We start from the raw sequence: 72,089 nt of genomic DNA, 5'->3' as shown, positions 1-72,089 counted from the left end.
TCTTATTGAATTTCCTAATATTGAAAAATAAATTTTAAATGAAAACAACCATCATAATTATTCAAACTCTTCGACAATCTTCTAGATCTATTAATTCAAGAAAATCTTTTTTCTCCAAATTCACAAACATGTTTCTTCATCCAAAAATCAATGAAATATGTTGATTTTTTGAGGTCGTTGCAAATGTAATAAACACTTCCATGATCTTAGGTATGTGATTTCCAAATGCAACATCTTCTTTAGATATATATTCAGACTAAGTAAATGAATAGACATGTCCCTTCATGGGACATGTCTATTTGTTAATCAAATAATTAATAATATATTTAATCATATATATAAATAACTCAATTACATAATTATACATATGTTCATCCAACAAAAGCTGTCAAACATTAACACTGCCTCTTAGCTAGGGAGGATGAACAAAAAGACAAATATTACACCATTATAAGAATTACAAATTTTAAGGATATATCATTTGATACCTCAAAAATTTTGCACCGTTTGATATTGCATTTGGCATCATGAGTATTGGCCTCCTATAATATCAATGATATTCACCAAGTACTCAAAAGGTTTTGATATCACATTTCATATCAAGAGTATTGGTCTCCCAGAATATCAACTTTTGATATTCACCAAGTACTCAAAAAGCTTGATATCACACCTAATAACAAGAGCATTGGCCTCCTAGAGTATCACAGATATTCATCAATTACTCAAAACAAGGTTTGATATCACATCTGATATCAAGAGTATTGGCCTCCTAGAATATCAATGATATTCACCAATTACTCAAGTAAGGTGTGATACCACATTTAACATCACAATATTGGTCTCCTAGAATATCATACAATATTCACCAATTACTCAAAATAAGGTTTGATATCACATCTGATATCAAGAGTATTGACCTCCTAGAATATCAATGATATTCACCAATTACTCAAGTAAGGTGTGATATCACATTTGACATCACGAGTATTGGTCTCCCAGAATATCATACAATATTCACCAATTACTCAAAATAAGGTTTGATATCACATCTAATATCAAGAGTATTGGCCTCCCAAAATATCAATGATATTCACCAATTACTCAAGTAAGGTGTGATATCACATTTGACATCACAAGTATTGGTCTCCCAGAATATCATATGATATTCACCAATTACTCAAAATAAGGTTCGATATCACATCTGATATCAAGAGTATTGGCCTCCTAGAATGTCAATGATATTCACCAACTACTCTTTTAGTAATGGCCTCCTAGAATATTGAGATGCAAGACATTTACCATATACTCAATTTGTTTGATCTCATGATAAAAGTTATTGTAAGATTGTCACCTTACAATAACTTCTACAAATACAAGTGACATCATTTAGAAATTGTCACTTCCTCATGATACAGGGGGTAGCCCCATTAAAATCACATAGTCATGAGGCATATTCATGAATCATTGTCCCTTTGTCTACTAGAATTTATTAATCACAAAGAATCATCACACTATTATTTACTCCCTCTTAATCAATATGATCAAGATTACCAAAGGTTGACTAAACCATATCATCTATCTGCTCCCTCTCTTTCAAGGTTACATGAAATATCAACCTCCCTCTAAGTCTCAATCTTCCTCTTCCTACAATAATATTCTATAAAGAAAATATCAAGACAAATAGCTCTTATATAAATAAGAGAGAGACTACACTAGTTAATTAGATAATTAAAATGCTCAAGAAAAAAAATTATCTATACTTCAACATCTTGGAATGTCCTTTTCATCATTTATGTGGTAACTAAACATGTAATAATGAATTTCTTTCACCCTTCTTATAAGATATTTAATTGATCTCATAAAATATCAATTAATTCTTAAATAAATATTAATTATTTATATAATTATCAATTTTAAGAAATTCACAATATGCATTCATCTATATATAAATGTATTACCACCAAATACTATTAACTATAATGTCTCATATAAAAATTTATTTAAATATATGAAGGAACATAAAATGAGCATCACCAATAAATGTTACTTGATACTTTACTTTTATCAGATCTGTACCTAATACCTTTACTTCTCTAAGACCCTTGTTAGCATTCTATACATACCACATGCTTGTAATTAGCGGTAGTCTTAATTTGATTTGGGACTTGATGCTTCTTGATTTTAGGGTCTCCTTGGTTAAACCTTTTAGATTCATCTTATCACCTCCATACATGATACTACCATGTGTATATTTTCCTTGTTCCATGTATGGGGTGACCAAAATGTCTTTGGTCATCACATGCGATGTCATTTGTGTGATGACTAGGCTATTGTTTTAAAAAAAATTGATGTTAAGGGTTATATAATTAATCAGAACCTATTTATTTGGGAGGATATTATCTTTTCACTTTGGAATTGAGCATCTACTTCTTACTTATACTATCCACCAAATGATCAATTTTTCAGACTCGATGACAACTTATTCCTGTATGTCTAAAATGTGAGCACACTCCTATGAGTCATTATATCAAAGATTACTCAAGAATGAGGTACCAAATGGTGATTTATAGCTCTATATTCATAGAGTGCAAGGGTTTGTAATGGAGGCCCTTAGTTTGACTTAATGTGTGCCCATGCAAGTACACCATAAAACAAGAGATTCAAAGATCAAAATATGAATATAAATGAGGATGCAAACTAATCAAAATGATAACAATGCAAAGAAATGCAAGAAAAAAAAATCTTAGCTATGAAAGGAAATAACAATGCAATATTAATCTATGAAAATAAATATGGCTCTAAGATAATATGAAAATGCAAGGATTAAACCTGATGATGAAAGGCATGGATGCAAGAGAGAATAAGACAAGAAGAGAGAAGTTGCAATGAAGCTCTAATGTCCAAACCCTAAGACTCAAAATCCTTCTCCAAAATCACTCTCTAAACTTGTAGCATAACAATACTATAGCAACAAGATATTTTCTCTATATCTCTCTTTATTGCTCTATATCGATTTATATTGCTCTATATTGCTCTATATTACTCTATATCAAAATGAGAAGGAGAGGGATCCTTAAAAATGGAATTGTGGAGGTGAGAGGCTTCTCACAACCAATATGGGATAATAGAGTTTGATCCATGTGAGACAAAACTCCACCAATGAGAAAAGAGGATTATTTGAGAAGAAAGTGGAAAGAGGAAAAAGAGGAATCCTACTTTGAGATATGTGCATTCAAGTGTAGAGAAAAAGGATTTATTTATTTATTTTTATTTAGCTTATTTTATTTTTCAAGTGGGTTTTATTTTTATTATTTAATTTCCTTTTTCACGTGGGATTTTATTTAATTAAAAGGGAACAAGTTCTTTTAATTAAATAGGAAGTATTTAATTAAATTAAAAGAGGGGTTTTTCTCTTAATTAATTGAATGTGGATTAGTTATTCAATTGAACAAGAGGTTTTCTTTTAATTAAATAAAACTTAAGATAAAATGATCAAACTTTAGGAAATGTTGAAATAATTAAATTAATTACAATATGATCAAAGAAATTGATTTGAATTGATTTTAAAACATATTGCAATCCATTGATTCAAGAAATTTGATAAATTGAATAATGGGGACCCATAATCTAGGTGATCATTTTTGGGTGCACACATTTGCCCCTCTTTGAATAATGTGTGATCGATTTGGAAACACATGTAGTCAAAGAAAGAAATTGAAGTGTGAGATTGATTTGGGATCACAAAACAACCTAGATGTGTGGTCAATTCAGGAACACATAAGGACAAAGAATACAAATAAATTTTGACTTTAAAAAGTTAAGGATAAAATTCATAAAACTAAATCAAGGATTGAAGTTGATAGGTACTACCCTCTCATGATCAAAATTGAAATGAGATAGAGGAGAAAATAACAAAAATTGATAAATTTGATCAAATCGAACTAAAGATAAGGTTTATGATGTAAAATGAAGATATAAGAATCATAGAACCAAGGTAGATCATCAAGCATGGAAAATTATGCCCAAAAGGTGAATTAGAAGAAAAGAAGTGGGGTGAAAGTGAATGGAAGGTAGAAATTTGGAAGATATGGAAAGAAACAGAAAGAAGAAAAGAAAAAATTTCATAAGAAATAGAATGCCCCAAAATCAATCAATTGTTTAAGATAGAAATTTTGATTGAGATCACAAAATAAGATAAGGAAATGAAGATCAAAACATGACCATAGTTGATTAAAAATCCACAAGAAAGATGAAGGGAAAACCCTCTCAAACTTATAATGCAACCTAAAAATGCAAACTAACATGAAGTCTAATAATGCAAGCTACATGAAAGGGCAAAGGTGTACTTGCAAAATATAAACTATAACATAGGATTTTGTGTTCATCATTCATTAGAAAATGTTAAAGAACTTATTTTCATCATTGGGCCATTATTAACGAATATCGTAAAATCACATAATCATCACTAGTCACAAGCACAACTGTGAAGATATGAATGTGATTTATATCAGATTGGAATGTGGAAATATTCTAACATAAGTATCAAAGACATAAAGGTCAAGATGACTTTGATGTTAGCTTACCCAAGTTAATGTAGCAAAACCATGCTTACATCAAGGCATAGATGCTAAGATGTCTGGAAGAATGATTATGCAAAAATAGTCAAGGATGATGCCTCAAATCTCCTAAGTGTTTCAAGGGGGCAACAAGAGACACTCTAGAGTTTCAAGACCATAGCTACAAGTAGAAAAAAAATAAAAACATGCCCCATGCCCCAAGTTTTCTAGCTATGCATCCCAAGAGACTTATCAAAGAGGACACTCAACAAAAATTAATAATAGTCAGTACATAGAAAATATCATGACATAGGTCCAGCATTAAGTGTTTGTGTTTAAAACTTTAAGTGTGTTAATTGATACTAAGTTTTGAGGATAAGGATCGAATGCTTACAGGTAGGTAAGATCACATGATGAAACTAGGTAAGACCAAACTAATAAGTGTTGAAAAATACTTGATGTCAGGAGTTGTATTGAAAAATACAATTGGGGTGGTGTTAAAAAACACCATTTGTGAGGTTTCCTAAAGACTAAAAAGAGACCAAAGCTTACATAGTTATTCCCACTAGACAAATATCAATTCCAAACCAAGGCAACAAGGAAGGCATGATAGAGAAAGGCCAAGTTTCGAGGACACACGCTAAGAAACAAGGGTGTAAAGGTCTCAAGTAGTGCTCGTTACCAAGTTTTCACCACTTGGATTTTATTTTTATTTTTTTGGAATATATAATTTTTTTGGATGTACATCAAAGAACTTATTACTAAGATGATCATTTTTCCAGGACATTTTCCAATTTTTAAAAATTTTGACAATATATCATTTTTTTGTATTTTTGAAATATATCATTTTTTTATATTTTTTTTAGAATCAATAAATATGTACAAAGATGCCTCTAGATAGAATAGGCATCATGGATATAACTTCTTTAGGTGCAAGACATTAATAGGATCAGGGAGCTGCTCTCCCTCTACTGTAGATAGTAAATAGGCACCAAACCCAAAAGTTACAGTAATAATGTAAGGTCCAAGCCAGTTAGGTTCAAATTTACCCTTTTAATCTCTATTTTGTCGATTCTTAGGGTTTTCATGTAGGACAAGATCTCCCACCTAGAATCCTCTAGGGTGAACCATTTTGTTGAATGCTTTTGACATGCACTTTTGATAGACCCTCATATGGTCAAATGATGCTTGTCATTTCTCATCTAGAAGTTCTAACTCTTGAAGTTTCATGGCATGATAGTCTTCATCTATAACTAGAGCTTTGAGGGAAACTCTGAGTGAAGGAATCTCAACCTCTAAAGGTAACACTACTTCAACACCATATGTAAGGCCAAAAGGAGTAGCCCCAATAGGAGTATGAATACTCATTCTATAGGCCCATAAAGCCAAATTTATTTGTAAGTGCTAATCCCTACCATTCTTATGAACTATTCTATGTAAGATTTTTAGAATGGTTTTATTTGATGCTTCTTCTTGACCATTTCCTTGCAGGAAGTAAATGGAGGACCAATGTTGTTTTAGCTTGAATTTCTTACAAAGTTGTTTAAGGTCCTCATTTTTAAATTGGCCTCCATTGTCAGTGATAATATCAGAAGGAACTCCACATCTACAAATAATATGATTCAAAATAAATAGAGAAATTGTCTTGCCTGAGGCAACAAAAAGTGGGATAGCTTCTACCCATTTAGTGAAGTAATTAGTAGTAGTGATAAAAACTTGTGTCCACATAATGAGTTGGAATGAATCTTCCCAACAAGATCAAAGGCCCAATGCTGAAATGGCCAATGAGAGATAGAAGGAATGAGTTCCCTACCTGGAGCATGTATCAAGTTACCATGTTTTTGACACTTTTCACATGACTTTGCAAAAGCAATTGCATCAATCTACATTGTAGAGCAATAGTATTATGCCTTAAGAAATCATCAAGCCATGGAAAGACCATTGGAATGTCCTCCACAGATGCCCTCATGGATGTCAACTAACACTTGATCGAATTCTTCCTTTTCTAAGCATCTAAGAAGTGTTCCATCTAGACCCCTCCTATACAAATCTCCAAATATAAGGGAATGATGAGAGGCATTTTGAATAAGGTTTCTATATTCAAATCGGTTAAAGGTGTCATGTATAATGCCATCATGAAGGTATGAATAAATGACATTGTAACAGGGTGACTCATGATCAAAAAGGGTACAAATAGTATGACTTTCTTGGGAATCATAGATAAGGTGATGTAGCTCTTCCACTAGGAATTCAAATCTTTATTCATGTTGCTCTAATTGAAGAAGTGAAGCAAGTGTAGCCATAGCATCAGCTAGTTTGTTTTCTACTCTAGGGATTTGATAAAATGAGGCAAATGTGAAGTAGCATCTCAAGGAATCAACCATTAGTTTGTAAGGTACCAATTTCTCATTTTTTGTTAAATAATTGTCATTGACTTGGTTGATTATCAACTGTAAATCCCATAGATGTGTGTCTCTATAATTCTCCATTCTATAGCCATCTTAAGTCCATTTGTTAAAGCTTCATACTCAGCAATGTTATATGTACATGGAAATAATAACTTGTAAGATTTAGGAATTGTATACCCATGAGGAGAAACAAACAACACACTAGCTCTGGAACCATTTCTCATAAAAGACCCATCAAAGAACATCTTCCATATTCTTTTAGTCATATACATGAGGTGCTCATCTGGAAATCAACTTGAATAGGTGCATTATCTTGTAGTGGGAAATTAGCCAATTGATCTGCTATGGCTTTCCCTTTGATTGCTTTACGCTCAATGTACTCTATGTCAAACTTTGAAAGGATCATCATCCATTTAGAAAGTCTACTCATGAGGGAAGCCTTACCTAGTAAATAATTAAGTGGATCAATTTTTTCTATGAGGTGTATAGTGTGTGCAAGCATATAATGTCACAACTTTTGGGAAGCAAACACAACTGCAAGGCAAGCTTTCTCAATACTATTGTAATTAACCTCGTATGAAACAAGAGTATGACTAATGTAGTATATTGCTCCTTCTTTCCCATGTTCATCTAGTTGAGCTAATAATGCCCCCAAGGAAGACTTTATCACTAAAATATATAGAATAAGTGGTTTCCCTGGGATAGGAGGCATTAAAATAGGAGGATTTTCCAAGTATTTTTTTATTTGATCTATGCTCTTTTGACACTCTCCATTCCATACACATTTGACTCCTTTATGTAAGTTCTTGTTGAAAGGTTGAGCTCTATCTACTAACTGTGAAATAAACATCCTTATAGATTGAAGACACCCTTGAAGACTCCTCATTTGACTAACTTTTTTAGGAGGTGGCATATCCATGATTTCTTGAACTTATTTACAGTCCACCTCTATTCCTTTTTCTAAAATAGTGAATCCTAGTAATTTTTTAGAGGTGACTCCAAATGCACACTTTTTAGGATTTAACCTTAGTTGAAATTGTTCCATGTGTTCTAGAATGACTTCTAAATCATTTAAGTGTGTATCTCTTTTCTTAGACTTGGCCAAGGTGTCATCCACATAATCTTCCATGTTTTTATGCATCATGTAATGAAAAATAGTTGTCATGGCTTATTGATAAGTGGCTCCTGCATTTTTCAATCCAAAAGGCATGACATTCCAACAACAGGTACCCCATGCACAAGTGAATGTAATCTTTTCTTGATCTTCAGGAGCTAATCTTAATCTAATTATATCTGGAAAAACCATCCATTAAGGAATAAATCACATAACCCACAGTCATATCCACTATCATGTCTATATTAGGATGTGAAAAATCATCCTTTGGGAATGCTCTATTAACATCTCTAAAATCTGTACAAGCTCAAATGGTTTTGTCATGTTTTGAAACTAGTACAATGTTTGATATCAATTTATCATAGTCAATAGCTCTTATTAATTATGTACCAAGGATTTTCTCTAATTCTACCTTGACTAGGAGAGCTATGTGAGGATGCATCTTTCTCAATTTTTTCTTATTTGGTTTAACACTTGGAGCTATGGATAAGTGATGCATAATAAGATTAGTGTCCAACCCAGTCATATCTAAATAAGTCCATGCAAAATTGATCTTCTTTTCTTCTAAGAACTTAATGTAGGATTCTTTTTCTTGTGATGAAAAAGACTGAGCCAAATGTACTATTTGTGGAGCTTCATCTATACCCAAATTGACTACTTGTGTTAGTTCAATAAGCACTAAAGATCTATCTTGAAAATAACTAGGGATATGATCAAGCACCTCATCCTCATGTGCCTCAGAGATTTTTTCACCCTCAAGTACATCCTTTCTTTTTACTTTTATTGGTTCTAGCACCATCACATAGTGGTTTTCATCATCAGAACTCCTATTCTTTTTATTTTCTTTTATCTTTATTTTGCAATTAAGGTACTTGATGTCTAGCTCTATCATGTTGGTAGTCAGTTCACTGGTGGAAGAGACTACATTTAATGGTATTCAAATAGTAGGCTATCTCATAATCATTTTGAAACATTAAAAGCTCAGGTTCATGATTACATTGGGACTAATCAATCAAGATAAACAAGAGGTAAATCAATGACTAGTTAAAGGTTATGAATATGAATGATATCTCTGGTAACCAAAGAGTTGCAGTATGTCAAGTAACTTCCTAAACTACCCAAATCAGGATTTATCCTAACAAGTGAAGAATTGTCCACTAAGGTAACATGTGAGTTCAAATCATCTGATCCTACACATGAATCATCAACTAACTTGGGTTGAGAACTATATGTATGAACAACGTTAATGTCCATATCAACTATAGAAGGCTCTAAGAGGGAGTCCCATTCATACTCATTAGAATCTATTTATGAATCTCAACTAGGATGCTTACACCATGAAGGCTTGGGACATTTGGATTTTGAAGCCTCAATATCATCAATGGTCACACTCTCTTGTTCTAAATTGGCAAATGTCTCATGAGATACTAGACTATCTAAATCTTCCCAAAGGAGATTAGTAGAAGGGACCCAATCTTCACACATATCCTATTGATTTTCAAAATTAGGTATGTATTCTTGTTCTTCTTCGCTATCTAACTTATCAAGGATAGGAGCAACATTATTTTGATTTACATACCCTAAACCAATTGGCTTCTTAGACTTGCATCCAAAAAGACCATGATCAAGGGGTTCAGCTCTAACATCCAAACTATTACTAAGAGGGCTATGTCTAGGATATCCTATCTTCTTGACAAAAGTATACCCTCTTCGATAAGCTTTAGGAGAGGGAGTGAAGTTCTCATTGTGCATATGCTTTTCTTCTCTATAAATCCAATCTCTAATAGACACATCTTCTTTCTTATCTTGAATAGGCACTAACAATTCTACAAATGTGTCAAATAATATCATAGCTAAAGAGGAAGATTTCATCTCTTGTGAAGGTTTACCATAAGACCTAGGTGAAATTGGTAATGATGCAAAGGAGTTGAGTTGATATTCCCCCCATGCCAAGGTCTATGGATTTGAACTTGTTTTTATATTTAGCTAAATTTTCATCAAAATCATTTGCTTCTCTATTGAGGGGAACATGAGTACTTGCTGAAATTGAGTTAATAGACAAAGCATTATCCCCAAGTATACAAATCTATGTTCCATTGTAAGGGAACTTAACACACTAATGATAGGTAGGTGGCACTACTTGTTTATCATGAATCTATGGTCTACCAAGTAAAATATTGTACACAAATGGTCCAGCATCAAATATTTGGAATAAAATATCTTTTTCAACAAGACCAACCCTAACAAGAAGGACAAACAACCCCTTTGAACTTCTCTCTACCTCATCATAGGCTTTGATAATAATCTTCCTTCTGGTATCAATAACTTGTTCAGAATAACTTATATGTCTTTAAAAGACTCAAAGAACAAATATTAAGCCCAACACCCCCATCTACCAATACATGCCTAACATAGGTCCTATGGATCATGACCTCAATATGAAGGGCAAAGTTGTGTGGATGGCTCAAAGATTTATCATCTTCCTTTGAAAAGGAAAGGTAATGAGGGCTAGCAATATGATTAACCATATTTTGGAACTAATCGACATCTAAATTATTGGAGACATTCACCATGTGCAAAGCATCCTCAAGGACTTGTTTGTGTCTCAAAAAAAACTCTAAAAGCTCAAAGATCAAAATTTGAGCAGGGGTTCTTTGCAATTGATCAATAAGATTATAATTTGACCTAAGATTGACCACTAATATTGAAGGAACATACTTGGATTGCACTTGTTCTGGCTTACTTGGTTGGTTTTAACTAGGTCCTTTGATGACAAGGGAACCTTGACTTCACATAACAAGGTTGAGACTTTGGGACAGCACTTGCTTAGGTTTACTTGACTGGTTTCAATTGGGTCCTCTAATGACAAGGGGATCTTGAGATGACTCTCTCTAGAGTGAACACCCCTTAGCACCAAAATAGGTTTTTCACCAAGGATAGGAGAGCTCAAGTTTAAATCATAACCACTGAGATCTTTATCTTCCATCATGTTGACACTTTCTTCTACAAGCTCAAGCATATTGATAACATTTTCTAAATTTTCATAAGTGTAATTGATTGCAGCCTTGTCATTCTTAGGTTGGGAAGCTTCCCCTTTCTCATACTTGGGAAAAGGCTCTTTCAATGATGTGTAATTAGCAATAGTATTTAATCCATCTATGTCAATTTTTCCATTCTCAATAAGATCTTGAACAATATGCTTAAATCTCCCACAATTTTCAATATCATGTCCAATACCATTGTAAAGCTTGCAACAGGCCTTCTCATCCCACCACCATGGCTTAACTTTAGGTATGTGGAACTTTGTGTCATCATAAGGGAACACAAGATTAGGATCAAGGAGCTTCATGAATATCTCTTTATATGACTCACCCAATTGTGTAAAGTTACATTTTTCTCCTTTAGGCCTTTCTTGATATCTTGGCTTGTTACTTTGTTGACTAGCACTGGTCAAATGGAGAACAACTTGGTCTTTAGGCTTAGAGGAATCCATAACTCCATCATTAATCACTTGTTTCTTCTTATTCCAATATGTGTTATTTCCTTTATCCTTGTTATTATTGTTATTCTAACCATTTTTGTTGTTGTTTCCATTTTTTGTCAAAATACCTTGCTCTCTCAAAACATCCTCAATTCTAAATGTAGTTTCAACCATGGTATCAAAGGACTCAAAAAACATCTTCTTAACTTTGTACTTCATCTTAGGAACCATGATACTAATAGTTATAGCACTATCATCTCCATCTTTTCAAGAAAGTAATAAAGGATTCTTCTTGATTTTTCTTTGTGTGACATAAGTCCAATAGCGAGACAGGTCATGAAAGATTGTATGCAAAGTGTTGAACAAATCTCTAAATTAACTCAGGGAACATCTTAATAGGAGGAGTTATATTAGTGAACCATTCCATTGCTTTACCCTTAAGATCCTTGGAAATAATCTCATAAGATATGAGTCCTCATGATGAAACTCAAAACTCATAGTATATAACTAATGCACATGATCATTCAGATCCCCATTTCCATCATATTTTTCATATTGGGGGATCTCAAATTTTATAGGAACAAAATTCTTATTAAAAGGATTAGGACAAATTGAATCAAGTAAAAAAGAACTCTTGGGTGTTGATATTTGCTTCAGCTATTTCTTTAATTGGTCAATTTCTTCTTTCATAAAGGTATCATACTTTTGAATCTTTTTGTCTACAACAAAGTTGTAAGGGACCTTAGCACCCTTGTTGATTAAAGTTGAAATTATGCATCTCTTTTTTGGTCCATATATGCTTCCATTCATTGCTGAAAATGTGGGTCTAGTTACATAGCCAGGAAATCATAAGCATTACATTGCAGTCAAAGTTTGAGCTACCATCTCCATATCATGAACCATCATGAGCTTGTTGTGAAGGTTGTCTTGAAACTCTAGGAGGTGTTGGTCTCCTATAATAATCATGTCTTGAAGCTCTCTTTCCTCTAGGGCTAGAAGATTGGGAAGATGTTCTTGAGTGTATTTCACTTCATGGAGTCTTAGGAGGGGTAGATGGAGGAGAGTTGTTTCCACCACCAATGTGCACATTGTTGAATTTATTATCAAGTTGTGAAGCCATGAGAACGTCTTGTGCTTCTTGACCAGATTTCCTTTCCATCTCAATAATAACTTTTCTTTCTTCCTCTAGGTGTCTAAATTGTTCTTCCTTCTTAGATTGTTCTTCTAGAAGGGTTTTTCCCTCACGCTCAAGAACTTTGAGTCTACCACTTGCATAACCTAAAGGTGTCATGAGTAGTGTACACAGTCTTAACTATCTAAATTGATTACCAGTAGAGGTTGCATTCACATAAGCAATAGAAGGCTCACTAATTCAATCATCATATTGGGATTTCTCTTCTTGATATGCATAATGCTTACCTTTCTTAGCCCTTTGGTATGCATCCAAATATCTATCCTTAATATGGAGTGAGGTTGGTCTATTTTCATGAGCAAGACCACCACTCAAGAGGTCAATATAGTATTCACCACTTTGATTCTTCGTTTGTGGAGTCATTATAAAATCCATATCCATATCTGAGTAAGGTGATGCTAGGGTTGTATTCAACTCAATAAGGTCACTACTAGGATCAAACAAAACTTATAGAATATTCTCAAGTGATTGAACAAACACAGGTTCTTTTCCCTGATGTTTTTGATGAGTTTGAACTAAAGGTAATTGTTTAAATATGACTTGAGGTTGCTTTCCTTGATCTACTTGATATCTTGTTGTAATCAACATGAAAGAAAAGGTACTAGGTGATAGGATAACCCTAAGAAATGATGGTACCAAACTAGGATAGTAAAAGCACTCACTTGTCCAAAAGAGATGTGATAAGATAGAATTTTACAATAGGCATAAACCAACACTACCACAGAGGTGCCCAAAACTTTGGGTGAATAGCCTATCACATATGGACTAGGAGGATGATTTACCCAAATTATAAATAATTAAAATTGATTTTTTATGAAAGTGGATGGACAAGAAATTACTAAGACTCTCCAAGCATAATATCAAAGAATCCAAAGGTATATCTTTCTCAAGAAGAATAGTCTCTAACTCACCGACTCCAAATGAGGTCACTTGTGAAATCAAAGATTACTAATTCAAGGGGTCAAAGCACAATAACTCAAGGTACAAAAAAGTTTCTAACAATGGGGTAAGTAGCCTAATTTGAATCGGATCAACCTAGGGAGACTAGAAATAATAGGATAGCAAAGCAGTTTGATCATAAAGTCTCAATTCAGGAACTTGGATTTTATTTGTTTTAAATATCCAACTAGGTATGATAAATTTTGAATCATAAACTAGACATGCAAGATAACAATTAGGGATTTCAAGCAAACATATTCAAACAATGAGCAAGGGGCAAAGCAACCTCACACATAAACAAGAATAGTGTTGTAGTGTCAATCTAATCCCTAAAACCACCACTATGTATATTCTCAAAATATTTCTCAATCATGTACATAGTCCTAGAAAAGAAAATTTGGCACCATTATGGTTCTTAGTAATGTTCAACTCTATAGCTTTTGCAATCTAGAGTGGGTGAAATCTAATCCTAGTGCACCAGGGTTTTGACATAGTCTAAGAATTTAATCAATCAAAGATACTAAGGAGATCTGACAACCCAAAAAAAGACTACACTCATGAAGATTTCCCCCACAAGGACATTTATATAGTGGTTGCTACTACCACATCGAAAATGGCTATTACCACTTGAGGTTCCATCCACATGGTTGACCCAATAAAGGGAATGTCCACTATGGTTAACCCTCTCTAATCAAATAAGACTCACAAAGTTGTGCCACATGGGGACTTGATTTGGATTCAAGGGTTCCAAATTTTTGATGTACTCAAAAGAGAACAGAACATACCCCTCTAGCCTCTTCACCTTACCCAAACATAGCAAACAAGATTCTTTGACATGCTAATTTAAAATCACCTCACCAAATTTTTGAAAAATTCAACAACAAACACCACCAATTTTTAAAGAGAAAGTACTAATGGATGTTGAGGACAAATCCAAGAAAAATAGTGAGATAATAGCAATTATCCTCTACCTACAAGGGGGTCTATTGTAGAGAAGAGCTTGACATGTAAGGCAAGAAAATGAAGCACATTCTCTAAAGAACTCCACAAATAGTGTTCATCGGGCCTAATTACTATGTGAAACACATATGCATGAAAATAAATTTAGATCCAATTTTAGAGCACCAAATGAAGTGTGAATCTATGAAAGCATGTAAAAGCACTCAAGTCAAACACATGAGAGGGTTCATTTTACTTCCAAATCCAAATGTTACAGAGATCCAAAAAAATACCTAGTAATCCATGCAATGCATCTTTTCTTTGTTGTACCTTTTGTTTAACACTCGCTCACAATGAACAAAGCAACAAGAAAAACAAGCCAACACAAGATATGCAATATATATCCAACTTATGCAAAAGTAGGGTTAGATCTAAAAATCTAATTTTTAAGGGTGATAATAACTAGCAAATAACCCAAATGAAAGCTCACATCATGCATTGAACCATATGAAAATTAAATGCAAACTATTCATTAAATGCCTTTTTTTAAATATTGATTTTTGACCTAGTCAATAAGATTGGACCTATATGATATAAATTCAGATTCAAAACCATAAATACAGAAAAGGGACCCCTATTAAAAATTAGAGAGATTTTTAAAAATTTTATAATTTTGAAAATATTTTTTTATTTGTGCCCTAGAGAGCTATTTTATCATAATAGACTAGTTTTTGCAAATCCAATTATTAAGCCCTAATATGATCTCTAAAATTAAAATACAAAGAACCAACTCTATTTAGAATTTAGAGAGATTTTCAAAAATGAATACTTTTCCAAAAAAATTGTTAATTTATGCCCTAAAATGATTTTTCATGAAAAATAAGAAAAAATTATAAAAATTCAAAAATATCTTAGAAAAATCTAAAAATTAGACTAAAGCTTGTCTGATATGTCGCCACCCTACAAAAATACATTTACACCAAAACACCAATCTGTTTGGGAGATATGATCAAATTTTTCAAATCTAAGGTTTTTTGTCTCCAAACAAATCTACACAAGGGGGTTAACTCCAAAAATATCTAAAAACAGCAAGTAAAGGTGGGTTGCCCCATGGTGTGTGCCAAAAATATATGCTTAAAATGTGAGCACACTTATATGAGTCATTATATTCAAGATTGCTCAAGAATGAGGTCTCAAATGATGACTCATTGCTCTCTATTCATGGAGTGTAAGGGTTTGTGATGGAGACCCTTAGTTTGACCTAGTTAAATGAGAGATTAAAGGATCAAAATATGAATGCAAATGAGGATGAAAACTAATCAAAATGATAACAATGCAAAGTAATGCAAGAAAAGGAAATCTTAGCTATGAAAGGAAATAACAATGCAATATTAATCTATGAAAATAAATATGGCTCTAAGATAATATGAAAATGCAAGGATGAAACCTGATGATGGAAGCCATGGATGCAAGAGAGAATAATACAAGAAGAGAGAAGTTGTAATGAAGCTCCAATATCCAAACCCTAAGGCTCAAACTCCTCCAAAATTTCTCTCTAAACCTATAGCATAACAATACTATAGCAATGAAACTTTTTCTCTATATCTATCTCTATTGCTCTATATTGCTCTATATTGCTCTATATCAAAATGAGAAGGAGAGGGCTCCTCATAAAAGAAAATGTGGAGGTGAGAGGCTTCTCACAACCAATATGGGATAATAGAGTTTGATCCATGTGAGACAAAATTTCACCAATGAGAAAAGAGGAGTGTTTGAGAAGAAAGTGGAAAGAGGAAAAAGAGGAATCTCACTTAGAGATATGTGCATTCAAGTGTAGAGAAAAAGGGTTTATTTATTTATTTTTATATAATTTATTTTCTTTTTCAAGTGGGTTTAATTTTTTATTTATTTAATTTCCTTTTTCACGTGGGATTTTATTTAATTAAAAGGAAACAAGTTCTTTTAATTAAATAGGAAATATTTAATTAAATGAAAAGAGGAGTTTTTCTCTTAATTAATTAAATTTCAATTAGTTATTCAATTAAAAGAGAGGTTTTCTTTTAATTAAATAAGACTTAGGATAAAATGATCAAACTTTAGGAAACGTTGAAATAATTGAATTAATTACAATTTGATCAAAGAAATTGATTTGAATTGATTTAATAAAATATATTGATTCAGGAAATTTGATAAATTGAATAATGGGGGCCCATAGTCTAGGTGACCATTTTAGGGTGCATACAATTCCATTTAGAACTATATTTCTTATCCCGAGGAGGGACATGTCTATGATTAAGATACGTCGACAAATTTATACAGGGCTCCAATTGATGGACATACTTCAATGCTCAGTTTGTACTTACAACACATTTTTTATTATAACATTTAAAGCCAAATACAACCGTATGATACCATGGTTCTAACACCACTCCTAGCATTGTCCTAATTTATCTCACATAGGATCTTAGTCCTAGGAGGCTTTAGATTTTATTAGTCTCACCATATATTCAAGATTATTGTCAACATTTGTACGTAATTCAAGTTCTCTAATAGTTTCAATCAAATTACTTACATCTGTATTTTAGTTCTCATCCATCAATTTCCTAGACAAAATCAATGTATATGTGTTCAAAGATATCTAGTCTGAAACCTTTTCATTTGTTTGAACTTCATCTCATTCTGTCCACATGGTAGACCTCCATGGGAGTTATTGCACTCATATAAATTGTCCAATCTTTTGTGCACTCATTTTTAGAGCATAGACACTTTTAGAGAAGGCTTTTCCAATGGTAACATGAACTTTCTTCATAAAAACACTAGGGATGAATAGACTCTACATGAACACTTTCTTTAATTTCTAGCAATGTTTGTACCTACACACTCTATATATTACTAGAGAAAATATCTTGTCATGGAGTAGTCTATGTATTTCATGTTTTGAAGAGTAGTGATAAGATTCTTGATAGATGTGTAAGTTGTATTTCCCTTAATTACTTCTTGCATTTGCAACTTGCTCTGATATCATGTTAATTTTCCAGGATCATTGCAAATGTAATAAACACTTTCATGATCTTAGGTATGTGATTTCCAAATGCAATGTCCTCTTTAGATATATATTCAGACTAAGTAAGTGAATAGACATGTCTATTTGTTAATTAGATAATTAATAATATATATATATATAACTCAATTACATAATTATACATATGTTCATCTGAAAAAAGCTATCAAACATTAACAAAATAAAATTGTAATTTGATTTGCAACACTCAAGAAGATACAGAGTAGACAGATTATTTCAATAGAATTCTACAACTTATACTACCATGGGTTTTTCAAACCCTACCTTGATTTAATGCTAATAACCTAGACAATCTAGTGAAACCTTTACTATTCCAAAACCCTTCGAAGCTTCCAGTAATTCTTGTGCTCCAATTCAAAATTATCTCCCTAAATTTGTGTATAAAATAATGACCTAAAAAATCTCTAATATCTAACTCCCTTTTAAAGTTTCTATCTCAAAAAGCCCTAAAATATAATTATTTTATTTTATTATTCTTTTCATGCACATTTAACTCACTTTTTAACTAAAATACTCTTTTATTTTATTTTCCACTTTATAATTTAATGCAAACACATTAAAAATGATTATTTATTATTCTAATCAATAAAAGTAATTAATGTGCATTCTTTAAATGCAAATCTAATTTTAGTCAATATTAATTAAATAATCACACTTAAACAATATTTAATTCTTTAATGTTTAATATTTAATCTTTTTAATTTTATTTTCTAAATTAAGACTTTAAGTTGAATCTCTTAATTTAACCAAATATTCAAATAATTCCAACAAATTAAATATCATCTTATTTAATATTTTTCTCTCCTTAATTAAATGATATTTAATAATTCAAATATCAATGACTAATCCAAAGATAATAAATAAGTATTCTACCAAGTAAACCACAAAGTCAACCCACATGAAAAGCATAAGTTAAATCAACCAAAGCAAAAATCAAACCATATACACCCAAAAGACTCACGGGTTTACAATGGGTAGACAGTCGGTTATAAGTCCTCCTTACTGGACAAGTATTTAGGCTGTGGTTGGGGTTGGACCTAATAATTATCTTCTCATTCTTACCATTGAGTTATTGTGATAGGGCATACTCATCATGATAATTCAAGGAATTTGATGCTCAGTACCTACATCCTGTATAAAAGACAAGCATGTACATATGCATATATATCTAAACTAAACAGGCAATGGTAGCAAGTGGTGTAGATCCAAACTAGCAGGTGACTACAACTCCCTCCCTTAACCATATCAAACATGTCAAATAGAAAAGTAGAATAGATATGCACACCATACACATGAAAGTATGGGGTAAGTACCATAATAAATTACAATTCAAATAATTGAATGCTCGGATATAACATTGGATTACTATGAATATAAAATAATCATCATTTGAAGACCAATCATATGACATCATATTAACAGCAATCACATTTACTAACTTAGAATCATTAAAGCATCATTAATGTGTAAGTGATCATAATCATTAGATAACATGTGAAATATAATCAGCTATATTATTAATCGCTATATATGTAATCCAAGTTATGAAACAATATCATTTAATTGTAAATCATTGTAAATCAGATATCGCTAAAACTAACAAATGCATAAGATAGGCCTAAAAGAGTTTGAAAAATAGTATAGAAAAGAAAGCTATAGGTGGGCATTAAAAATTTCCTGGGATACCATTTGTAAACCAAAAAGAGAAAGGAGACTTGGCATTCAACCTATTAGAAGCATGAATAAAGCTCTTCTTAATAAGTAGGGTTAGAGATTTTTTCAAGAGAATAAAGAGTGGACCTCTATCTAGAAATACAAATACTATTTCCATGCTTCTTCTTTCCCAGAATTTCTTAGTTCCCTTGTGATAGCTAATTCTTTTTCTATTTGGAATGTGGTACAAGGGGATAAAAACACCCTTAAAAAGACTCTAGGTGGAAAGTGGGTAATGGTAGAAAGGTGGGGTTTTGGGAGGATAGTTGGATCTTAGACTATCTACTTCTAAATATTTATAATGACATAAATATTATTGACAAGTGTAAATAGATCTTTGGGGTCTTTGTTTTCAACTATTGGAGAGAAAATGGTTGGGTGAATCTTGAAGGGGTTGATCTAAATCTTAGATGTGTCCAAACTTCCCTAAATTCTTACTACCTTAATCAGGACCAAGAAGACACTATGGTGGGGGGTATTGATCTGAGTGGTAACTACAAGGTGGATTCAATCTTTAAAGCTGACTTGGATGAGAATCCTCCTCCCTGGGTGAAACTTTGGATGATGGGGCTTGTCCCTAAGATTAAATATTTTTTTATGGATTACCCTTCAAAATAAAGCTCTTACCATTGATAACCTTCATGAAATGAGTTTCTATTTTGTGAATAGATGTTTCCTACATAAAAATGTTGGTGAAGATATCAATCGTCTTTTTATTCATTGTAACTTTAGTCAAGAAGTGTGGAATATTCTACTTGGGTACTAGAACACTCACTAGGTGCAGCCTAAGACCCTGATGGATTGTTTTCAAAGCTAGAAGTGTCCTATCAAAATTCCCAAAGTGAGAACTCTTTCAAATTTTTTCCTTCCCCATCTTTACTAGGGTCTTTGGAAAGAATGAAACAATAGGATTTTCAAAGATAGGGAGTTTGTAATGCCTCACCAAGGAACCCAAAAGTATCCTAAAGTTTCACTAAGTTTTCCAAACCTTTTTTTTTAAGATAATAAAAAAATAACATAGTGGAAGAAATAACAAATATACATCCATAAGCATTACATAAACAAATTACATGTCTTAAGGATTCCATGACGTTGAATCACATTCAAGTTTTATTAATACTAAAAATGATACATAAAAAATCCAAATCATAAATAAACCACAAGTAGAGATCCATTTAAATAATATACAATTGCATAAGATGCCACTTGACATAACCAAAATGCATAATCATCCAATGTACAAGTCACAGGTTATGAAAATCTCAAAGAATATACATCATGAATAAAATACATCATCTCATAATATCTCTACTAAACAAATACAGTACAATAGAATATAACCATACATCATAACACATCATCACAGAGATAGTAATAACTGCATAAGGACATCCAGCATCGACATCTAGTAGTTAGATCTCAATGGTGTAAGTAAAAAGCACTAACACCCAACCTCATGGAACCTAAATGGCTCACTCCCATAGTGCTAAGGAGATAATATCAAGTCCCATATGAATATCAATCCCAAAAGTCAAATGCAAAATCTACATCAAGGAAAACTTGAAAGTAATCTATCTCAAAGATACCAAGACACAAATGAGATCTAATCCTAGAGGCAACAAAGACACATAGGAAATCTACTATGTAAGTGGGCAAGTTTCATTACATGAGCCAACTCTAAGGTTATCCTAGGAGCCTCTTTGGACTATGGCCTCCTAGTGTCTCTATGTGGCATCAGTATCTTTCGTGCAAACAAGGCATACTAACAAAGCAAAGTCACAACCAAGCATCATCTCTACTCCCATCCTAGCCTATACTAGAACTCAAGGCATGGGAGAGGAAAAGAACATTGACTCTTATTAGTTCATTTTATTCTCATCTAATGAAATGTTATCACTTATTAAAACAATCTACAATGGGCTACCTAGGCAGCCTCTTTAGGGCTTCGACCTCCATTGTAAGCCACTTCCCAACAAGACATAAAGATAATATACACTAGGCTCAAAATAGCAAAAGGTCTCAGAAGATCATAATAACACACATTTAAGTTCTTAAACAAGCAACTAGAAAGAATTGAAATATAACTAATCAAAATTCATAGATTTCACTAATACAATCACCATATAGAAATTGATTCATAACTCAAAGATCGCATTCAAAACCATAGCATCGCAAAAATAGTAACTTCTTGCCTTTGATAGACATTCAAAATTGGTCAACACTCTAAGTTAACCCCAAACCCAACACAAAGAAAACATACATCAAAGCAGTGTAGTTTCATAGATTTTGTTTGATTTTGAAAGCATACAATTTTGTTTAAACGACAAGGTTTTAGTCTTCTTTTCTTAAGTCTCAAATTTACCAAAGTTTACAAATATCGCTTCAATAGATAAATGATTATTTAATTAAATAAACATTAGATTTTTTTTAAATAAAATATATCTTGTTGGACTAAAACTTTAATCAATTTCATAATTTTTTGAATTAACTATGTATATTATTATTTTTTATATAGATATTATTAATATATAATAATATATTATTAAATTATTACTATAATAATTATTAAATTATTACTATAATAATTATTAAATTATTTTTATAATTATTATTAAATTATTATTATTATAATTATTAAAATATTAATAAAATAATATCAATATTATTTATTAATGACAATAATTATACATTTAATAATATAATAAAAATTACTAATAATTAATGATAATATTTAAATTATATTAATTAATTTTTAAAAATTAATTATAAACATTTACAATACCGTATATAGTCCAAGGGACTTTTCACGATATGCATGAATGCTACTACACCAATGCTCATGATTGTTGTATGTAGTGTGAATGTTGCAGTAGCAGGGGAGGGTGGTAGGAAGGAAGGAAGGGAGGTGGGGGTGGTGACCTTCCTCCTAAAATATTTGATTTATATTTTTTTTAATAAAACAAAACTCTACACACCCCCCCGTATAAACAATTCTTGATTTTCCAAAAGAAATAATATGTGATCAAAATTATCACAGTAAAATATTTTCTATGGTAATTTTGGTTAACATATTTTTTTAATTATTTTTTTTTATAAAATTTACAAAATAAATCTAATAGGGAAAACATGAACAACCAATCAAGTTTTGCATATCAAGTTTTGCATATCAAATTTTCATTTCTTTTCCAAACCCCCATCCCAATTTAATCATTCAAATTGCAAATCTTTAAAATTTACCAAACAAGGGTTTCCATAACAATGAACAGTAAATTTATCAATGAGGGTTTCAACCCGAATATATTCTAAAAACAATTACATTCAGACACAGATTAGACAGAGATTTCAAAGAAAGAAACTACTACCAAAAATCCACAAGATCCTACTTGGATTTGATGCTAAACAAACAAATGCGCGGAGCTCACAAGCAAATTATCTTCTCAAAAATTGGCTCCTCCAAACTTGTGTGTGGAGAAATGAGCTCTAATTTCTTAATAAAGAGCCTTTTCCAATTAGGGTTTTGGTTTTACAATCATATGAAACCTTTTTCTTAATAATTTTATTATATTTTAATTTCAAGTGCAACCTTTTTACAATTTAATTAAAATAAAATTTATTAAATTAATTGTTTCTCTCTCTTATTAAATCACGACATCTTAAATGATATATTTATTAATTTAACTAATAATATTTAGATTTTATTATAAAATGAAACTCCTAAATATATTAAAATCTTGTGCTTGATGATAATAATAAATGGCATCCAAGCAAGCATGGAATCCTCCATGATGGAAACCGGGGTTTGGTGGAGATGCCTTAACAGTGCCCTAGTTACGTAGAGATGGTAGAGATGGCAAGTTCAAAGGAAATAGGTTATACAAATTAAGGGCACACGGGTAGATTGTTTTGGACGGCAGGGTGTATGGAGGCTCAAGGCAATTTTCTAACATCCCCGAGACATACATGTTAATGATAGGAGGCCTCAATGGTGGAATGGTAATGGATAGAGCTAGGTTTTTCAGAATGATCAAAGGCCTAGGTGGAAAGGAAAAGGGGCTCCTCGGTGTTTTAATGGAGATCTAGCAATACCTCGTTATTTCAACTTTGAGCAAATTGAATGGAAGTTTTGGTGATCGAAACAAGCCCAACGAGAAAAAATAGCGACAATAAGTATGTCTTCTGATGCATTAAATAAAAATTTCTTTAGGGTTTCTACTCTCCCAAAACAAAATCCTTCCTAGAGTGAATATGTTAAATGCCTTCAATGTAGGGCATTGTTTATGAAATGGTTAGGACCTTGGCCATCATTAAGGAAAATTTAGGACTAGTTGAATGCTAATTGGGGTAAAAATATGGTGCTTAAGCCTCTAAAAAATGAATTCTTTTTGGTAATTTGTCCAACACTTGATGATAAGAAGGAAATCTTGAGTGGAGGCCCATATATGCTGGATGGAAAAGGTTTCTATGTGACTGGCACCCAAATTTTAATCCAGAGACTAAAAAAGTGAAAGAAGTTTTGATTTGGGTTAACCTAAAAAAAATTCCATGGGAATACAAGTATGATGAAACCCTGAAGATGGTCAGGAATAGTTTAGGGGTTTTCATTAAATCAAAAGAATTGCTAGAAAAGAATCGTTTGTTTTAGTATTCGAGGATTTTGATTAAGATGCAAGATTGCTATTCTGTGCCTGACCAAATTTCTATTTGCACTCTGAAAGGGGAATTTTTTGTGGTCATTGATGTTGATTGTGTTGATCATGTTACTCTTCAAGAGCAGATTGATAAAGGGAAAGGACAAATGGAGAATTATTGTTTGGATTTGATGAAGCATATTGAGCGGCAAAGGGAAATCATTCCCCCATGGTCTATCTCTTTTGAGGAGGAAATGATTTATAATTCTTAATAAAATGTGGATTGCATTGATGGTTTGGATATTAGCTCTAGTGAAGATGGTTGTGGCCTAGGTGTTGGTGGGAACTACAAAACTATTGCCCAGTCTACACAGGTGGTTACAGAGACCCGTTACTCCCATTAGCTTAATATCCAGGGAACCCTAGGAAATGGTCCTTCCCATCAAGGTCTTAGTTCTTTTGTTCTGGATACCTTAGACAAGAATGTTGGTGAGGATGGTAAACAAGTTCTGGATGAGAGAGAGAGTTAGTACCACAGAGCAAGAAGTGTGTCAATGAGGCGGTGGGGGAGTATTCATTACCGGTGGGAAAGTATTGGTGGAAGAGGAAATCTACAAAGATATACAAATATCCCCAATTAGAACTCTGGAGTCTATTTTGGATAGTGAGAAGGAACATAGGAGGGATGCCCTGGCTTCTAAATCAGAGTTTTCATGTGATGAGGATTTTGGAGTAGACGAGTGTGGGGTTATGGATTTGTTGGTGATGGAACAAGAGCATTCTATTCAAATGACAACATTGAGTATTAAAAAACCTAAGGTCTCAGAAAAGAAAAAAAATGGGCCCAAAATTGATGAGTGTTAAACTTTCCATTGCTAGTTGTGCAACAAACCAAGCTAAACTGCTAAGATCAAGAAGAGGATATACCTCTTCTCGGAAGCCATGAAGCTACTATCATGGAATGTCAGGGGCTGCAATGCCCTTGAAAAATTGTGCTTGGTCAAACATGTGGTTGATCAAGCAAATTATGACTATTTTTCTTACAAGAAATGAAGTTAAGTGGTGAAGGCAATGTTGTTCTCTCTAAGAGACTTTCGTCATGGAAATGTATGTTGGTAGATGTTGATGGTGCATCTAGAGGTTTAGGTATCTTATGGAAAGAGGCCTCATTTTTTGTTTCTTTGGTGGATTTTGGCCCTTATTGGCAACTAGTGAATATTTCCTCTTTTCAATTGCAAATGAGTCTTTTGGCTTTTAACATATATGGGTCATGTCAAAAAACCCTTAAATCCCATCTATGGTCAATTTTTATGGATAAATTGAGACTGGGGGAGGCAAAGATGGTAGTTTTGGGTGGTGATTTTAATGCAATCCTATCTCCAAGTGAGAAACTAGCTGGGGTGGTCAAATTAAATAGAAGCCATCAAGAGTTTATTGATTTTGTTCTAATCAATAATTTACAAGATTTACCCTTATCTAATGGAGATTTTACATGGACTAATTAGAGGAAAGGATTTACCAATATTGCTGAAAATATTGATCATTTTCTACTGGGTGGTGATTGGACAAGCATGGAGTGGTTATGCCAAGTGGACATCTTGTCCCTTACAAGTTTTGATCACTTTCCTATCTGTTTAAATATAAGGAATGATTATACGCCAAAGCATGCTTCTTTTCAATTTGAAAAGATGTGGATGTGGGAAAATGGCTTCTTTGATTTGATTAAAGGATGGTGGATCTTAGCTCCTAAACATAAAGGCACCTATGCCTTCAAGTTTTTTAAGAAATTGCAATTTGTGAAGGAACAACTGAAAGTGTGGAACAGGGTAGTGTTTAAGAATATCTTTGATGAAAATTTTAAGCTAGAGAAATAGTTAGCGGAAGTGAATGAGGTGGTGATGGTTGTGGGTATGGACAATACTCTATATCAACAAAAGTTTAACCTAAAAAAAAGAATATGATGCAGTTTTAAAGAAGGAAGAAATTTTTTTGAGGCAAAAGCCTCATGAATTGTGGCTTAAGGAGGGTGATCATAATACCAAATATTTTCATAATTTTGTAAAGGAAAGGAGAACAATCAACAAAATTTTCTCCATCAAAAACTCGAATGGGGATTCCATTACTAATCAAGTGAAAATCAATGGGGAGGTTGTAAGGTTTTTCAAGGATCTTCTAGGTGCTCAACATAATGAAGCCTTTGAGGAATATTGTCAAGGTATGTTGGATGGTATTCCTAAGTTGATTTTAGATGCTTAGAATAACATGTTGACTCATCTAGTGTCGATGGAGGAAGTTAAAACTACCCTTTTTAGTATGGGAAGGGATAAAACACCTAGTTCGAATGGATTTCCTGCTCTTTTCTTTTAGGAAGCTTGGGAATTTATCGAACAAGAACTTTGGGAAGTTGTGGAGGAGTCTAGAAGGAAGGCTTTTGTGTTTAAAGATCTGAATAATACCTTTATCTCACTCATACCCAAAAAAGGGTAAAGAGAAACTTTCAATGACTTTAGGCCTATCTCTTTATGTAACACAGTTTATAAGGTGATTTCTAAGGTAATGATGAATAGGATTAAGTTGGTTTTGCCCACAATTATCTCTTCATAACAGAGTGGTTTTGCTCTTGGTAAGTCTATCTATGAAGGAATTATTATAGCCCATGAAGCCATACATTCATTGAAATTAAACAAGGTGGAAAGGATGATGATTAAATTAGATATATGGAAGGCTTATGATAATGCGAATAGACCTTTTCTACTAAAGGTTCTTGATAAGTTTGGTTTCAATAGTGGTTGGTGTAAGTGGATCTTCTCTTGTATAGATTCCCCTTGTATCTCGATGTTAGTTAATGGCAGCCCTCAAGGTTTCTTTGAAATGGAGAGAGGTATTCTTCAAGGAGATCCACTATCTCCCTTTCTTTTTATTATTTTGGTGGAAGTACTAGGGAGAAAATTTTCAAAAGCTAAAAAGGATAAATTTTGGAATGGTTTACAAGTTTCTAGAGGTGTGGATTCGGTTACGCATTTACAGTTTGTGGATGATAATTTTTTAATGGGTGAGGTAAGTTTTAGGGAGGCCCATTGTATTAAAAATTATATAAAGGATTATGGCAAAGTGTCAGGTCAGCTCATTAATTGGCAAAAATCTAAGATCTTTTTCTTTAATACTACAAGATTCAGGCAAAGATATGTCAAATTTTGGGGGTGAGGCATGGAAAGCTACCCAATAAGTACTTAGGTATACCATTGTTTCAAGGTAGAAATAATTCTAACCTATGGATGGAATTGATTGATAGTTGCATTAATCACTTGAAGTGATTGATAGTTTGAGTAATAAGGAGGATAGTATTATCTGTTGTGCTTCTAAGAGTGGAAGTTACTCAGCTAAATTGGGATATCAGCTCAGCAGAAAGGTCATTATTTCAGATGGGTGGCCCCATAAATTTTGTTGGAATAAACTATGCTTGCCCAAGGCTTGAAGTTTTGCATGGTTAGATTTGAAGGGTAGTATTCTAACAAATGATAGGAAGTATAAGTTTGGGTTTGTGGGCCCATCTCATTGTGCTCTTTGTCTAAGTGCAACGAAAACTATGAATCATCTTTTGGTTCAATGTGAATTTGCTCAACAATGTTGGATGTGTTTGAAGATGCAGTTATGTTGGTTAGCTCCCCTACTAATTCTCTTCAAGGTATGTTTCAAGGCTGGCTGGTAGCCTTTAAAAAATCTATCTACTCAAATATTTGGTTTGTTAGCCTAGCCTTAGTCATTTGGGAAGTATGGAAGGAGCACAATAGGTGGATCTTTCAAGATAGATTGGAAAGTGTGGATATGGTTTGGGAAAGAATCCACCGAGCTATTGAAGAATGTATGAACACTAATGGTATGTCATAGCACCCAAGGAGAAACTTTAACTATTGGGATAGTAGAGTGCAAAAATTTTGGCCTGGGATTAGAATTAAATGGGCCAATGATGGAGGAAGGGAAGGTAAGGTGAAAGTTGATAGGAAAGAGATTAGGTGGCGTCCACCAATAGGGGAGTGGATTAAAATTAACTTTGATGGCACCTCAAAAGGGAATAAAGGGTTATCAAGTGTAGGGGTAATATCCAGAAATGGAATAGATACATTATTAGTTTTGTAGCAAAATGGCTAGTGGATGGTACTAATAATGCGACGGAGATAGAGGCTACATTTTTAGCAGTATTATTGGCCAAAAAAATGGGTGTTAAGTATCTTCATCTTGAAGGGGATTCAAAAATTATTGTAGATGGTATTATTAAAGGTTCGATGTAGGCATGTCTCTACCAAAATTTGATTTAGAGGATTAGAACAGAGTTGGAAACCTTCATTAATTTTAATGTGAGCCATGTTTATAGGGAGGGGAATGTGGAGGTGGACAAGTTGGCAAATTGGGAAACAAAATTCCACCAAATAAATTCAATTGCATTCAAGGATTTAAGAATGGTATGATTAGAGGGAGGATTTAACACTAGCAATGGGTATTTATACAGATATTAGTCATTTACTGCTAACAGGTGAAGCTTGTTGAATTTGATAGGGTTGTGCATGAGAAGAGTTAGAGATTGAAGCTTTGTTATTATTGTTATCCAAATTAGAGATTTGTGTTAGAAGATAGTATTGATTTGACAGCGGTGGTATATGGGAGCTGGTTTCAAATGGATGCTTTAAGCATGTGAGGTTAATGCTTTTAGGTGAATGAAGGTGGGTTGTTTAATTATAAAAATCTAGGAAGGTGATACTTATGTCTAGTTTTTCTAGCAAGGTGTGGAGAAGATGATAGAAATGGAAGCTTCCTTCGCTATGGATTCCAACAAGTAGTTGAAAGCATTTAAAGGGTCAATTAGCAAAGAGTGGTTGAAGGGCTTGCTAAAGATAAAACTGAAGGAATGATCAAGGTGGTTTTAGGTGTTATCAATGTCCAGTCTCAAGAGCGAGTGGTGAAATGTCATTCTAATTTGGATGTTATTGTGATGGTAGTGGCATGGGGGTTGGAGTTGAATAATACTACAGAGGAACTGGGCTATGTAGCCAGGTCACTATTTGAGGAAGACATGTTGGATGGCCTTGATTCTATTCTAGAGTGGTTTGTTCCAAGTATTGGGTCAGATTTTGCAGAGTGCTTTGAAGACGAGGATGAAGGAAGGTGGTATGGCTACATCCCCTTCCTAAGATGGAAGGAAAAGGTGGATAAGCCTTCTCTATATAAGGAAAAAAAGGAAGCTTAGGAGAAGTTACAGGTGGAGTTGAGCCAGGTGGAAGGTGGTGAGGATAAGCTAGAGAGTGAATGGGTTAACTTTCCACGTCAACAGTGCAGTCCACAAGGTGGGAGAGCTACCTTCAAATATTAGGGGTAGGTGTTGGTGGAAGATTAGTGTGCTACAGGTGTTGCTGGTTAGTGATTGGGGGTTAAAGTTTTTTTGGTTATAGGTGATAGTTATGTATGTAATGTGTTGGTTTGTAATAATGTAGTGGATTTAGGCTAGGGGTACGATGGTTAGAGTTATTTTGTTCATGGTTGTTGTAGTGTATTGAAGTTTTGGTAGGCAACTGTAGGTTGGGGTTTATGGTTGCAAGGGTTTTTGTTAATGATGGTTCGATGCTCTTTGAGGGCTTATATGTAACTTTTATGTTTTATGTTTAATATATATCTGAAAACTTTACCAATCAAAAAAAACTCTTAAATATATTATTATTAAATTAAATAAATATGATTACATCAAAATTAGAACTTTAATGAAATCTTTAAATTTAACTATTTTATCTAATTAATTTCTTAATTAATTAAATATTGATTTTTCTTTTTTAAATTTTTATTAAATTATCTTTTAATTTGATTTAATTAATACTAAAAATCGCAATAGACCCATAAGAATAAATATTAAAACCCACTATAAAGTATAGAATACTAAATCAAACTCAAGTGTCACAATCACAAATTTATGCCAATTGACAAAATTAGAAAGGTAAAACTCATATACTTGTCCTACTTTCTAGGATAATTAGCTTAAGGTTAGAATTTGGAAACAAGAATTATCTCCCCTCTTTTACCATTGAGATACTATAATAGGGCACGCTCATCCTAGAAATTTAGGGAAGTCAATGTCTGGTACCTATAATATGCATAAAATCTGAGCATGTACATACACATATAATCTAAACTAAATAGGAAATGGCAAGGAATTGTGTATCATGTAGATCTCGACTAGTAGGTGACTATGACTCCTTCCCTCAACCACATTAGAAACTTCAATCATAAAATAAAACATACATATACACCACACACATGCAATTATGGGGTAAGTATCCATAGAAACTATATATAAATCATTCATCTAAATATCATCATGAAATAACTAAAATCATTGTATATAAATATCATCATTGAAAGAATAACCATGTACACATGAAATAATTGAGTACCAAGTAGCTCATCACATAAATCAACTAAGTATGAAATAGCATCCAAACAATCAATAATCAAGTACCACTAATCATCAAACATAACCAAAAAGGTTGGCCTAAAAGAATTCAGCAATATAATATGAAAATTAAACTAGGGGTAGGCACTACATCCACCCCCCTACACTTAGGCTTACTCATGGAAGCCTATAAACAAATAGGGGTATAAATCCCATAAACCATATGCATCTACCCAAGTAGTTGACAACTCATTAGTAGGGTCCTGCAGGACCCTTACTTGCTTTATGGTTTGACTCTTGAGGGTCAAATCTCATTGTTATAGAATGCATACTAGCTCCAAAGCTAGATGCTTTTCCTCCACCTATAACGCATTCCAATCAAGAACATGTATCACATTAGGAATATACTATCTAGAAATAGAAACATGGAAAAAATCATGAACACGTGCTAAGTTGGGTGGCAATGCAAGATGGTAGACAACTGGACCTATCCTCTTAAAAATCTCAAATAGTCCCAAAAAATGAGGCACTAGCTTCAAACCCTTTTCATAACAGATTAGACTCTTCCATAGATGCACTCTCAAGAAAACTTTCTCATGCATTGCAAATTTATTATCCATCCTATGAGCATCAACATACTTATTATGTCTATCTTGTATAGTAGACACATGCTTACAGATGCACACTACCTATTGCTTCATATCTCAAAGCATCTCAAGACCCAATAGGATGCAATCCTCTAAACTATTCCAACTCAACGGTGTATGACAAGTATGACCATACAAAAATTGGAAACGTGTCATCCTGATGGAACTATGATACCCATTATTATATAAAAACTCTACTAGGTACAAATAATCCTCCAAAAGGGTATGTCTATCCATAACATACATCCTCAACATATCCTCTAGAACTGTATTCAGTCTCTCGGTCTAACCATCTATCTTTGGTTGATAAGCTAAGCTAAAGTTCAACTATGCTCCAAGATCATGTTGCAAGGATGTCCAAAATGTGGATGTGAATATAGGATACCTATTGAAAATTATCTTCTAGGAAATACCATTCAATCTTATGATATCACACATTAAGACATTAGCTATTGAAGTTATTGTATGGGATGACCTCATTGGTAAAAAGTGTGCCACCTTAGTCAATCGATCAATGGTGATCATGATAGCATCATGTCACTGAGAAATCATAGGTTACCTTATAATGAAATCCATAGAGATAATATCCCTCTTCCATGAAGGAATGAGATTTGGATATAAAATCCCTATTGGATGTTGGTGCTCTACCTTGACTTTTTGGCACTCAAAATACCTAGTCTCAAAATTAATGATATCATGCTTCATTCCTATCCAAAATTAGAGATGTCACAAATATGCATACATCTTCTTGACACTTGGATGTGTTGAGTAAGGCACATGATGGGCCTTTGATAGGATCAATATACAAAGCTCATCTAGTAGTGGTACATAGATCCTTCATAAATAGCACAAAAGGCCATCTAACTTCAAAACATAACCTAAAAATCTTCCCTCTAATGGTCTACTTGAATCTATCTCCATGCTCACATCTTGATACCAAGTATCTGTAGGAAGTTCCTGAAGTATATGACTCCTCAAATCCACACTAAGAGCCAAACATAGTGTCTCATGTCTCCTATGACTGAAAGTGTCAGCTACCACATTCTCCTTTCTCTAAATATACTTCACCTCAAAGTCATACTTACATAAAAACTCCATCTAATGCCTCTACCTAGCATTTAGATTAGGTTGCATGAATATATACTGTAGATTGTGATGATTGCTATGAAGCTCAAAATGATGCCCTAATAAGAAATGCCTCCATTGCACTAGAGCATGAATAATTACAACTAACTCAAGATCATGCATGGCATAATTCAGTTTAGGATCCTTGAGTTTACGAGACTCATAAGCAATCACCTGTCCATCTTGCATCAATCCTACTCCAATTCCCTCTAGGGAAGCATTCATACACACCATAAAGTCACCTGTTGGATCAAGTATTGCTAGTATTGGTGCACTACTCAAAAGCTCCTTGAGCTTTTGGAATGCTTCCTCACATTTCTCCATCCAAATAATATTATTTCCCTTTCTTTGAAGGGAAGTGATAGGATATGCTACTCTGGAAAAATTTCTAGATGAATCTAGAATAATAACCTACCAGACCCGTGAAGTTGTGAATCTTTGACACCATAGTGGGTATAGGTCAATCTACCATTGCCTAAATCTTCATAGGGTTGACTAAAATGCCATCCCTTAATATGATATACCCTAAATACTATATCTTTGATTGAAAGAAATCAAACTTTGTCAAGTTGGCATAAAGTTGATTGTCTCTCAAGAACTGCAAAACCAACTCTAGATGTTCCTCATGTTCCTCCTAGGATCTGGAATATATCAAAATCTCATCGAGGAACACAAGTACAAATTGGTCAAGGTAAGAATGGAATATTCCATTCATCAAACACATTAAAATTTATGGAGCATTTATCAACCCAATTGGAACCATTGTAAACTCATAGTGTCCATAGCGACTACAAAAGACAGTCTTATGAATATCAACATCCTAAATGTGAAGTTGATGGTATCCTGACTTTAGATCAATCTTCGATCAAATAAAAAACCATCCTTATTAGTTACAAAGAGCATTGGTGCTTCCTGTGGAGAAACACTCAATTGAATATAACCTTTGGCCAAAAGGTCCTCAAGCTAAAGGCACAACTCACTCAAACCCTGAGTGGTCATTCGACAAGGAAATCTAGAAATGGGCTCCACTCCATGGATAAGATCAATGCCAAAGTCAATGTCTCTCTTTGGAGACATAGCTAAAATCTTGTTGGGAAAGACATCCACATATTCCTGTAAAATAGGATGGTCTAGAGTCTTCTCAACAGGGTCTTTTTCCTCTAGTTCACTCACTGTAATGGAAAATGCCTAACAACCCTTATGAAATCTTCACTTAAATTGCATAGTAGAGGTCATCCATAGGGATATAGATATCTAGATGCCCACAATCTCTGAGTCCCTACCCTGATCATCCTTACATAGAATAGTCTTCTTTTTGCAATCAATACTAGTTATAGGAGAGCTAATCCATTCCATAACCAACACCACATCATAAGAACCAAGAGGGATAACTTAAAGGTCCACTAATGTAACAAAACCTCCTAGGATCAGTTTACACTATTGCACTAAAGAATTTGTGGGAATCTTATCTCTTGAGGCTAGTTCTATTAGAAATAGATAATACTAAGAGGGGGGGTGAATTAGTATTCTACAAAGTTTTTCCCACAATTGAATATTGCTAATTACTTTATAACTTGCATAGGAAAGTAAACCAACAATTTTGAATAATAAATATAACCATACACATAGATAACTAGTCATAACACCATTATTTTTTAACTAGGAAAATCCTGGCTAAGGGAAAACCCCAGTGGGGATGATACCCACTAGATGATTCACTAAATAATAGGATCTTGTTAAGGATATTGACCCTGTTAGAGTCTATGAAGTACATATAGTGTCTCAAGTCCTTGTTAGAGGACTAGGCCTTGTTAGATGCCTCAACCCTATAAGGAGTTGGTGGATCAAGTACAATGTATGTAATTATACAATTTAGTTCTTCACAGGAATAGATATACATACAATACTTTCTGTCTGATGTATTTTGCACTTGCTCTAACCATACATTAGAAGTAATTCACATTTTTAGATTGTTGTGATTGATCAGGAAAGTACTATACATACTTCATAAATTCTTTGGGGCTAAGGGTATCGCCCCAAAAAAAAAATTGGGCACTATTTTATCGAGATTTTGGGCTGACATGTAATTATTAATTATAATCCTAAAGCAGTAAAAATACTTGTATAAAAGAGCTTAGAGTTAGGGATTGTTTCATAGTTGTGATGCAAAATTGGTTCTTGTGGTAGTATTTAGCTATAAGGGATTATGAATTGTAATCAGGTTGTAATTACTGGATCATATTAATATTAGACTTTTTTTTTGGTGGGTGTAGCCCAGGGATTTGGTAAACCATGTTAAATCTTGGTGTCTTGTGTTTTTTTTTTTTTTCTGTGTGATCTATTATTTTTTTATGTTGGTTATATTTTCATGTAATTATTATTTTTGTCCGTGGTTTAATCCTAACAAGTGGTATTATAGTTAGGTTTTTTTTTTAGTTATCCTCTGCAGGAAAGTCTCACGGTTGAGTGGGAGTCTCATGGTTGAGTGGGAGTGATGGTAGACAAGGGTAAGTTGAGGGTTGACAAGTTTAATGGAAGTCGTTGGAAAGCAAAGCCAAGAATCAAGGATCTATGTTAAATGACGAATGGGATCATTTAGACAGAAAGGCACTTGGAAGCACTTGATTATGCCTGGCACCATCAGTGGAATTTAATATTACAAAAGCAAAGACAATAGAAGAGCTAATGAAAACCTTAGCAACATTGTATGAAAAGTCCTCCACTTCAAACAAGGTATTTCTCATGAAGCATTTATTTAATATGAAAATGGTAGAAGGTGGATCTGTTAAAGATCATTTAAATGAGTTCAATACTATTACTAGTCAATTATCTTATGTGGGTGTCAATTTTGATGAAGAAATTAGGGCTCTCTTGATTTTGTGTTCTTTTCCTGAAAGCTAAAATGGCTTGGTAATGGCTATGAGTAATTTTGTTCTTGGATCTAGTACCCTAAAATATGATGATGTGATCGGTGTTGTTTTGAGTGACCAAACTCATAGGAAAACCTCAAGTGGATCTACATCAGGAAGTGCTTTGAATGCACAAAGTAGGGGTAGAACGACTGAGAGGGGAAGTAATTCTAGAAATAAAGGGAAATCAAGAGGAAAGTCAAAAGGGAGGAGGTCTCTATCAAGAGGACAAAACGACTACTGGTACTATGGGAAACTAGGTCATAAAAAGAAAGATTGTTGGAATTGAAAGAAAAATGAAGGAGACAAAGAGGGAAATGTGGTAAGTAAAAAATCTAAAGAGGATGCTTTGCTTCTATCTTTAGAAAGTGTTGATTATTCATGGGTTTTAGATTCTGGTGCTTCATTTCATGCTACACCTCATAGAGGTTATTTCATTGATTATGTCCAAGGGGATTTTGGACTTGTTTATTTAGGGGATAATGAACCCTATTAGATTGTTGGAAAGGAAAAATTAAGATTAAGTTGTAGAATGAGAATCATTAGCTACTACATGAGGTAAGACATGTTCTAAGGCTGAGTAGGAATTTAATTTCAGCAGGGAAACTTGGTGATGAGGGTTGTGTAGTTATGTTTAATGATAAAAATTAGAAGGTTTCAAGGTTCCCTTGTAGTAGCAAAAGGTGTGAAAATAGGCATCTTATATCTTTGAACAGGTCATATTGTTCCTTCTACTTTAATAGTTTCAGAGAAAAATGAATGTTCAGGAACAATTGCTGTAGTTGAGCAAGGAGAACAAATAGCTGCTGTAAATTCTGATACAGTGCTATGGAACAATAGACTTGGGCACATGAGTGAGAAAAATATGAAAGTACTTCATTCAAAGAAAGTTTTACCATTTTACCTGATAGGTCTAAAATGTGTTAATATGGATTTTTGTGAAAGTCGTGTGTATGGAAAACAAAAGACAGTGAGCTTTGTGAAGACTGGGAAGGAAAACAAAAAAGAAAAATTAGAGCTTGTGCATACAGATGTATGGGGACCAACTCAAGTATCTTCCCTTAGTGGCTCTCATTATTATGTTACATTTATTGATGATGCAACTAGAAAAGTATGGGTTTATTTCCTTAGACAGAAATCTGATGTATTTCAAACTTTTAAGAAATGAAAATGCTTGGTTGCAAATGAGACCGATAAGAAATTAAAATGTCTTAGATCTAATAATGGTGGTGAGTATTGTAGTCAAGAATTTGAAGATTATTGCTCCACTAATGGTGTTCATAGATAGAAAACTATTCCAAGGACTCTATAGGAAAATGGAATGGGTGAACGCATGAATAGGACTATAATGGAGCATGCAAGGAGCATGAGGTTGCATGTTGGGTTGCCCTTATACATGTGAGTGAAGGTTGTCAATACTACTATATATTTGATTAATAAAGGTGCCTCTACTCCTTTGGGTTGTGGTATTCTAGAGAAAGCATGGAATTGTAAGAAGGTGTTTATTTTAGAATGGTTTTTGACATTTGATTGCCAACACACTTAACCACTCTCTACATTAGAACCAAGCACACTACATATGTTGAGCCACAATATGTGTCAACTCAGGAAATCCAATAGGTTCTGAGTAAATATCAAGTGTCGAGCAGACTTCAGGTGTCGAGTGAAGATCAAGTGCTGAGTGACTTTAGGTGCCGAGTGAAGATCAAGTGTCGAGTGACTTCAGGTTCCAAGCATGATACAAGAGCCAAGTGATATTTGAGTGTCGAGTCAAAAACGATGCTGAGAAAAATAGAAATGCAACAGGAGCTGAGTAAGCCAGTTTGTTATAAGTTTTGAGCATCAGGAATCAATAAGTGTTGAGTAACACATAATACACATATGAGTTTTTAACTTCACTAACTCAGATGTAAACCATTTTCATGGCCAACATATGATGAATCTCGAAGGATTTAAGTGATAAGATTGAATCTTTTCTATTTCCTATGCAATCTACATGCAGCCAATAAGAAAAATGAAGAAGGCATGCAACCAATAAGAAAAGTGCAAGGAATGAGCGAGAAATAGAGATTCAATATGGATCGTAGATCCATATCCAACCCTAAGTCTTCGAATGTCTTTATAAGGAAGAAGAAATCTCATTGAGGATATGGAAAAAGGAATGTATGGAGAAATTATACTGGAGTTCAAAGAAAAGAGTATAGAGACTTAGAGGAAGAGAGCAGCAATGAAATATTCAGTTGATCAGAGCAAAGCAAGGGATAAAAACAAGTATCAGATCTTAGAGGATCAAGATCAGAGAAAGAAGATCAAGTGCATGTATTCAACAATCAAAGGATTGTAATCTATCAATTTTATTATACCTAATACTCTATATCAATTGTATTAGAAAAGAAATACTATGTTGATAGGTTAGCTTAACAGCTATTTTTTAGATCCTTTAAATAGGTGATTAAATCCTTTAACAAGGTAACACTTTATGTAAAGTGTTTTAAATACTTTAACCAGGTCACTATTGACACAGTGTAAAGCCTTTAACAGGGCAAACCATCAGAAGTGGTCAAACATTATTACTGCAATGATTTTGTAGGTATCATCCCCACCCCAGTTTTACCTTCTTATTCTTGGAGGGTTTCTGGGTTACCAAAATCTTAAGTGTTATGTGGTGGTACATGTTTATTTTTCCATGGTTGTTTGATATGTTTATATGGATGCAATCTATTTTTAGTTAAAAGGTTTTAAAGGTCAAAGTACAATACTCCTTATTCACCCCCCCCCCCCCCCCTCTCAGAAGCATTATTCCTATTTGAATATTCCAACAATTGGTATCAAAGTTGAGTTCTCTCAAGAAGGAAGCCTAAAAACTTGGAGGAAAATATCTAAAGATGGAAGTTTTCAAACTTGGAAAGATCATTGAGAACCAGGTGATAGATGTGCATCTCGCTCTACACAAGGTAGAAGAAGCTAGAGTGGAATTAAGAAAATCCTTAAAAAGAAGGAAAGAGATAGCCATAGTAGAAAATGATATAAACTACAGGGAAATTGATACCACACAAGTGTTTACCAATGAAGACACTAAAGAGTTTGATGCAGCAATAGCAGAACTGATGGAGAAAAACAAAGTTCAAGTAGAAGAGATAAGATCTCTCAAGATGGAACATGTATCACAGGCCATAATGTTATGTGAAATCACTGAACAAAAGAAAAGAGTAGTCGAGGATAGAGTCATGATGGAAGATGACAAAAGAAATATTGCAAACAGACTTGAAGAAAAATGTACTGAATTAACAAGGATCTCAAACATACAGATGGATACACTTGCCCAAATGATGAACCTTCATCATGAACTCAACATGAAAGATATTGAGATCTCTACTTTGAAGATGCAAAATGAAAAATTGCAAAATGAATTGAATAGAGAAAAAGAGATAGCAGAGAATCTCAACAAGTCAAGTGAAGCCATCAAATACTTTGAACAGTTGATGAAATTCCCAAGATCCACCCATGATACATCAGGACTTGGATACATTAGCACTGAAGCTAGAGAATCATCAAAGAATGGTGAGCAAAGAAGTAACAAAGGTAAGGATTCTAAACCTACTTTTCATTACTATAATAAAAAGGGGCATATTGTTAATGTTTGCAGAAGTAGAAGAATTAATCAGCCAAACACACCCAAAAGCAAGGGTTACTATCACAAGTGCAACATGCAAGGACATATGACACAAGATTGTAGATCCAAAGTCACAAGGACACAAAGATTTGATGGACATTGTCATAATTGTAAGAAGTACGGACATAGAGCATTTGAATGCAGATCAAAGCCTATGTGGACATCAAATCAACCAGCAAAAAAAAATGAGAATGAAATTCAGTACCATTGGGATTACAACACCAGGTATAGCTGCCATTATTGTTAGGAATATGGACATATACCCCAGAACTATATAAGAACACATTTCAAGGGGAACTATAAAAGATGGTTGAATCAAACCACATGTTTTAGTTGCCTAAAAACTGTTCATATTAGCAAAAACTATCCTACAAGGTCAAAGGCACCCAAGATTGAAGTAAACAAGGGCAAAGAAAAGATTAATGTGGAACACATTAGAACAAACATGAAGAAGATATGGCAGAAAAAGAATGAATCAAGTACATCCAATGAAAGGGTCACTTCACCCACAAGGTCAAGTGATCATTTCTCATCCAATTAATCACAAGATGAGCCTATGGGGCTGATACATATAAGGAAGTATCATACACCAGCCCTAAACCATGAAGAAGCAATGCAAAGTATAAATTTGCATGAGATAAGATGCCAAGACAAAAAATTTAAAAGATGATGCCGAGCTATCTTTGGATGTCGAGTAAGATTCTAGTGGATATCGAGTTTCTAACAGCGACTAAGTGGATAACTAATGTTGAGTTGAATAACTCCAATGGAAGCCAAGTAAAGTAGAAATATAGTGCAAGTCGAGTAATCCTTCAAAAGTTGAGTGGGCAGTTGAACATTTAATGCGATGAAAATAAGGTATATTATTGTGATTTCAATCATTCTTCCTCATCATGATCAAGAAGAAAAGAAGAGAAAGAGAGTGGAGTGACTTCATAGTAGAGATTCCAGCATTCCAAGAAGATTCCAACATCTTACAATGCATTTTCATCTATCTTGAGGTATTTTCATTTGTGTCAAGCTGCATAGTTTCATATTTCTGTGTAAAGGAAACCCTAGATTGCACAAATGGCTTCAAGCTCTAAGAAAACCCATGGCAAAGAGTCGTTTGAAGTCTAGCTAGTATCTAATGAGGTTAAGTAGCCTGATTTTCATCCCATTCCTGAAGTTGCATACAAGAATGACCCAGTCAGAGCTCTTTCTCACATACCTCTAAAAGTTGTAATGGTTTAGGACGTAAGAAGATACTACAATTATAAGATAGGAGCTATAGGAGATATGGAAATAAGGGAAGCCTATGAGAAGTTTTCTGTAGATGGATTTTTGAAAGATGAATACAAAATTGTTGAAAGGAAGGATTTAACATGAGTTTTGAGCTTTCCCACCGTATTTAAGATAGAATGGATCAGACTTGTGTTAAGCAGAATTCATGATGGTAGTCTGTGGCTAGAAGATGTTCCCACAAAGATCATGAAAGGAATCATTCATAGGGTAACTAGATATCCTACCTTAGATTGGTACAAGACCTTGAGGAGTGAATCCAAGGAGGTTATTGAGAAACACATAGGTGCTTAGTGGAATAAAAGAGGAATGACAATTCACACCATTCAAGATCCTCTTGTTGAATTTGTTGTTAGAGTCATTGCCCATAAATTCTATCAATCCAGTAGACTCAACAGTGTGCCATGTATTACAGTAGATGTAGGTTACAAATTGGTGAAAAAGGATCATACCTATGATCTTGCAGAATTGCAACTACAATAGATTAATGAAAACCTAGCTACCATAAGAAGGACAAAGGGTGCTCAATGCAAATTTGGAGCAATTCTGGTTTGTGTATTCTTTTATGTTCAGAATGAATTTCCTTCTTTTGGAAAAGTTACATGGAGAAATGATAGAACTATCATTGCCCAAATTAATGAATATATAGAACAGATGGGAGACAATTTTGACACACTGATGACAAGCTATTTTAAGGATTTCAAGAAATCCATGAAGCAAAGAGTAAGAATACCAGTTTCCTTAGTGGAAAAATATACTAATGATATATGCTTCTTAGTTGAAATTGATTTTACCTATATCCAAGCAGTAATTCCAAGGGTGAGATGGCTAAGGCCATTTGGTTATGAGATCAACATAGATGAAGCATCTACGGCAATAACTGCATTATTGGCAGAAGAGACAGACAAGAGTGCCCCACACTTTGGCACTTATGATGTGGTAAGTTCAAAGGTAAATATGCAGTTAAAGACTACCTCCATAATAAAGAAGAAAGATAAATTGATGAAGAAAATTAAGAAGAAATTTGGTGAAGGAATTGAGGCTAAAGTAGAAGAGGAAGATGATGAGGATGATAAGGATGATGAGGATGAACAAGAGCAAGGCCAAATGGAATTAACTCAAGGCCTAGGTGAAGACAAGGAGGAAGGTACTGAGGAAGAAGAAGCCAAGGAAGCACCAACCCAAGCTGAGCCAAAGAAAAAAAAGGCAACAATACAGCCTCCAGCCCAGCCCAAAACAAAGAAGGATGCCAAGCCAACTCAAGCCAAGCCACAAATACTAGTCACAAAGGCTACCACAAGGGCATCTTCACAAAAGGAAAAGGAACAAACCAAAGAAAAGAAGAAGGCTATTGAATAGACTGGTGAAGTGCCAAGAAAAAGAAGAAAATATATAGCTCAACCAGATTCTAATGTGGAGGAAAGAATAGAGTCAGAAGATATCAGCCAATTCAGAGTGGTAAGTCATCCTCCAAAATTAGACTTAGATAAAATGTGTGAAAATATTAAGAATGCAGACTTTACTGATTTGAAAAGCATTGATTTCAACAAGTTAAGTAAAGAAGAGCAAAACAAAATAGAGGAATCAGTATATGCCATGATGGCTGAATTCAAGACTACACCTCTAGAGCTAGACAATACCATCCCGAGAGAATTATATGAGATAATTGAAAAAAAATGGCATCATTGTCTAAAAATTGAAAAGGAGATAAGAGAATCTACCTTAGCTCAAGTGATGCCTAACCTAACAAGAGGTCAAATAACAAAGGTCAATAAGAAATAAAGTGGCAATTTCACACCAAAGCATAGAGCCTTTGATATATTATAAAACAAGACTGAAAATATAGTCAGTAAGTCAATAAAGATATGGAAGTTGATATATGGTTTGACTACTATCAAAGAAGGAGAAGAAGATCCCCTTGAGGGACAAAACATAGAACATGAAGAACCTAGTGAGGAGAAGGAGGAAGGAACAAAGACTACAGAGAAAGGAGAAGAAGAAAAGAAGGAAGCAAAAAAGAGAGATTGAGAGGAGAAAGAAACAAAGGAGGAGGAGACACAAAATCAAGGTGAAATGGCAACAGCTGAGCAGGAGCAGCAACAAGACCAAAGTGTGCAAGACACACAATTACCACCCTCTAGCCCTCCTCATGTACCCATCACACCTGTAGAAACTATAATTGTATAGGATGTTCCTGACACTTCTACTCAGAACATCAATCTGTTAACTATAGAGGATCTCAAAAGAATCCTTGACCAATTCAGACAACAAGAAAAATTATGTACAGATCCAGTATTGGTCAGTGTGGATGAATTACAAAAATTAGTAGAAAACACAGTTAGAGATAAGGTGAACCCATAAGAACCACCTTCCATCATCTCTACAGCTAATGGTGGTCAACTTCAAATGCAAACAATTGTTTCATCAGGAATAGTTGATACCACAGTACGGAAGCCGAGTGCAGCAGGAAACAAAGAAATAGAACAAACAAGACAAACTATTACATCTAATCCTACAGCACAAACACAAGGTGCACTTCCTAAAATTACTATAATTGATCAAGGTAGTAGATAGCAGGAGGAGAAAGTAGAGGAAACCCCTAAAGAGCAAGAGATAATTCAAACATTGATAAATTTTCCTACCTTGGGTACTCTTTCACAATATCCAAGTAATGATGCAATACCACTACAAATATCTGCACCTGGATCAAGTTCTACAAAAGTTGCAAGGGTACTTCACTATGGAGACCCTAAATTAGATGAGGAGATAGTCATACCAAGTTATGACTCAAAAACAATAAGCATTGATCAAATCAATGAGGTGCAAGAAGCATTAAATAGAAGAAAGAGGTAGGAGATACTCAAGAAGGAGTATAAACAAAAGCAAACACTGCATGAGATTAAGGACATCTTTATGGATGCCTTTAGTTTGTAGTCACCAAATGAGTCAAAGCATATAATGGAATAATTATCAGATATTTTTGACTAGGTGACAAATGAAGACCAAGAAACAAATGTAAAACTTATGGAATGGTCTAAAAGGAAATTTCAAGGGAAAGTAAATGAGAAAATATCTAGTGAAATTGCACTTTCCCAAGTTGAATTGGCAAAAATGCTTGACAAGTTGAAAAAGGTACTTGAGAATATATTCTCATTGTACACAAAGTTGTGTGACTTTTCATACTTCACATAGGAGACAAGCCAAAGAATAATGAGCCTGAAGAGAAATCTGAAGATTTCAAGCACGCAACTACCCCAAGGTCCAGCTCAAAGTGAGAAGCACTTTAATCAAATGCTTCACACTCAGAAAGAAGTAGTTGTGTTAACAGTAGAAGAAGCCACCATCAAGGCCAAACTGATACAGCTCCAATCCTCCATTACCCCACATTTGGAAGTACTCCATAAAGAACAGGTCTATGCAAAAACTATTCTCAAGAAAGATCCTAATCTTTCTACTTCAGATGGACTTGTTCACCTTGCTACAGAGACTGCCATCCAGCACAAGTCATTGGAAATTGCTTTTCATAATTGGGATGCAGCTCTCAATATGATTATGGAGGTAAATAGCACATTTTTGGCCAAATATGGTCTTAGCCCTTAAAACCCTTTGGCATAAGTGTCAAAAAGGGGGGAGATAGTATAAATGAATGGGGGAGACAAGTTAACAAGAGGAGACAAGATAAAAGGGGAGCATGATATACAGCATAAAAATTTTGGTTACCAAGATAGTGCAGATAATGGCATAATCAACTCAAGGGGAGTTACAATAATTTTGAGGTATATATATTGTAAGTTACAAAATTTTGATCAAGTTTTCTTTAAACTTCTGTATATACTAAGCAGATTAGTGAATGTACTCATGAGGTCAGTTAAGTGTTTTTTTCACTCATGTTAAACAGGGAGATTGTTAGTTTCAGAATGGTTTTTAACATTTGAGTGCCAACACACTTAACCACTCTCTACATTGGAATTGAGCACACTATGTATGTCGAGCCACAATATGTGTCAAGTCAAGAAATCCAACAGGTGTCGAGCAGACTTCAGGTGCCAAGTGAAGATCAAGTACCGAGCAAACTTCAGGTGTCGAGTGAAGATCAAGTGCTAAGTGACTTTAGGTCCCGAGTGAAGATCAAGTGCCGAGTGACTTCAGGTGTTGAGCATGATACAGGAGCCGAGTGATATTTGAGTGCCGAGTCATAGATGATGCTGAAAAAAATACAAATACAACAGGAGCTGAGTAAGCCAGTTTGTTATAAGTGTCGAGCATCAGGAATCAGTAAGTGTTGAGTAACACATAATACACATATGAGTTTTTAACTTCACTAACTCATATGTAACCTATTTTCATGACCAAATATGATGAATCTCAAAGGATTTAAGTGATAAGATTGAATCTTTTCTATTTCCTATGCAATCTACATGCAGCCAATAAGAAAAATGGAGAAGGCATGCAACCAATAAGAAAAGTGCAAGGAATGAGTGAGAAATAGAGATTCAATATGGATCGTAGATCCATATCCAACCCTAAGTCTTTGAATGTCTTTATAAGGAAGATGAAATCTCATTGAGGATATGGAAAAAGGAATGTATGGGGAAATTATACTGGAGTTCAGAGAAAAGAGTATAGAGACTTAGAGGAAGAGAGCAGCAGTGAAATATTCAGTTGATCAGAGCAAAGCAAGGGATAAAAACAAGTATCAGATCTCAAAGGATCAAGATCAGAGAAAGCAGATCAAGTGCTTGTATTCAGTAATCAAAGGATTGTAAGCTATTGGGTTTATTATACCTAATACTCTCTAGCAATTGTATTAGAAAACAAATCCTATGTTGATAGGTTATCTTAATAGCTATTTTTTAGATCCTTTAAATAGGTGATTAAATCCTTTAATAGGGTAACACTTCATGTAAAGTGTTTTAAATCCTTTAACCAGGTCACTATTGACATAGTGTAAAGCCTTTAACAGAGCAGGCCTTTAACAGGGCAGACCATCAGAAGTGGTCAAACATTATTACTGCAATGATTTTGTGGGTATCATCCCCACCTCAATTTTACCTTCTTATTCCTGGAGGGTTTCTGGGTTACCAAAATCTTAAGTGTTATGTGGTGGTACATGTTTGTTTTTCCATGGTTGTTTGATATATTTATATGGATGCAATCTATTTTTAGTTAAAAGGTTTTAAAGGTCAAAGTACAATACTCCTAATTCACACCCCCCCCCCCCCCCCCCACCCCACCCTCTTAGAAGCATTATTCCTATTTGAATATTCCAAAAGAAGGTGACTTATTCTTTTCTCAAGACCTTCAGTTGTGAAGCTTTTTCTCATATAGATTTTGAAAATAGAACCAAGCTGGAAGCTAAGTCAACGAAATGTGTATTTCTTGGATATGGCATTAATGAATTTGGTTATCGGCTTTGGGATTTTGAAAATCATAAAATTGTAAGAAGCAGGGATGTCATACTCAATGAGAAAGTTTTGTACAAAGATTTGTTGCAGCAACATGAGAAGAAAGAAGATGATTATGTAGTGTTGGATGATACTCCAAAAGTTGATGTTACAGCCATTCCTCATGATGTGAAACAACTGCAACAACAAATAACACACACACACCAGTGAATGTTAGACAATCAACCAGGCAAATTAGACCTCTAGAAAGATTGTCTCCCTCTTTGTATTCTATTTTACTTACTAATGCTGGTGAACCTAAAAGTTATGATGAAGTTGTGCAGGTGGATACTAAGATCCTATGGGAGTCTGTAATGAAAGACAAAATGGACTCTTTACTAAAGAATAAGACATGGGATTTATGCAAGTTGCCTATAGGTAAAAGAGTTTTATAGAATAAGTGGATTTATAGGTTAAAAGAAGAGGATGGAGGTAAGAAAAGATTTAAAGCCAGGTTAGTTGTGAAAGGATTTGCATAGAAAAAGGGCATTGATTTTGATGAGATATTTTCTCTTATTGTTAAGATGACTTCTATTCATACTATTTTGAGTCTTGTGGCTACTGAATATTTGCATTTATAGTAGCTTGATGTTAAAATAGCCTTCCTTCATGGTGATTTGGATGAAGAGATATATATGGCTCAACCATAGGGATTTGTGGTCCAAGGTAAGGAGAACTTAGTGTGCAAATTGAAGAAAAGTTTATATGACTTGAAGCAAGCACCTCAGCAATGGTATCTAAAATATGACAATTTTATGCATAAGAATGGATAGAATAGGTGTCATTTAGATCATTGTGTTTATTTTAAGAGGTTGGATGATGACAGCTACATTATTTTATGTTTATATGTGATGATATGCTTGTAGTTGGGTCTAACATGGATTGTATTAAGGGACTAAAACACCAATTAGCACATGCATTTTCTATGAAGGATTTGGGGGAAGCAAAACAAATCCTTGGTATGAAGATTTGCAGAGATAGGAAGAATAATAAATTGACGCTATCTCAAGCTGATTATGTTGAGAAGGTGTTGCAACATTTCTCTATGGAAAATAATAAAGCTTTCAGCACACCTTTACCTGGTCATTTGAAGTTGACTAAGGAAATGTGTCCCAAGACACAAGAAGAGGAGGATAAGATGTCCAAGGTACCCTATGCTTCAGCTATAGGAAGTTTGATGTATGCTATGGTATGTACTAGGCTAGATATTGCACATGCAATGGGAGTCGTTAGCAAGTATATGAGTCATCCATGAATTGAGCATTGCAATGTCATCAAATGGATTCTTAGACATTTGAGAGGAACATCTAATAAGTTTTTATACTTTAGGGGCTCTACCACTGATTTATAGGGCTATGTTAACTCAAATTTAGTAGGAGATATTGATACCAGGCAGAGTACTATAGGTTATGTCTTTACTATTGGTGGGGTAGTTGTGAGCTAGGTTTCTAGGTTATAGAAGATTGATGCTCTATCCACTATAGAGGTAGAGTATGTTACTACTACAGAGGCAGCAAAGGAGATGATATGGCTTAAGTTCTTCTTGGAAGAATTGGGACATCCTTAGAAGGATAATTATTTGTTTACAAATAGTTAGAGTGTCATTCATCTTGCAAAGAATTTTGCTCTGCATTCAAAGACCAAACACATATAGTTGCAGCACCATTTCATTTGGCTAGTTTTGGAGGATGGATAGTTAAAGTTGGAGAAGATACATACAAATGACAATCCAGCGGATATGTTGACAAAAGTAGTAACAAGGGAGAAGCTTAACTCCTCTTTAGCTTCAGTTCATCTTCTAGAATGAACATGAATAAATGAACAGTAGAGTCTAGGGTGGTTTGATCCAATGGGAGCCTTATGGAGTAGCGGCATAGCTACAGGATCAGTCTCCAAGTGGGAGATTGTTGTTTAGTGTAGAGCCTGATCAGTCCCCAAGTGGGAGATTGTTAGATTGTGGTGACTGATCAGGAAAGTATTATACATACTTCATAAATTCTTTGGGGAAAAAAATTTTGGGCCCTATTTTATCGAGATTTTGGGCCAACATGTAATTATTAATTATAACCCTAAATTGGTAAAAATACTTGTATAAAAGAGCTTAGGGTTAGGGATTGTTTCATAGTTGTGATGCAAAATTGGTTCTTGTGGCGGTATTGAGCTATAAGGGATTATAGATTGTAATCAAGTTGTAATTGTTGGATCATATTAATATCAAACTTGTTGTTTGGTGGATGTAGCCTAGGGATTGGGTGAACCACGTTAAATCTTGGTGTCTTGTGTTTTTTTTTTTTGTGTGATCTTTTATTTTTTGATATTGGTTATATTTGCATGTAATTGTTATTTCAATCTGTGGTTTAATTATAACATGCATATCATCTCATGGACTTCACATCAATCACAAATATCACATAGATCATACATGTTTCATATTGATCATTCATATATCACACACTTATCTTTGCAAGATAAGATCTTTACTTATACCTATCATAATCATAATTCACTGCTTAGTTAGCCTTCATTCTTTTACACACTTGACATAATATAAAATAACTTATGAAATAATATCCACATAGTCAAATTATCATGACTTAGTAATTATTTTATCACCAAAATAATTCCTCAAGTTGCACAATCCAATTCCTTGTTATGCTTTGTTTTGCTCTGTTAAACACTTGTACTAGTATTTCAATTATATGTTGCACCATATTTTCTATACACACCTATGCACTAGTACATGTCATCATGAAATTATCATAGAGCTTTCCTTAATTGTACATAAGCTAAATCTCAATGAGTCATCTATACACATCACATCTTCTCTCTATATTGCTACATACTATCTAACACTTAGAAAATCTTCTTTTTCTAAATGCATAAATGAAATGTTGAATACATGTTTCCATAAATGAAAATAATCAAAATATCTATTTGACCATATTTTTAACAAGTTCCACTTGCTAACCCAAGCCCTACTTTACCACTTGTAGCTTGCAGTTAACAACTATGGAAGGTGAAATGAAAGAACTTGTAGCACCTGAATTGAACAAGATGGAAAGGAGTGTACCTCAGATAGCTCCCATAGTCTCAACTATGGTATGCTAATGATCTACCTGGTGGTGGTCGACTACTACAAAGATCTTGTGTGATCTACTTGCATCTCCAACTATAGGCTCAAGTGTCGCTGGCCTGGGTCCTAAATAATGAAATGTACACTATGGGCAGTTAGTTGCAATGTGCCCAAACTGTCCACAAGAGAAACATCTTGTGCCTTTGCTAGACCCTCTCCCTATTGGAGGTGCACTCAAATGCTGGTGGCTATCTCTACTAGAAAAATTATGGTTTCCCTATGCAAGATGGTTATTCTAATTTTGTCTATTGCACTATGAGTTACAAAAGCTTTGAGAATTGAAACCACTACCACCACTCTATGTTAGAGGGTAGGATCCCTTTTGTTGTTGTTTTTGTTGTGGTTTCTGATGTTGTTGGCCATGATTTCCCTTGGAATAGGGAGGCTTCCCATTTCTACCTATGCTCCGGTTACCATTGGACCTTGATGTTGCAGGTGCTCCCACAAACCCACCATATCAAAGATGACACTCTTCTCTACAAGTATCACTTGATGTACTACATCCTTGAGGTTTTTAGGTTGAAATTCCTTAACACACCCAATGTTATGGTTATTTAGGCCCCAAATAAAATGTTGCACCATGAGTGGCGAGCTATCAGTGATCCCTACATAAGGCATGAGCTCATAGAATTTGTGCTCATACTTTGTCATGGTCATAGTGTACTATCTCATATTGTAAAATTCATCTACTCTCTATTGATGTCATTCCTTTGGTAGGAAACACTCACAAAATTTCTCTAGAAATAACTCCCATGTGATAGTGTTCATGTTTACACCTAGCTTCGTCTCCTCAATGTTCCACCATGTAGCCCCAAAGAGTTCTAGGTGGGTGATGGAAAATCTCTCTTTGACATTAGAGTCAAAGTCAAATATAGAAAAACATCTGTCAAAAGTAATTAGCCACTGTTCTACCACATATCTTGAACCAACCCTAGTAAAAGGTTTGATCTTGTACCTTTGTAGGTCCTTCACCTATTTGGCCTTAACTAACCTATGTCTAATATCATCGTGAAGGTCTCTTTGAGGACTCCTAGACCTATGCCTCTCCGCATTCCCTAAATGATGTGAGCCCTCATGATTTGCACCCTGAGAAGGAGGTAGGCACTCCATAATGGTCATCATCATTTGCCTCAGGTCAACCTCCTCTAAATCAACTTGATGCTCTCTGTGGTACTCCTCCCTATTCTCCTCCTAAATAGGACCATCATTGCAAGAATCATATGCACTAATGTCCCTACCTTGCCCACAGCCTAATATGGCCTCTCACTGATGATCTTGTCTAGATACCATTCTACAATAATATCCCAAAGCAACGAGATGCTATAATATCTATAAGAACATACTATAGTAAAGCATACACATAAGAAACATGATTTGGAAATAGTACAAGATCCAATTCAGTTTTTGCCTATTTCTAGGTTCAAGTATATTGTAGTTTTGAAGTTCAGGTGTTCAAGTTTGAGAATATATGTATAGCAATTTAAATTTTGTTTCAATTAACTAGTTGTCATCTAGCAGCATTCCAATATACCCAAAGCTCCCAATGTAGAAACTCAGGCTCTGATACCATATGTAATGCCCCGCAAAGCAATCCAAAAGAAATTAATCTAAATTTTCACTAAGTTTTCCAACTTTTTTTTTTGAATAATAACATCAAATAATATAGAGGAAGCAATAACATACATACATGCATAAGAATTACATGAAAAAATTACGTATCTTAAGGGTTTCATGACATTGAATTACATTCAAGTTTTATTAATACTAAAAAAGATACATAACAAATCCACATCATAGATACACCACAAGTACAAATCCATTTAAATAATATACAATTACATTTGATGCCACTTGGCACAACCAAAATGCATAATCATTCATTGTACAAGTCACAGAGAATGAAAAGTTCAAAGAATATACATCATGAATAAGATCTATGATAAACAAATACAGTACAATAGAGTATAACCATACATCAAAACACATGATCACAAAGATAGTAATAACTTCATAAGGACATCTAGCATTGGCATCCAATAGTTGGATCTCAATGGTATAAGTAAAAAGCACTACCTCCCAACCTTGTGGAACCTAAATGGCCCACTCCCACTATTTTGAGTAGATAATCTCAAGTCCTATATGGATATCAATCCCAAAAGTCAAATCCAACATCTAGGTCAAGGAAAACCTGAAAGAAATCTATCTCTCAAAGGTACCAACACACTAATGATATCTAAACCAAAAGGCAACAAAGAGACATAGGAAATCTACTATGTAAGGGGGAAAGTGTCATCACATGGGCCAACTCTAAGGTTACCCTAGTAGCCTCTCTAGACTCCAGCCACCTAGTGTCTCTATGTGGCATCAATATCCTTTTGTATAGAAAAGGCATACTAATGAGGCAAGGTCGCAACCAAGCATCCTCTCTACTCCCATCCTAGCTTGTACTAGAACTCAAGGAATGGGCGATGAAAAGAACACTAACTCATATTAGTTCATTTTACTCGCATTTAATGAAATGTTATCACTTATTAAAACAACCTACAATGGGTTACCCAAGTAGCCTCTTTAGGGCTTCAGCATCCATTGCAATGCACTTCCAACAAGACTTAAAGACAACCTACCCCAAGCTCAAAATAGTAGAAGGTCTCAAAAGATCATAACACATATCAGTTCTTAAACAAGCAACTAGAAAGCATAGAAATATAACCAATCAAAATGCATAGATTTCACCAATACAATCACCATATAGAAATTGATTCATAACACAAGGATCACATTCTAAACCATGACATCACAAAAATAGTAACTCCCAGCCTCAAGTAGACATCCAAAACTAGTCAACACTCTAAGTCAACCCCAAACCCAACACAAAAGAAAACATACATCAAAGCAATGTAGTTTCATAGAAAACATACAATTTTGTTTAAACAACAAGGTTCCAGTCTTCTTCTTTTTTGAAGTCTCAGATTTACCAAAGTTTAAAATCTTCCCTTTAATGGATAAATGATTATTTAATTACATCAACATTAGATTTAAAAAAAAACATCAAATATATCTTATTGGACTAAATATTTAATCAATTTCCCAAATTTTCAAATTAACTAAGTATATTATTATTTTTTATATAAATATTATTAATATTAAATAATATTGTTAAATTATTATTATTATAATTAATAAAATAATATCAATATTATTTATTAATGATAATAATTATTACATTTAATAATATAATAAAAATTACTAATAATTTCTAATAATATTTAAATTATATTAATTAATTTATAAATTTAAAAAAACTTTTTTTAAAATTAATTATAAACATTTATAATATTGTTTATAGCCTAAGGGGCTTTTCATGCTATGTCTAATGTTGCTACAGTAGCGTGAGCCACTGCTTGCAACATTCACGGCTGTTGTACGTAGCGTAAGTGTTGTGGCAACTGGGGAGGGTAGTAGGAAGGAATGAGGGGAGGTGGAAGTGGTAGCCTGCCTCCCAAAAAAAATGAATTTTTTTAATTTTAATAAAACAAAACCATATGCAACCCTCCCCCATATAAACAATTCTCAATTTTTCAAAAGAAGTGATAAAAATTATCACAATAAAATATTTACTATGGTAATTTTTATTAACATATATATATATATATATATATATATATATATATATATATATATATATATATATATATATATATATATATATATATATATATATATATATATATATATATATATATATATATATATATATATTATGAAATAGATCCAATAGGGAAAACATGAACAACCAATCAAATTTTGATTTCTTTTCCAAACCCTCATCCTGATTTAATCAATCAAATTATGAATCTTTAAAATTTACCAAACAAGGGTTTCGATAACAATGAATACTAAATTTATCAATGAGGGTTTCAACCAAAATATATTTTGAAAATAATTCCATTTAGACATAGAGAAGACAAAGATTTTAGAAAAAGAAACTACTATGCAAAACCCATAAGATCCTACCTAGATATGATGCTAAAGAAACGAATGAATGAAGCTCGCAAACAAGTTCTCTTTCCTTCCAAAACCCTCTTCTCTCAAATTGGCTCCTTCAAACCTGTGTGTGGAGAAATGAGCTTTAATTTCTTAATAAAGATTCTTTTCCAATTAGGGTTTCAATTTTGCAATCACACAAAACCTTTTTCTTAATTATTTTATTATATTTTGATTTCATGTGTAGCCTTTTTACAATTTAATTTTTAAAAACTTTATTAAAGTAATTATTTCTCTCTCTTATTAAATCACAAGATGGTTTATATAAAATATTTATTAGTTTAACTAATAATAATATTTAGAGTTTATTGTAAAAATAAAACTCCTTAATATATTATTATTAAATTTAATAAATATGATTATGTCAAAATTAGAACTTTAATTAAATCTTTACATTTAATTATTTTATTTAATTAATTCCTCAATTAATTAAATATTGATTTTTCTTTATAAAATTTTCTTTGAATTAAATCATTAAATTATCTTTTAATTTGATTTAATTATAACTAAAAATTGCAATAGACCCACAAGGCTAAATATGAAAACTCATTATAAAGTACAAAATACTAAATCAAACTCAAGGGTCACAATCACGAATTCATCTCACTTGACGAATTTGGAAGGGTAAAACTCAAATACTTGTCCTACTTTCTAGGACAATTGGCTTAAGGTTAGGATTTGGACTCAAGAATTATCTCCCCTCTTTTACCATTGAGATATTGCAATAGGGCATGCTCATCTTGGAAATTCAAGGAAGTCGATGCTTTGTACCTGTAATCTGCATAAAATATGATCATTTACATACACATATAATCTAAACTAAATAAGAAATGGCAAGGAGTAGCGCATTGTGTAGATCTCGACTAGCAAGTGAGTACGACTCCCTCCCTCAACCACATTAGAAGCTTCAATCATAAAATAAAACATACATGTACATCATACACATGCAAGTATGGGATAAGTATCCATAGAATCTGCATATAAAGCATAATCTAACTATCATCATGAAATAACTAAAATCACTACAAACATCATCATCAAAAGAATAACCATGTACACAAGAAATAATCAAGTACCAAGTAGCTCATCACATAAATAAACTAATTATGAAATAACATCCAAAAAATTGGCAATCAAGTACCACTAATCATCAAACATAACCAAAAAGGTTGGCCTAAAAGAATTTGGCAAAATAATATAAAAAGTAAACTAGGGGTAGGTACTACAGATTCTCCATCATGGGTGGTTGACCATAAAATATTGAGGGCAATAAAAGAGAATTTTTTTTTCTTAGAATGACAATAAAAGAGACTTTAACATTTATGATCCAATAAGGAATAACCAAGTGAAATATAAGGTTAGTGGAGAGGGAGTTGTTTGGAAGTCTCATCTGTTGGGTTGACTCAAAGCTAATTTTGATGGGTCTACTAAGAGGAACTCAAGGAGAGTGGGGTGTATTGGAGTCCTAAGGATCATAATGGTAGAGTGGTTGATGAAATTTTTGTTCCAATTGGCTCCTCTAAAAGTCACAAAGATGAGGTGTTGGTGGATTTGTTTGCGATTAGAAAGGTTGTGGAAATTGGCTATCTAAATTTATGGCTAAAAGGTGATTGTCTAAAATTATCAACATGTTGAATAATAATTACTTGATGGCATGGAATATAGAGGTGATTGTGAGAGAAATTAAAAACTCTTAAAGAATTTTGATAAGGTTCATATTGCCCATAATTATTGAGAAGCTAATTAGGTTGTTGATTGGATTCCCAACAAAGCTATTAGTATGGGACGAAAGATGATGTGATCAGATGACCTTAGAAATAATGTTGATCTTAAGGAATTAATTAATTTATGATGTGACAAATGTAGTGGAAGGAAAGATTTTGTAATAATTTGAGTTAAGCTATGGGAACTTTGGCAATAAACCTAGGTATTATCAAAGTTTGAGGGAGTACTTCTTTATTATTGCCCTCTTAAACTAGCATGTATTCTGGGTGGTTTTGGAAAAAGAGTTTAAAATTTTTAATCCCTTCTTTCAAGTTGCCATTTTTCATAGTAGATTTCATCTCGTCAATTTGGTTTGTAAAACGGGTGGAGAGCTGAGGAAGTAGGAGCCTATGAGTTGCAAGCATTAGAAGGAGAAGATTGCTATAATACCCCTAAATTGGCACATTGGCATTCTAAACCAATTTCGGTGCATCAATCATACAACATTAATTTCTTGATCAATTAAGTCTCATTGTACTAGGCATCTCTAGTTCTAATCATCTTTACTTGACATAAGTATCAAATGTAGAAAATTCCTAATCTGTATTAATCACATACTTTATTTAATTCCTAAATATTGATTGAAATTGGCTTAATTAACCTCCTAATTGAATTAATTATAAGTCCTAAGCACTTTAATTTAATTTAATCTATCCTCTTTATCTAATACACAAAAAAGGAATTAAATACATTGATTTAATTAAATATACATATCATAAGTGTTGAAACTAATTATTTAATTAATTAGAATATTAAATTATGATGTCATGTTTGAATGGATCAATATTACTTCTTAATTCATCTCACATGAAAATGGAATTAAATATATTAAATTAATCAAATGTTCTCATAATAGTTATTGAAACTAATTATTCAATTAATTAGAATAATCATTATGAGCACATTCTTGCATGGATTAATATTATCCCCCAATTCATCTCATTCAACTCCATCGAAAAATGGAGGACTCAATCTCTCTTTCAATCTGAACCATATACTCATTTTAATCTTGACTGTTGATTAGGTCCAAGATTTTATAAAAGAGACCCCCGACCTCTCATTTGAGGAGGATGCAAGTGAAGAGTAGCATACCACTATTGGATTGATCACTCAAGCATTTTGCATTCAAATCTCTATTGCTTTTATATGCTCACCATCTAGATTACAATGTATTCATTTAGCTTAATTTGGTTATCATTTCTCTTAGATTAATTCAAATATCATCTAGATTAAATCATATCGTTGCATACAAAAATCTTAAAAACATAGATTAATAGTGCATTTTCATTCATTCAAATCCTTCGTACTAGTTTGGTCTGGTTACTAAACTCTCGATTCTAAGAGCATATAGTAAAACCTTGTCTAGTTAGAAGGAAATAGATCACCTTGTGTAGACATGTCAGATGAATAATCTAATGTTCATACTAGGATGTTACTGACAAATAATGATCATGTTGAACTGTGTAGTTGAATTAGAGAGCTATATTTAACACTCACATTTCTAGTGCCCACCATGGGGTAGAAAGTCAATTTTTTGGCCTCATTTCTCTTCATTTTTGACATTTCAAATTCTGGTTCATATAAAATAGTGAATTCTCATTCACAAAGATCCTTTCTCGCCCGAGAAATCAAAAAGTATGTGTCATTCTTTATAATTTATCATGCCAAAGTGTTTATACTTGCACAGTGAGAGCATTCTCTCATGCAGCACAAAGAACTTTCTTATGCGCCCTGGTACAAAGTCTCAGGCAATACTTGATAATGAAGAGTTCATAAATTTTCATTTTCATAGTTTATCATTCATGATTTTTTTCTAACCACTATTTCTAAAGCACTTATTATGTGATTTTTTATTTTTGAAGTAGCATAACAATGGTTTGCAAGATGATTGTCAAAGATACCTTGAAATGAACATACAAACTTTACTAATGGTTTGATTACAAGATGCTTTTCAAAGAATCGCTTGTCAAAGAACAATTCAAACCCACTCAAACAATGTATCTTTTTATATTTTTTTCAATACACATTGTGAACTTCATAGGGATCTAGACAAAGGAATAGGGGATTATGATCTTTGCTCCTTGGAAATGATGCCCAAGAGTAAATCAGAAACTTAGACACCTTTGGAAGATGGTACCCGAGGGAGGAAAGAAAGGTAGTGGTTCTCCCAAATGAATCTGTAATGAAGGGATAATGCTCTTTTCCTTTTAGGAAAATCAAAAATCCTAGAATTAGACAAGTTGGGATTGATAAGCTAGCTCAGTGATGAATATGTTCTATGTGTTTGGGTAAGGTGAAAAGGTAGAGGAACATTCTCTTTTCCCTTTGGGAAAATTAGAAACTTGGACCCTTGAGTCTAAGCTAATTCTGAGTCAACCTTTAGAGGGCCTAACAAAGAGATCCAACCTCCAGGAATGACCCAAGTGAGCGCACACCTAACACCAATGATTCCACCTCACTATAATAATGAAGCTTTGTAGAGTCAAAAACTCCAAAGACGTGTTAATTTCTTTCTCTTGATTATGATATCACATATCAAGAGGAGGCTCTCTTTTTTGCACTAGGTGGCACCGCTCATTGGTTGGATTGTTTACAACTACTGCATGTATCCCCTTCTTTATTTTTACAAATAAGTCTGAAAACCAATTGTCTACTTGCCAAATCAATCCAAAATGAGATCAAACCTAAAAATAATGTTCAAATTTAAACTGAAAAACTATAAATTTTGTCTATACTCTATCTTAAACCTATCAAATTCAATAAAGTCTCTTCAAATTAAGTATGTCAATGTATCCTTTACTCGCCTACTTTATTGTAAAATTTTGATCAAGTCAAGACCTTTGGGTTTGTCAATCTACACTTCCTCACACAGTCATTTGTACTTCTTCACATGGGAGTCTGAGGTTCCTCACATGAGAATGTCAAATTGTCCAAAATTGGTCAAAAAGTTGGTTAAACTTGTTATCTGTCACTACCTCACATCCTTTATTGAAAAACTTTGTGCGATGAAAGGACCAAGGAAATGTTGTTCCCTTTCCTAGCACATGTCTACCTACTTCCTCGCGCAAGTTTGGCAGGATCCTCACATGAGATTTAGTCATTATACTATCAAAATTTCTCAAAATTTGTCTATTAGAGGCATTTATTCACTTGGTTAAAATCATTCACTCGTCTCAAAGTCATTTCCTCACGAGTTCATTAGGAATTGTCCAAAACAATGAGCCATTTTCATCTCCCTTGTCAAAACTTGATCCAAATCTGGTCTTTGTCCAAGAATATTAATTCATTCCTTTGTCTACAATAGTCTAAAACTTATACAACTTTCTTAGTTGGTCACTTGTGACCTGTATTTGAACTAGTCTCGTTACTCTAATGTCATATTTGTTCTATTGTATTTTTTATATCTTGTGTCATTATAGTCAAAACTCTTAGCTATTCTAGCCATTTCTTTGACTACTTATACCCTAGTATACATCATTCTTACTGATTACTTACTTACTTTGAGACAATGTTCTAAGTGTGGTCCTTGTTTAAACTTTTTTATAAGTCATTATCTATGACTATCACAACTAGAAGTGGAAAGGTGTTTCCTCCCCATACACCTAGATGAGGTAGAGATAGGGGAAGGGATCATGGTAGAGATCATTTCTAATTATACATACAATTTGAGTATATTAAAGGATCCTCATGATATCCTTCACATGTTGGTCCACATAGCACTTGACAAGTGTTTTCCATAAACTTGAAACAAGTTAGGAATCTATTATTTCAAGAACATCCAGATATTGACAAGACACCTACATCATTAAATAGAATAGTTGAGCTTCTATTTGAAACACCTATACATCCTAAATAAATTGAAAACTTCTACACCCCTAGAGTGGAAAATCAAGATCAAGAAACAAGTGAAAATAGTAGGAGAGAAAACAGAGAGGAATTCCAAGGAATTGAAAGGCTCAAGGATCCTTACACCTACACAAATGATTATGGGGATACTAAAGAAATACCCCTAGAAGACATAGAGAAATGTTGTAAAGATAGAAACTTTTAGAAAATGATAGAAATCTTGCTCAATGATGAGAAAGAGAAATATTTCCTCAAGCTCACTCAAGAAGGAGAAAAACTACCTCAAAACTACAATATTTAAACAATTGTCATAAAAGAAGAGGAATCTGAAGTTATAAAAACAACTACAGGCCATGCAAGAGAAATTGGCCCAAATGTTGAAAGACAAAGATAAACTAGATAAACAATACATGCTAGACACTATTTGTCCATTTCCTTTTGACAAGGATTTTTACATGCCTCCTTTTCCTAGAGGAGTTGAGCTACCCAAATATGACAAGTACTTAGGAACATCTTATCTGGGCAAAGATCACTTGAGGGATTTTGATGCTTTGTCCATGGAATTCATACATAATCAAACATATCTTATATGTTTATTCCCATGAAGTTTGGGTGGCTAGGCTATGGAATGGTTTTCATGATTACCTACAAGAATTAAGACTTTTGATGATATTTATAATATGTTCATACAACAGCACTCACACAACATCCAATATCTAGTAAACATAAGAGATCTTTTTAACCTTAAAAACAGAGTGGGAGAACCCTTCCTAACATTTCTCCAAAGATGGAGATAATTGTACACCAAATATTCATGTAAAATACTTGAGACTAAAAACTTGATATCTTCATGGATAATCTCTTACCTAACTTCGGGTATAAAATACAACTTCAAGGTCCTCATACCTTCGAATACATGATTACACAAGGTATCTGAATAGAGGAGTTCATGGTAAAGAAAGGTTAATTAACCCTTCACAAAGATATCAAACAAGGGTCTACCTTTAGCAAAGACAAATATAAGTATGTTAACAAAAACTGAGAGGTAGTACATGATGGAGTGGTGGACAATATCACTCCCAAACCTTCTAAGGTAGCTTTTAATCTCACCAATAACATGCATATGTCTAAAACCATTGAACAAGCTACTATATATAACAAGACATTTGGAAACAAAGCTAAAAATTCATCTTGGGTTTCTCAACCTAAACATGAATACACACCCCTAGGTGAACCTCTTGAATTGGGCTACAAGACTTTACTTCAAAAACATATTATTATTCAATTTGATAATTCTCATCCCTATGATCCTCAACCATGACCTACATGGTGGAATGAGAATGTGTATTGTGAATACCATCAAAATAAGGATCATAAAAAAAACAACTATATTAACCTTAGCCATAAGGTTCAAGACCTCATTAATGATGGTGAAATAGTTGTGGGTAAATATAATGACAATTCAGATCATAAAGCTTGTAAATAACCATTTTCTCCTTATGGCAAGGGATAAAATTCTAAACAAAAAAAGCAACAAGGTCAACTATACATATATCAATGATGATAATGTAATAAACATGGTTGAACCTTTGGACTTTGAACATTGCAACACCATCACAATTAAAGGAAAAAATAGTGATATAAGACCTAAGACTCTATTTGTTCTAAGAGGTACCACATCTCTTACATATGATTATAAACAATCACAATTATGTGGCAATATTGTTACACATTCTCATGACAAGATAATACTCAAAGGCCTTGTTCCTTCTACTATTAAAGTTGATCAACATAAAGATAAACTTGTTGCTATTCCATCTAGCAAGAACACAAAAATTGCAACATCCTCCACAACTACAAACTATAGCATCCCTGAAGAATTGCAACAAATGAATACTCAAATAACTATCTTGAACTACTTAAAATTTTGCCTTCTCATAGGCAAATTCTTGACAAAGACCTCACTGAGGGAAGCATACCTCAAGATCTTGATCTTGGTAGGTTTCAATCCATGGTAGGTCACTTGACCTCGCCTCATTATGTTTCCTTTTATGAAGAGGACGATAATTATTTGATTCATCCTCACAATCAACAGTTGCATATTGAAGTCATGGTACATCAAAAATGTGTCTTTCGTGTGCTTATAGATAATGGATCTATTCTTAATATTTCTTCTACTATTTTTCTCAGACAATTGGGCTATGATGAAGAGTCTATTGAACCTTGCTGCAAAATTACCATCAAAGCATATGATGAGATAGAACAAAAATCCTTAGGTCTTGTTGTGTTACCTCTTTGAGTTGGTCTATAGAATGAAATGTTATTTTCTAGGTCCTTGATATTCCTTTAGCATACAATATACTATTAGAAATACCATGGATTCATGAAATGAAAGCAGTACCTTCAACATACAATCAATGCACCAAGTTTCCATTCCAAGGATTAGAAGTTACTATACCTGCTAATACCAGTTACACATGTAACATGCTCAAATATTCTAATAGTTTTGTTCCTACTAATAGAGATTCTATAGGCAATCATGTCAACAAGATCAAAGAAGTGGAGAACACTCTTAAGTTAGTAGAGACTAGAATGGGAAAATATCACATTAAACTAGTTTTGTTTTTGACATCTCTTCCTGAATCTCCCTGTCATTATGGGATACCATCTAAAACAAAGAGACCTTTTGTGGTGTCACCTAAGACTATATTCAATGGTGTCTTTGTAAAGGCAACTATACCTCTAGAATATGAAGATGAAAACAAAGCTATTGCTTCTTGGTTATACAATGAAGAAGTTCCAAATGATCTCATAGACCAATCTCATGAAATAACTCCTGAAAAGTATGGACTAGGTCTTAAACTAATAAAATGACTTGGCTATAAAGAAAATGGTCCTATAGGAAATAACAACAAAGAAATGATTCATCAAATTAAAAAAACATCTAGAAATTCCCATGACACAATAGGCCTAGGCTTCAATAAAGTTCCCTTTCATCTAGGGATCAACATATTTGTACCAAAATCTAACAGTTCATCTAAACATGTGTCACAAACTAAGTTGGACAACCAAACAGAAAGTTCTAATGATGAGGTTACCTTTCCTTATCCTATTCTACTAGATCTTGCTACATTCTTTGCAAAACCAAATGATTTTGTATCACATGTTAGTATTGCTGAAGCTGATAGTGATTCTTATGAGAATACTACTAATACTACCCTAATTCAAAAGGAATAGGGCAATTCTAGTCATGTTATCATTATTGAATTACTTTGTCAAAATCAAGATGATAATGAAAGTGGAGAATGAGCACCCATGATTTTTAAGCATTTCTACAATCTGACTCCATGTAGCACTGATTCTTGAGAGTATGAATTTGATTCTCGAGATTATGAATTTAATTCTCTCTCATATGTAACTTCTAATTAGGATGTCAAAAAATTTCACACATATGAAAACCACCTCAAAATAGGAGATAAATATAAGGCTTAGTCTAATGAGTCTCACCCTACTAATGTCGATGTGTATTGAATTGATGTCATTAGATCTTAAAGGAGTTCAAACATACCTTTGGATGAAATCACTTTAGGTCTTCAATTACTTGTCCATGAATTTGATGACTATAGTGTGAATGTAATTGAACCCACCACTTCTCCTTCACTCACTTATCCTGAGCTAATAGACTGGAACTCAAATACTACATCTAGTGAAGTCCCCATCTTCCAAAATGATTATGCTCTTGCTTGCTATCTAGACATTATTGAATCGGTAATGTCTTCCACTAGTGAACATAGTGTCAATATGACTGAAGATGGCATCAAATATCTCAGTCATACAATCAAAAGAAATAAGAATATATATTCTCATGGTGAAAACCAAATTGTGGAAATTTGAGAATGAAAAATAATAAAAATAAAAGATGTATCCGAAAGTGAAAACCTCTCTAAGGTCCCTAAGGATGAGATATTGATGCACTTCCAAGTCATTTTTAGGAGCGATCATCAATATTGATAGAACCAACACAACCAATCAATTCAAAAACTAGGGAACATCCTCATATTATACATCTTTCACAATCTTTAATTGCTAAAGAAAAAGAAGAATTTGTTGCTTTCTTCTGGGAAAACAAGATCAACTTTTCATGGACATACTCAAATATTTTGAGTCTAGATCTTGACCTTATCATGCATCATTTTTCTATTGCACCATGGGTGAAACCTATTAAATAGAAACTTGAAAAGATGCACCCTCCTTTGGCATTTCTTGTTAAAGTTGAACTGGAAAAACTTTTGAAAGTTGGTTTCATTCATGATGTTGATTATGTTGAATAGATATCAAATATAGTTCCTATCTCAAAGCATGAAAAATCTATCAAAGTCTACACTGATATCTAAGATCTCAAAAAAGCATGTCCTAAGGATGATTTTCCACTACTTAACATTGATATGATAGTGGACATGATGGCTGGCTATGAAATGTACTCTTTAATGGATGGTTTCTCTGCTATAATCAAATTAAAATTACAGTCAAAGTGGGGCAATTTTTTTTGGAATGTAATGTCATTTGGTTTAAATAATGTTGGTGCAACATATCAATGTGCAGTTATGATAATATTCAATGACATGATCCATAAAATGATGGAAGACTATGTTGATGATACTTTGGCCAAGAGTATGTAATGAAGCACTCGTCTCTAAGATTTGGGACCTATCCTAGATCACATGGAGAAATTTAGTCTCAAATTAAATCCCAAGAAATGTGCCTTTGGTGTCACATCAGGGAAACTAGTTGGGTACATTGTGTTTACAAAGGGAATCAAGGTAGATCCAAAAAATATTCAAGCTATAATAGAGATACCTCCACCTCACAACATTAGCCAAATGAGAGGGCTACAAGGAAGACTTTAATCTATTCATCAGTTCATATTATAGTTAGCAAATAAATCACAACATTTCACTATAACTTTTCATAAAGGTGTGAAATATGACTGGAACATAGATTGTGATCAAAGCTTAACATAGATCAAGTAGTATCTTGCTAATTCACCAATACTAATGCCTCCTATTTGTGGGGAGCCACTCATTTTGTACATGTCTACAATAGACTCATCTTTAGGTATCTTGCTAGCTCAAGAAGACAAAAACAATAAGGAACAAGCTATTTACTATCTCATTCATACATTGATCTCATATGAGATGAACTACAACATTATTGAGAAACTTTTCTTGGAAGTTGTTTTCACTTTCCAAAAGTTGTGACACTATTGTTGGTAGTGGGCCAATGTCCCTCGTAGGGATTGTGACATGGCCTAATTACCTCGTTTGGTTCTAGAAGACTATTAGTTGAATTAGGCATTGAAAGGTTGATCTTTTGGTACAACAACAACTCTGGCCTTTCTAACAATTGGTATTAGAGCTTGGTCACAAGTTCAAATCCCACAAGCCATAGTGAGTGACACTAGGAGGGAGATTTTTGGCAATGGGCTAGCATCCCTCATAGGGTTTGCAATATGGCTTAACTACCTCTTGTGGTTCTATAAGATTATTGGTTGTATCAGGTATTGAAAGGTCAATTTTTTGGTGCAACATAAACTTTAGCCTTTCTAACAACTACATAATTTCTCAAACTACAGGATTGGTTGCAAAAAATGATCCATTAAAGTATTTTCTTAGTAAAGCTACTCTGACAAGAAGGTTGGCTGAATGGATTATGACCCTAAGTGAATTTGACATAGAATATGTCGAGCAAAAAGCTATCAAAGGACAAGGGATCAATGATCAACTAGCAGAGGCACCATTGCAAAGTCACCAACCACTTAATGTTGAATTTCCTAATGAATCTATTCTACTGTTGACACACCAACATGGGTTATGTTCTTTGATAGCTCCTTTACACAACAAGGATCTAGTGTTGGACTTCTATTCATAACACTACAAAAATATTCTTTACCCAAGGCATACAAGATTCTATTTCCTTTTACAGACAATATTGTTCAATATGAATCCTTGATGAATGGGATGAAAATCATTGTTGAATTGTGGATAGATGAACTACTTATCTTTAATTACTCACAGTTAGTGATCAACTAGGTTAATGATATCTATCAAAAAAAAGATGAAAATTTGACACCTTGCAAGAGAATGGTTGATGACCTGAAAAAGTACTTTGCACATGTCACTTTCCAACAAATTCCTTAGACAAATAACAAGGTAGCCAATGCAATTGCCACTCTAGCTTCTATGTTACAAATGCCAAAAAATAACTTTTGACATGAGTTCTTGGTGGAGACATTATCCTACCCTACCTATGATTCCCCTAAATCCTGAATGATTTTTTCTATCGTAGGACATGATTCATCTCACTACCACCACATTTATTCTTACTTACATAACCAAATTGTTCTAGATACTCTAACCTAGAATGAGAAATGTTACCTTATCCAAAATTCTTCATAGTATGCCATCATCACTGATGACTTATTTAGGAGAGGTCTAGATGGTACACTCCTTAGGTGTCTAGAACCGGATGAGTTAAAATGTGCATTACTTAAGGGGCACGAAGGCATTTTTGGATCACATTCAAATGGCTTAACACTAGCTCACAAACTTATTAGAGTTAGTTACTATTAGCCAGAAATGGAGAAAGAGGCAATCAAGTATGAAAAATCTTGTAAATAGTGCCAACTTTATGGAAATCTTATTCACACTCTAGCCAGGAATCTAATTCCTTTCATCACACCTTGACCATTCCAACAATGGGCCTTTGATTTTATGGGACAGATGCATCCATCTTCTTTGAATGGATACAAGTTCATCATCATAGCTATAGACTACTTCACAAAATGGGTAAAGGTAGTCCCTCTTGTTGAGGCTAATGGAAAAATTGCACCTTTGTTCATTCTCAACTACATCATATATAGCTATGGTGTACCATCCTCCATCATCACTAACAATGGAGGACAATTTTAAAAAAAAGATCTCAAAGAGTTCTGTTTAAATTTCAAAATCATGCAACATTGGTCTTCTATCTACTACCCCTAAGGTAACAGATAAGAGAAAGCATTCAATAATGTTGTTCTCCAAATCCTACATCGTTTAGTTAACAAATTTGGAAGGGACTAGCACCTTCAAATGAATCTGGCTAGTACCAAAACTCCTACAGGAACAAACCCTTTTCTTTGGTATATAAAGCAGATGTTGTACTTCCTATCAAGGTTGAGATTCCTACTTTGTGAATCTCTCTGAAAAGCCTCATTATAGATGATGACTATAGAATATCTCATCTAAAAGAGTTAGAACTATTAGGTGAACATTGACAAGTGGCATTATATAATCTATGAGCTTATCAAAAGTGAATGTCCAAAAGATACGATAAGAAAGTAAAACCATGGGACTTCTAAGTGGGTGACCTTGTTCTAAGGGAAAACCCTAAGAATTAGAAACAACAAATATAGAAAAGAAAGTTTGAATACAACTGGCTTGGCCCATACATAATCACTATAGTGCTTGGATCTAATGCTTATCAACTCTCAACTATTGAAGGAGAATTGCTCAAGGAGACAATCAACACCCTTCATCTAAAAAGGTTCTACAATTGATATGCTTTTGAAGATCTTTGTACATATCCAAATATCCTGAAAAAAAAATCTACAAATTGCAAAAAGTCCAAAAATAATCTATTATCTTTGTGAAAGCCTAGCAATAAGTGCCTTGGTAATACCAAAAAAATTGGAAAAATAATCAAAATATATAATAAAAATAAAAAAAGAAAAGAAAAGAACAAAAAAAATTGAAAAACAATCATTGATGAAAACCTAGTTTAATCACCTAAAATTGGTCATCTAGACTATTATCCCCCTTCTCAGCATTTTGGCTAAATTATTTAATCATTTTCCTAGGCCAAATTGCTAAAAATCAATTTATTTGATCTTAACCTATAGTTTGACTATAATATCCTAAGTTAATATTTAATTAAAAGAACATGTCCCCTTTTAATAAAATGAAATAACCCCTTCTTCTAACCCACTCTAATGTGCACACAAAAATTCTTTTTCCCATTTTCAAATTAAAAGAAAGGCTTTTGTCTCACATGAAAAGTCAACTCTCTCACATTGGTTGACTTTCTCTTGCACATAGATCATGCCAAAATTCAATCCCCACCCTTGATCATCCATTTCTTGATCTTGATCCCAATCGTCTATCTACCTTTAAAAGAGAGCTCTCTCCCTCTCTAAGGACCGGACCATTTTTGTGCTAATGTTATGCTACAGGTTTATTGACAAATTCCTTGAGCTTTTGTGGAGAACTTCTATTCTTCTTGTCTCATTCTTGCATCCTTCATCTTAGCTTAGATTCATTTAGAATAGTTCAATTTCCTTTTTATAGCATAGATCACCTATCCTAATTAACAATGATTGTAACACTCTCATTTGGCTTAGTCTAGTTGTACTCTTGCATTTCATTCTAGCTTAGCTCATTTCTTGCATCATATGTTTGAGAATACCTTTGACATTGCACTCTTTCTCTTGTCTAAGGAATATCCCATTGCATGGTGTTCTAGCAAGGGTTGTGTCTCAAGGCTCATTAGAGAGCTCTCATATGCATAAGCATACACCTTTGCAACCCATGGATAGTGAGCTCTAAGCTTAAATTCAAGTATTCCAATTCATGGAATATATTGGATAGAAGGGTTTAGATAAGTGCACAAATTGAGTGTACATTTTTTGTGCCCACCCTGGGACAGAATGTTCTAGTTTTTCCTTTCAATCTACATTTTTTACTTGCATGTTCACTTGTTCTATTTTTTTTGTTGCAGTCGTGATTATCAGGCAATACTTTCTTAGTATTTTTTGATAGTTCTTAGTATTGTTGTGTGATACTTTTCCAATAAAAGTATCATACATGCATGCAAATTTCTATTGCACTAGTATACAAAGGTCTATGGCTTGGGTATAGTGCAAAGTGTTGTACAGAGCAGAAGTATCGTACTCTTGTATTAAAATGTATCGTACTATATTCTGTTAGTAGAAGACTATCACCCATCCTAGAACTTGTTGTTGTTTGAGTTGTTTTGTCAATTTTGGGTCTTTGACATTCTATTTTTTTGGATTTCTCAAGTTTACAATTGTCTAAAAGGAGTTTTACTGTAGATTTTATCTTTTTTTTTTACTAACCTTCTTGTTTGACTAACATTTTTGCTTGTAGGGTCGCTCTAAATGCTTGCAAAATTTCTCTAAAAAGAATGCATTTCAAAGCTTAAAATGTGAAAAGACTACTAATTACTATTTTTAGGGCTGCCTAAAAGCATAAAAACAAAACAAACAAGTGTGCTTTATTTCCCTTTTTTTGTGTGTGGCAATATTTCTAGTTGTTCATCTTTCATAGGCACATAAAACTTGCAATTAGGATCAAAAATCTTGACCCCTTTATATTTTGAAAGTAAGTGAGATAATTGAGCTTCTTGGTGTGTTTGGGGGAAATGATTGGAATAGGAGACTATGCTCTTCACCCTTGTGCTAAATCGCAAATCTTGGTCCCTCCAAAAGTGGATCCATTTTGTGTAGTTTAGAATCCTTTAGAAGGCCTTCTCTTGACAAATCAAGAGGAATGACCCAAGTGGGGACAAGTGAACCTAGCTATTCTAACCCACTATAAACTCAAGGCTATCAAGGACACAAAACCTTGTTAGACATAGTGTGTGTCTTTTGCTTAGTATGATTACTTGTGGGATTGGGACCATGAGGAAAATGCTAGGCAAAAATTCTTAAGGTACTCTTGTAGCCACAAGGTTTGTTACTTTTCTCAAGGTAAGGTGTCCCATAAATGGAAGCAAGGGGAGCACTATGAATGGGAGCCTTTTTTAAACACCATAGGTTCGAAGCTACCTTATTTTGTCATTTATTATCTTGTTGCAAGGACCAATCCTATTGGATTACCCATATCACCCCAAGATTTTACACTCACCATTTATGTTCCCTTCATTGTGCCAATGGCACTTCCATGACAAAGCCAATATCTCTCATGGGTAACCACTTGGTGTGAGGCAAAGAGGCATCAAGTGTGGGCCAAGTTGTTGAGTAATAAACCATGACTCTTAGGTAGAATGTACTTGATGTGTCTTCATTTGTGTTAGACCCATGGTAATTATTTGAACATACACATGATGATAGTCTTCATAGGTATTTCTTTCTTTGAAACCTCACAAGTTCTTGTATTGGCAAGGTTGCTTTGTCCCTTGTCCAATTTTTTGAACGCATGTGTTTGTACCTCAATGGCTATCAAAACTTGGTACTTTGCTATCAAAAATGCAACTAAACACTACTAAAATGGTCTAGTCAGTTAGAAAAATCAACTAAATCAAGTATTTTGTGCAAAAACACTTCAAAATTGGCCTTTTCTATCAAATTGGTAAAGTATCATCTTGGTGGAAAAAAAATATCATACGATACTTTTGGTTTTTATGAAGTATCGCATGGCCTCTTACAAAGTGTAGTATTGCTTCTTGTAAAGTGTGGCATGGCCTCTTGGAAAGTAGAGTATGGGACTAAAGTATCACACAGCTTCTTGCAAAGTGTAGTATGACATTTTATGGTATCAAACTATCACGTGGCTTACCGTATTGTCTCACCTAGTTGTCAAACTTGAGTGTGCTTGCTCCAAACTTGTTCTTGGGTTGTCTAGGGTGTCTATACTTGGTTTACCATGGTTCCTTGGGTCTAGAAGCGACATGTTATAGTATGTTTTTTTTTCTAAAATGGCTACATTGATCTCTTGATTACATTGCTTGATTGGGAGAGCCATCCACTTGTCTTTGCCTATCTATCTACTTGGAAACTTGGTTTCTTGTCTAGCTCTTGACTTGAGTTCCTAGTGTCATAAGTTTCTTAGACACTTTATTTGACAAGTCATTCATTCATTTCTATCTCTCTTTGACAAGTGAACACTCTACCCCTCTATTTTTACCATCAAGTTATCTTGTGTCATGTTATTATCTTCTTCTAGTCTCTTTCATGCTTAACTTTTAATCTACAATTATGGGGTTAAAATATTGTGCTACGAAATCTTGACCAAGTCTAAATGATCTCAATTTTCTTGATCTCTTTAGGTAATTACAAAGCCTACACACTCACTACAATAAACTTGAAGAGATCCCTGGCCCTTCTTACACTAGTCTCACTAAGGGCATGATAAAAACATACTCTAGATTTGAAAAAATGGTAGAGGAACAAATGAAATCATCATACAATTTTCTCTCTAATCCTCTATGTGCACACCAATCACCTTCTTTAAGGTCATCCTCTTCTTCTAGGTCTACATGGCCTACCATCTTCTAGATCCAAAGACCTCTTTAGAGACAAAGAAAATCATATCTTCGTTGAGCCTATGCCAAAATTTCATGATAAACCTATCTTTGACTAATATTATGAAGAAATGGATGCATGTTATTCACTTGAGAAAAAACAAGAAGATCCTAGACATAATCTTGAGAGAACTACTCACTTGAAAGATTCTTATGATGTTGTCTTACCAACACTCCTTGCTAATGAGCTCATCAGATTCCCTAAGTCTAGCTCACATGGAAACCCATTCTTGGATATTTGTTGTGCTTATCATCAACATAATGAGCATAGTATTTCAAATTCATTGAGATGAAACATAAAATCAAAGATCTTATTGAAGATGGGATATTTGATACCCCTAATGACTCATGTGATGATGGTACTTCTCTTGAGCAAGATCATGTTGATGAACCTATGTCTAGTGATGATCTCCTTGATACCCCTACTTCTTCCAACAGTCATGAACCTATTCAAACTTCAAATATTTCTAACATGCCTCCATAAAATAAAGAACATAATCCTTTCCACATTGATTACTCCTATGCTCAAGGTCTACCTCTAAAAGAAACTCAAGCTAATCTTCACTTGGTTGAAAACCTTTTCCAAAACACTAATACTAAAGATCACCAACCTTCATGTGATGTTATGATTACTATGACTACTCCATATTATCCTTTATTTCCTCTCTAAGATCCTATCATGCAAACCCCACATACACCCTTTTCCTTATAAGTGGTTAAATGTCAAGAGGAATCTCAAAAAGATGAAGCTATAAATGTCAAGATAAATTGAGATCAAGCACCCTTTCATCTCCTTCAAGATAACACTCCTTCATATCCTATATCTTACCCACCTCCTAAGTATAATGAAGACATCACTTCCACTATTTCCATTAAGCTTACTAAAAATCGTGAGAAATTTTATATGTCTATGCTATCTAAAGAAACATGTCAAGATCAAAGTGTCTCAAAGTGTTCCCTCATGTTCTACTTCTCCATATCCACTTCAAAATTATGCTAAAGCTTCAAATGCTCCTATCAAAGCTACTCATGAATCTATTGGTAGATGCTAATATCCCTATTCTTTACCCATTTGCATCTCGTAAATTTATCCTTGGTCCTTATCCATCTAAGATAAAGCCTTCCAACATTCCATCCATATTGGGATCATATGTTCCTCCATCTCCTACTTTAACTCCTAGATCATCCCCAAGCTCTCCTATCATACCTCAAGATCAACAAAGACACTCATCCTTAACAAATTTCCATCCATCTATCCATATAAACCATTCGTATCAACCTTAGTCATCCAGAAATCCCAAGTCTTTTGGAAGAAATTTGGATGATAAACTTAAGAAAAAAACACAAAAATCCATTAAAAGATGAAGATCACTATGTCTCATCTAATCAACATGTGAATGGATGGAAAGAAAAAAACATTCAAGAGACCATAAAGGTCTACTACCCAAAGAGCTAAGTCAAAGGTAATATGGGTTCTTAAACCCATCATTGAAGAAATGCAAGCTAAAGAATTCAAAGGGAATGAAAAATCAAAAGCTATATGAATTCCCAAGTCTCTTTTGAAAGACTTCAACATTGAAAACAAATCAAAGTTGACATTCAAGCTTCCAAAGGCTTCCACTTCATCTTCTTCTAAAAATCTTCCTAAAATAATTTCAAAGCCTTCCACTCCATCTTCCTCGAAGATTACTCTACCACTTCATACATCTAAACCTCGAGATATTTCCTCCATGATCCCTTCATCATTTCATCATACTTTAAGGTGTGTGTCAATGTTGATCTTGCCCACTTTTTCACTTACACTTATGTCATATTTTTAAACCTACACTAAATTACTATCCATACTCCTTCTTTCCTTACAAGGCATGCACTCTTATCCTCCATATACTTATCCTACTACCATCTCTCTTGCTTCACCCTATAAACATCTTTGAGCATTCTTATCTATGGTCTTGGCTTATCATGACTTATCTTTCCTATAGGAGCACTATCTAACTTGAAAAAGCTTCAATTCTTTCCAAAAAAAGAAAAAAAAGAAAAAAAATGTGCCTTGGTGAAAACCACTTCTTGTGGTGCCTTGGATAAGTACCATGATGAAAACTTGGTAAACAGGTATCATGTGTAATTCTTCCATCATCCATATGTTCTCTCTTCTCTCTTTGATCTTGACAATATTGAACTATCCTTGCATATTGAGCTATTTTATCCATCAAGATTCCCTATTGTGCTTTCTTATCCACTCATATCTTACATATTAACCTTTATTCTTATTGCTCTATCCTATTGCTATCCTATCCAATTGACCTCTCGGTCTTGATCACAATAAAGAAAAATATGGTTCTTAGGCCTCTTAACATGTCTACTCTTTTAGAGTACA

This window comes from Cupressus sempervirens, chromosome 2 (assembly GCF_028749045.1).
Source record: "Cupressus sempervirens isolate cs-2001-9-10 chromosome 2, ASM2874904v1, whole genome shotgun sequence".
In the NCBI taxonomy this organism is placed as follows: Eukaryota; Viridiplantae; Streptophyta; class Pinopsida; order Cupressales; family Cupressaceae; genus Cupressus; species Cupressus sempervirens.
This window is presented reverse-complemented; position numbering follows the sequence as displayed.